Source organism: Coffea arabica, chromosome 5e (genome assembly GCF_036785885.1).
Source record: "Coffea arabica cultivar ET-39 chromosome 5e, Coffea Arabica ET-39 HiFi, whole genome shotgun sequence".
Taxonomy (NCBI): Eukaryota; Viridiplantae; Streptophyta; class Magnoliopsida; order Gentianales; family Rubiaceae; genus Coffea; species Coffea arabica.
The window spans coordinates 42,789,682-42,851,690 of record NC_092318.1 but is presented as its reverse complement, the minus strand read 5'-3'; the positions used below and the strand labels follow the sequence as shown (position 1 = coordinate 42,851,690).

At 33.1% G+C, this 62,009-nt stretch overlaps 5 protein-coding genes and 1 long non-coding RNA gene across 10 annotated transcripts; 3 read left to right on the top strand and 3 right to left on the bottom strand.

Annotated features, from left to right (window-relative positions):
- Positions 1-10,771: 10,771 nt before the first annotated feature.
- On the top strand, positions 10,772-16,502 carry LOC140003867 (probable beta-1,3-galactosyltransferase 2). 4 transcript variants are annotated; one of them, XM_072048697.1, is made up of 12 exons: positions 10,772-10,992; positions 11,110-11,283; positions 11,987-12,083; positions 12,179-12,252; positions 12,364-12,575; positions 12,696-12,759; positions 13,522-13,594; positions 13,694-13,814; positions 14,668-14,755; positions 14,846-14,971; positions 15,077-15,186; positions 16,052-16,502. In XM_072048697.1, the coding sequence occupies exons 2-12, from the start codon at positions 11,168-11,170 to the stop codon at positions 16,198-16,200; spliced, it is 1,230 nt and encodes a 409-aa protein (XP_071904798.1). In that variant the 5' UTR covers positions 10,772-10,992; positions 11,110-11,167; the 3' UTR covers positions 16,201-16,502. The 4 variants fall into 4 exon arrangements, with proteins under 4 accessions (XP_071904798.1, XP_027061572.1, XP_071904799.1 ...); XM_027205771.2 differs by having other exon boundaries at positions 10,772-11,283; positions 12,188-12,252; XM_072048698.1 differs by having other exon boundaries at positions 10,772-11,283; positions 12,185-12,252.
- Positions 16,503-20,907: 4,405 nt separating this feature from the next.
- LOC113688168 (protein STRICTOSIDINE SYNTHASE-LIKE 12) lies at positions 20,908-23,125 on the top strand. The gene is made up of 3 exons (XM_027205872.2): positions 20,908-21,324; positions 21,869-22,147; positions 22,494-23,125. Exons 1-3 carry the CDS (start codon positions 21,098-21,100, stop codon positions 22,981-22,983), a joined length of 996 nt encoding a protein of 331 aa, XP_027061673.1. The 5' UTR covers positions 20,908-21,097; the 3' UTR covers positions 22,984-23,125.
- A 1,367-nt stretch (positions 23,126-24,492) lies between these two features.
- On the top strand, positions 24,493-27,316 carry LOC113688169 (autophagy-related protein 8C-like). The gene is made up of 6 exons (XM_027205873.2): positions 24,493-24,642; positions 24,771-24,837; positions 25,960-26,015; positions 26,100-26,152; positions 26,895-27,013; positions 27,094-27,316. Exons 2-6 carry the CDS (start codon positions 24,801-24,803, stop codon positions 27,186-27,188), a joined length of 360 nt encoding a protein of 119 aa, XP_027061674.1. The 5' UTR covers positions 24,493-24,642; positions 24,771-24,800; the 3' UTR covers positions 27,189-27,316.
- A 1,025-nt stretch (positions 27,317-28,341) lies between these two features.
- LOC140006295 (uncharacterized) lies at positions 28,342-29,160 on the bottom strand. Its single transcript, XR_011813934.1, has 2 exons — positions 28,969-29,160; positions 28,342-28,804 (listed from the first exon to the last, which is right to left on the bottom strand). It is a non-coding gene; the product is annotated as an uncharacterized lncRNA (long non-coding RNA).
- A 16,494-nt stretch (positions 29,161-45,654) lies between these two features.
- LOC140006581 (uncharacterized) lies at positions 45,655-48,648 on the bottom strand. Of its 2 annotated transcripts, XM_072048695.1 has the most exons (5): positions 48,292-48,648; positions 47,767-48,122; positions 47,010-47,325; positions 46,455-46,919; positions 45,655-46,175 (listed from the first exon to the last, which is right to left on the bottom strand). In XM_072048695.1, exons 2-5 carry the CDS (start codon positions 48,094-48,096, stop codon positions 45,892-45,894), a joined length of 1,395 nt encoding a protein of 464 aa, XP_071904796.1. In that variant the 5' UTR covers positions 48,097-48,122; positions 48,292-48,648; the 3' UTR covers positions 45,655-45,891. The 2 variants fall into 2 exon arrangements, with proteins under 2 accessions (XP_071904796.1, XP_071904795.1); XM_072048694.1 differs by having other exon boundaries at positions 46,455-47,325.
- Positions 48,649-58,489: 9,841 nt separating this feature from the next.
- LOC140006580 (probable membrane metalloprotease ARASP2, chloroplastic) lies at positions 58,490-60,423 on the bottom strand. Its single transcript, XM_072048693.1, has one exon. The coding sequence runs from the start codon at positions 60,283-60,285 to the stop codon at positions 58,906-58,908; it is 1,380 nt and encodes a 459-aa protein (XP_071904794.1). The 5' UTR covers positions 60,286-60,423; the 3' UTR covers positions 58,490-58,905.
- Positions 60,424-62,009: the final 1,586 nt, after the last annotated feature.

Below are 62,009 nucleotides of genomic sequence, written 5' to 3'. Positions count from 1 at the left end.
TCAACCTATAAAATGTTTGTCATCACAAAAGAATTCTGAAGTTGGAGTTAGTTTTCTAGGAAAAAGCTAGAAACTTCTAACTTCTTTTTGGGAGAAAATAAAAACCAAATTTAAAAAAGTCCTTCAAGAAAAACACGTTCAATTTTTCCTGAGAAAGAAAATTGAACGAACAAGAGTTTAACTTTTTTTTGGCTTGGAAACAATGTAATCCTTCATTTGCTTTCACTTTACATTCAAAACTATTATTGGTACTGTTGTTCACTTTACAATTGCTTCCAACAATTTGATCATCATTGCGTGGGACTGGTATGTATGATCCCAACTCTGCAATTCCTTTCGGTATTAAATGAATTCACTAACTATATTCTTTTAATTTTTTTTCTTTAATGCAGAGAAATTATCCGCTTTATGTCATGTTTCTATTTACAGGATTGCTTTTATTTACCTTCGTAGTATTTATCTCCTCATGTAAAAACACTACATCACGACTTGTCGATCTGCAGATGGAAATGGGGTGACTGGATTGTTAAGAGATTACCCAGAGACACTGGCATTGACATTATTCAGTTTTCCAGCCATGTCTGTTCTTGCTGGCCTGCCTTGTCATCTTGTTTATCTAGTTTCTATAAATTCTACAGTTATATCATGAAGGTTGGTCTCAAAATTGCAATCTTTTTTAGAGGATCTGAATATATGTTATATCATTTCAATTGAACGTGAAATGTAACTTTTGTACATATAACACGTATCTAGATTCACTAGCGTATATATAACACTATCAGTATATGAAAGATTTACCTTTTAAGGATGTTCACCACTCCTGTTCTTGGAACAAATATCTAGTATGTGCTTTGAGGAAATTTCAACAAATTATGATGTAAACCTTGCATTTTGTCTATGCAGGCATCTTATGAGCATTTTCACCAAAAGTATGTGAGCTTGGGAAAACCCCACAACAAAGGGATCCTAAACCACATTTAGGAGGCTCTGCTTGCTTCACAACCACCCTCTAGAGTCAACTTCATAGGATTAAATGATGTCAGCATCAAATGATCTGATTGCATATTTAATACGTTTGGTAGATGATTTCCTTGTTTCCTCCAATACATTAGTCCCACTTATAAAACAATAATGTGCCATGGTTTGGCAGCTGATTTTCTCGTCTTAGATTGATTACAAACTGGACAAGGATGGATAGCTTATAAGATTTTCAGGCCCTCTTCAATTAGTGACTACATATTCATACTTGGCCTCATATTTAGTGCCAGCTAATCTATGTTTATGTAAGTTTTCTAAGTTTGGAGGATACTTTAATTTCGTCATCACTCATCGGCATCTGCAATTAAGGGACAAATGCATCAGTGTTTAAAAAACTGTGTTAAACTTAATGCAACTGTTTGTGATCTTCAATTTTATAGGACTTTTTGAAAATCTTCAAATTTTTAAGGATGAAAATCAGAATTTTCTAAAACTTTGGATGAAAGCAGTTGGAGACCTTTCAGGTCCCATTTTTTGTGCTACCATTGCCATTAAATTCCTAGACAAATTAGAAATTATGCTAAAATCTCTTCAATAGTGTTACACTTATAGCCTTTTCTCTTTACTTGGGATTTTCCCCTATTTAGTATAACTAACAATTCAGTACCAGCATGTAAGAGAAGTTCTTTTGTTATTACGGGAAACCCCCAAATGTTATGTTATTATCACTTTGCCCCCTTAATTTTTTATTTAATCATCAAATGTGCCTTCCATTGAAATATCTTTTATTTCACTCGAGGCAAGGAAGAACATATTCTAAGAAAGGAGAGAAAGCAACTGAAAAAGAAAAGAGAAAAAAGAAAATTATAAAACAGGAAAAAAAAAAGAAGGTGGTGCTATACTTTGTCTCACGACAGGTATAATAACATTGAAAAAAAAAAAGAACTTAATATGGTACGGTTATGTATGGTGGTTTAGAGTAATTAGCACATTAGGTTCAAAATTGTTGGACTATTTTATGAGGTTCATGGAGACTCTAAACCTTATACGGGAAAAGGAGAAAAGAGATGGTCAAATTAGGACCTCATGATGGTTATGGTAATGCCCTTGCTAATTGAGTTGAGTCTTGGTCTGTTTGTTTGGAAGGAAAATATTTTCCAGAAAATGTTTTCCTGATTTTCTATTGTTTGGTTGGTTTATTGCTTTGGAAAAATTTTTTCCTACTGAAAATATTTTACATCAGATGGTGTAAAATGACTTCCCATATAAATGAACTGAAGTTATTTTCCATATCCGCCTCGTATGTCGTAAGCCTATCCATTCATGCTCCCCTACCAGCCTTAAGATTCAGAACAAAACCCATCACTTGTGCAATAGCCCAATAAAGATTTATAGTCTCCATCTCCTTCCAAACACCGGAAAAAACATGGAGAAGGTAATTATTTTTCTCGATAAAATTTTCCATAGAAGACATTTTCTATTGAAAATATTTTACATTGAATCAAACAGACCCTTGATGAAGAAACTATTGCATTCTTTGGTGCCAAAAAGAAGAAAAATATCTCACAATGATTTTTCTTTTTCAAGCAAGTCCCTTAGTCCGGACTTGGGTTGCAATATTCCGTTTCTACATCTATCAATTTGATCATTAGTTTGACATGTGCAATTCTCCATAGCAGATCACATGATTCCTGAATGCGTAGAACATATAGCTTTAATCACATGATTCTTGTAATCAAGTTAATTTGACAAGCCAGAATTCACGATCAATTCATCATTCAACACGTATATTACATTATTAATACTACCCCAACTTACATAGAGAATAATTGTCATTTGCTTCTTGCTCTTTGATGCTGGCAAATGATTAATGAGCCTTAAAATACTATAAACTCTGAATTGGCAGTTGCTGTTGAAGATTAATTAGTTTGAATATGACATTGACCACTTCTTTATTTCTTCTTAATAATTAGAGAATGAGTTGTCAATCTCATCCTTTCTATCTTAGTATTGATTGGGAACAATTCTTGATCTCAAACCTATTCTCGACCAGTTAAACAAAATGGTCATGATATATTTGTATGAAAATCTTTACATTCCCGTAAGAGTAAGAACTAAAAATTTCATGATATATTGAAAATAAGTAAGGATCCATAAAGAAATAAATGTAGAGTTAAAATCTTCCATCCATTGCCCATCCATCTCTTTCATGTAGGTATGTGATCAAGGTCCCATCTCCCATGCACATGTGGGTGAATAAAGTGCAGCTTAAAGGACCACATTCATCTCATATTTGCCATCACTTGTACTGCATTCAGCTGTAGTCTTGGAGCCTTCCCAAGCAACGCTACCTCCCAAATAAAGACGTCATTATTCCAAGTATTAAAACAACTTCGTTACAAAAAGCGATTGAAAATGTATGAGATATATCTGCGATCAACACAAACATGAAAATCGTCAGCAAAATAGAAGATGCGTCATCTTTTACTTTGTTTCTGTCACATAGAGATGTGAAAATTGTTCAAAAAAAAAAAAAATAGATGCGTCATCTTTTACTTTGTTTCTGTCGCATAGAGTCGTATATAAATTAGTCTTCCTACCTATGCTTTTATCACATTAATACATTCTCTACATTTTTGTATTTTGTATAAATGACTTCTTTGCCTTTAACGCTTGAGTTGCTCTTAAAGTTGGCTCAGGCATTTACCCAGAATTCGAATTAACTAGTCAATTTCGAGTGTCTCTCCAGGGCAAAATTTTAAGATTGAAGAAAACATCGACACAAAGAAGAGAATGTGTGCATGTAAATTAATCCCTTTAATTTTTAAATCTGTTAGATTACAAAGTAGAGAAACTTATTTGGTAGTTGGAGCAAGGAATTGATTCAGAAATATAGAATGGAAATATGTATCCCCCACCCAACTAAAGGAAAAAGGAAACACCCTCTAGAACTTGTATATAAAGTAAGGAAAAAGTTAAATGTAAAAGAAAGCCTTTCAACTTCCAGTTTGGTCCAAATTGATTTGGACTGAGGAGCTCATGGGATCACATGCACAAAGGCAACCCCAACCCGCAAGCTACCTACTGTTCGGTGCACTGTATAAAAGCATTAAATGGTTTTTAGAGGAACTCATAGACGACTCAATGTGACTAGGCTCCGTACTAGATCAAGCAAGGTATCTAATACCAAATCCAACGAATTCATTAGTTCCAGTTTTAGTTTAATTTTGATTAGCACTTCAAAAAATCAAGCACTAATTTTTCTTTCCCTTTGAAAAAATTCTTGTTTGGATTGCCATTTTTCTCCAAAATTTTTTTGTATTTTCGTGAACACATTTCTAAAGCATTACAGTATATATTTCCACGAAATTTCCAAAAAGTAGCAATCCAAACAGGCAAATATCCAGGGAATTTGCTAGCCCATCTTTTTTATACAATTTTTTTTTATTAGTTTCATAGATACAGATTGAAGGAATTAGATTGTACTTGGAGAAACAATATATTTCACGAAAAAAAATGGACTTTGTCTTGGTGGTTTATACAGAAAAGTATAGTATTTTTCTTGAAATTGTGTTGAGGCATTTTGTTCTTTGAAATGTTAACCAGCTGAGATTTATTATTGATGCATGTTAACACAATACATGTATTCCCAAAGGTCATTTCTTGCAAGATATATGTGTTTCTTTTGTGTAGAATCACATGCAAACTAGACCTATATCAATAATCCAACCTGAATCCACATTAAATTGTCTGTTTACTTAAGTAAAAGAATTGAAATGCAGAATCTAACATGCTGTACGTTAGCGTCCTTGAGATTAGAGATCTGACTTCCAATAAAACAATATTAATTTTCTTAATTAATCCAAACTTAAACATCCCTTTTGGAATCTTATCGATCAAGAATTTTTCGAAAATCGGGTAAAACTCAACTTCATTAATAGCAATCACCACAAAATGGTGAATTTAAACAATTGATGAGAGTAAAAAATTAAAATGTGTTTTCCGACCTCTGATTACTGTTCCCATCCTCAACCGACCAATAGCATCAGCTTCGCTACCCAAGTTTATCCACTTAATTTTATAATGAAATTGTAAACCCTATGGAGTATTTGTTAATGAAAGTTCAAGGTTTTGTTTAATGCATATTAAGGAACTAATAGTACATTATTGGCTTATTGCTTAGATTAAGGAGATAAATCCAAGATGCATGTTCTCTAGGGTTTCACTTCCAATAAAGATTATAGCGGTAAACCCTTAAGCTTTGAATTAATAAAATAAAGATTTGAGAGTTGCTTGCATCAATGCCGGAAGCATCTAAACAAACAGAAAAGTGTGATATGCTAATTTGCATTTCAGATTTGTACTGCCTGGTGGCTACATTGGCGTCACAAGGATAGCTTAATTGCTAAAAAAAAAAAAAAAATTTATTTAATTACTTTATTTTAGTAGATTTTCTATTAATTAAACTAGTGTAATGGCTCGGTGTTACTATTAATTTTTTTTTGTACAAGAACGACATTGATATATTTCAAAGAAATTCTCTAGCTCTGCCATGCATGTTCTCCTATAGAAGATTTTGCTAATGAGTATTGATTATTGGTCAGAAATGGTTGGGAGATACAATAATGTTAATCTTTCTCAAAAGGTAACCAAGTGCTTGGCTTCATTTGGATCGAGGGATTTGACGAAAAATTTAAAATTCGTTCAAATTACTCTAATTATTTGGATTATTTAAGAGATTTTTAAATTTATAATTCACCAATTACCAAAATACATTTTAAATACCATAATAATTTATAATTTATAAATTCAAATACCTTCTAAATAATCTAAATAATTAGAAGGATTCGAGAGGATTTCAAACCCTTGTCAAATCTCTCATTCCAAACGAAGCTCTAGAATTTAAATTCTACGGAGTAACATTGATTGCCTTATGAATAATTTGGAGTATTTGACAGTCCAATATGCTTTACATCCCTATAGAAATTGTTTCTCAAAGGAAAGTTTTACTCAACTAATATCACATGCATTACCAAAATATTCTTCTCCTAATGGTCTCATAATATCTCAAGAAAATGATTGCACATAAAAGTCCTGCATCCAGCTGCAGCCTACTTTCACATTGCTTGTCTTCCACTAAAAAAACCAAGGAAATTTTGTCACAATAATTGCCAACAAAAAATAAAATAAACAATGAAAAAGGAGAAAGGGATGTGTCGAGTTTTGAGTTGATCAAATGACCATCATTTGTTCAACTCAAAAGAAAGATTAGACACACGTATATGGGAAGACCATGGACAAGAAAAGACTTAAAGTTATTATTGAAATTTTGGGACAGTCCATTTAGATTGTTATTTTTTGAAGTTTTTTTTTTTTTTGTAAAAAAATATAATAATTTAATATAGGTAAAATAAAAAAATGATTGAAAAATATAATTAAAAAAATATAAATATTTTTTGAAAAAAAGTTTCAATTCAAATATTTCTTTTTCCCTTTTCCAATTCTCAAATTTCCCCCTTCTCTGTTGGAAAAAAAACGTTGAGAAGGACTTGATCTAATAACTAAGATTGAGAACTTAAGAATAAAAGTCTTGATTCAAATTTCTATTCTCTTCACCGCTTTTTAAATTCCATTGTTTCTCGCTGCAAAAAAAATTAAAAAAAAAAAAGAAAGAGAAAAAGGAAAAGACCGTCAGTGATCACAACATTGTGGGACGTGTCAGATGTGAGCTAGTGAGGTGGGGCCCCAAGCTCGTACAGAAATCTCCAGCATCCACGTGAGAAAGAATGGACGGTGTCAGTTGACCGACGGATAAAGCAAAGGTGGCTTCACAATGAATCAAAGCCACAAGTTACAAATTCACACATTTCCAAAGGCTTTAGAATCATCACGTGCCCTTCAAAAGCTTTCAGTTCGACCCAGTTGGAATGTCACGTGCCGTCAATCATTTGTTGCTCAATTGGGTCCGGGCCCAAAATTCTTCTTTATTTAATCTTTAGACTCTTCTTCTTGTTCTTTTTATCCCCTCTCTTTTTGAAGATCTTATTTGATTTTCATCTTTTTGACTGGATTTTCCAGTTTTTCAGATGCTTATTGTCTAGAAAAGAATGAAACAGGATAGTAAAATTTCTATTCCATTTGCTTTTAATGATTGTAGAGGTTCAAATAGTCTGTTTGGATTGAAGATTATTTGAGAAGTTTCGTTTATGATTCGTTTGGATTAAAAGATTTGACGAATAATTTGAAAATATCTCAAATCGCTCTAGGTTATTTGGATTAATTGGTAAGTATTTAAAGTTATAGTATATGAATTATTTAATTTTATTTAAGCATTAAAATAATTAGTGGATTATAAATCCAATTACCTCCTACGTAATTAAAATAATCTTGAGAGATTTGAGAGAATTTCAAATTTTACGTTAAATCCTTCAATTAAAATACAGTCTATATTATATTATTTGGAAAATAACAAAAAAATAATATGTTTATGAAATAATTTAAAAAAAAAACCATTCTCAACATGAAAGACTAAATACATGACCATATAATCGTATCAATGGATGTCATTGTCTGAATTTGGTATGAGTACAAATATATTGTACCTCTAGCCTCTTCAACACTGCATCTTTGGTTGGCCTAATCTTTCATTATTGTATATGTCAAACAAATCACATAGTAATACTAGTATATTAAGGATATATCCAAGTTTATGATTTTAACCTTGATCTTCTTAAGATTCAAAATAATGAGTATTTCTTTTGGGGGCAATTTGAAACAGAAAGGTGATATAGGTAATTTTAATAGCTGACAAGAAAATAGTAGGTTATGGTTAAAGTTTTCCCCTTTGGATTGCAATTCTCAAATAATTACATTATAGCATTTTTTGAAATGTGGTGTATGTGAAGTTACTGAAATTATTTGACTACGATTAGAAAATGTGCTTGGAGAATATGCAAAATAATTTTTCGAAAAAGTGTCTCAATCTTGGGATCCTAGGTTTAAGTTTCTTCAATGAACTCAAAAAACACCCCAATAGTTTCTTTTTTTTTTTTTAAGAATGAAAAAAATCACAATAGATGAATGATGTACGTATGCTGTACGAGAAGAAGTTGTCCAAGGTCAAAAGAGAATAATGTTTATTATATTCTATATAATAAACAAGAAAACAGCGAATTTGTGCTGGTGATTACTTCCTAGGACACGCTATAGCCTCCCCTAGTACGATATAAGGCCAGTTCCAAAAGTGGAATGATAACTCAAATTAAATTTGTATATAACCCCACCTAATCTTCGAGATTAATTCGCCTAATCATGGGCTAATTATAGTTATACACAAATGTTTTCTTTTCCCTGAAATTAAGGAGAAGTCATAAGCAAACCAGCAAAGCAGTCAACAAAAGTTTGTGCCCAAAGGGATTAATTGCATCAAGTCAACTGAATTTGTTGAATAAACTATTTCTTGACCAAACCCTCGTAATATAAGCCAGGTCTTTCTTTATCAATCCAAGAAAGCAAAGGAAGTAAAATATATCACAGAACATGGTCAACTAGCTACACTGTTGACTCGCTAACTTGCGTAATCCTCTACGGTTAAACTAAACATTAAACTAATTAACAGCTATTATTTACATATAAAATCCGGCAATATGGTTCAAGAATTCAGGAAATTAGGAAATGCTCTTTTTCACCTTTCTAGATGCAATAAGGATTTACAATATGGTGCATATCTAGTCTCTAAAAAGTATAGAAATTACATAAGTTTTATTTTTTAAACCTCCTACCATCTCTACATCCTTTTTATCCTCAACTATCAAGTTCAAGATTGGGATTCGAACCCTGAATTCACAGCAGAAAGAACTCTGAAAACCATTTTCTAGTCACATAATATATATGTAAGTACCCGGACATGTAAATTACTATACACTACATATATACGTATGAAATTAGCAAGTCATTTTCACAATTACGTACATGTCATCCAACGAGGACCACGCAGTCAACCTTCTCATTCATTTCCAAAAAAAAAAAAAAAATCCTTCTCATTCCTATTTAATAGTTTACCACATATTTTTATTTGTAAGACATATATGTGGGTCTATTAATAAATTCTTGTGCTTCTTTAGCCAAGGACAAAGACTTATGTATCGAATTGGCAAGTCAGGGAAAAGGAAAAGGAAAAAAAAATGAACACAGAAATACAAAGGCAGCTTCATTGAATGTGATGCTCTCATGCTCGCTTTAGGACTTCGGTTAACAACCTCAATCTTCATAAGAACACACTTTTTTCCACGCTTAAACAAGAATTAACTTTTTATAAACTGACAGTTGCTACTAAAGGTTAAAAGAAAAACTCACAAAAGCAACATGTCGGGTAAACCATTGAGTATTTTTTTTCTTTTTATTCAGTTGTAAGTGTGTTCATGAATATACGTATGCATGTATGTATATATGTGTATATGTATATATGTTAGTAGGTTTTATCCGTCCAATTGAAAAAAGTTGAGATACAAAACAAATAAAAAAAAGAGAAAATTCAATGTTTATTGTTTTACAAAATTTGGATATGTTGAGGGAAGTTATGCTTTCAAAATTCTAGAAAATCCTAGAATAATAAAGAATTTTGGTGATATCCTTGCAATCTAATAAAATAGTGCATAATACAATATTATGTTAATATCAAAGACTTCTTGCAGGTTTGCTCCTCATTAAATGTCACTATTATTGATACACCTACGCATTTGGTACTGTGCGTACATAAAGTCAATTGACGAGTTGAGAATGCATCAATAAACAAGAACCAATCTACCGCGATCACTGGAGGGGTAGTAGGTAGGATGATATATGAATTTGAGAGGCTATATGATAAAAGTGGAAATATCTATTCCATTATTTATGAACAATTCCCCAAAAAAAAAAATTAAGAATCATGAGTATAATCACTGAGATTGGCGCAATAATTAAGAGAAGGCTCTTAAAATTTTTCTCAATTTTAATTTCAGAGTTCGAATATTGTGATTAGTCGTTACTAGTGAGGGAAGGGATAGGAGGATTAGAAAGAAAAAAAAAAAAAAAAAAAAAAGAGAATCGTGAGCAGTGAATGGAGTGAGAATCTAGTTCCTCGCACCAAAAGAAAAAAAGAGAAGATAAACAAAAGAATCAAATTCATCTGTTTCATCTATTAAAATATTCTCATTTTACTATATAGTCTTTTTTTTTCAATATTTAATAGTAGCTGGACCTATAAACTCACTAGAAACTCTAATTCATTTTTTTTTTTAGATTTTAGAAAAAAAGATAGAATTATAACAAACATTCTCAAGAACTTTGGATTTCTATTAAGGTTGATTTTCTAGAAATTGAAAATCACAAATCTAGAACATATTCATGTAATGAATTCTTATAACCATAACTAATTTTGTAAAATCATAATTAAAAAGTCGGCTTCGAGCAAAAAAAAAGAAAAGAAAATGATAATAGTTGAGATAATATAAAATAAGAGTTCGACTAGCCACCCATTATATGGGACAAATAAATTTCGAAGCTCTTTTCTCAATTTGACAACAATGTCTAATGATTTCTCTGATTTATTATTAAAGAATAGCATTTAGTTTTCTTTTTTCTTCATGAAGAAGACAGGATGGGATAATGAAAGCTGCCCATAAATTCACATTCAAGAAGATGTGAGGCACTTATGCAATAGTAAAAGCAGTTAAAGGACTATTTTAATAGGGAAGGTTCGGAAAATGACTGTTTGGTAAAATTGGAAAATTATAGAAACGAGCAGTTAGGAAGTCTTCTCTCACTTCTGTTCCAAGTGCCTTCCCTGCAAAGTGTGCTACGAAGGCACTGTTAAAAGGGAGACAGAAAGAGAGAGAGAGACAGGTAGAGAGAGGAGGAGAGATAATAACAAAGCAAAAGATAAAAGAAAGAAGGCAACAAATTAGAAGTGCAAACAAGGCATCCTTTTCCAGCATTTAATAGTTTGCAGGCTCTGTTTTTTCCAGAATTTTCTGAGTTAGTACTGGTTTCTGGAGCTGACTTTCTTGTTAGAAACTCTGATTGAATTCTGAGCATTAGGGGGAATTTTGATTCTGGGCTCTTTTGTTTTGGTTCGTTTGTCGCATTTGGCAGATGGGTTTTTGGTGAAATTCCATTTGGTTGAGTGAGACGTGAGAGAATTGTATAGGAAATGTCTTTCAAGAGCAGAGGAGGAGAGCAGCAACCATCGAGAAGCGTCATATCTCAAAAATGGACTATTTTTCTCTGTATTGGTAGTTTCTGTGTTGGAATGTTTTTCACTAATAGGTAAAATTTGAATCTTTTTTTGCAAATACAAATCTTCTGTCGGTTTCTTGAATTTTGCTGAGTTACGATTTTTTCTTGATGTCGGTTTTTAGTTGTTGTGGGCTATCCAGTTCTTTAGACTGCATTTTTGGTATTTGATAAAATTTGCAGCTTGTTCGGATACAATTCGTTGCTGTTTCGAGGAAATTCGCGCGTGTTTCAGTATTTTCTTGATGATTGAACCGTACCATTTCATGGTGATATGTATTTCTCAATAAGTTGGGAGGTATTATAAGTTTTGAGTCATTTTGGTGTTTGAATTCAATGATGGAGGCTGAATTGAGTGGATTGTCGATTGGTATTTAGCAATTTCACGAATTATAATCTCTCGTCTTGTGTTTTGCGTCTTGTTATGTTTTTGACTCATGCATGATGGCTTGAATTTGTTTATTTGTTGGCCAGGGTAGATTTTAGATCTGAACTGGGGAATTTTCTTTTAAATGCCTTTATCTCTAACAAAATCTTCATCTAATGTATTTTATACTTCCCTATCTAAGTTTTCATGTTTCATGCCGACTTCTCTTTCTTCTTCTCGACTTCTTTTTATCTGTGTCTATATTGCATACTTTGTTTGTTTTTCAGTTTTGGCGTAGCTTTTGCGTGTTTGCACATTTCCAATATTGATATAGGATAAGTTTACAATATTGAACATCATTGTGGACAGAATGTGGGCGGTGCCTGAATCAAAGGGTATCACAAGAAGTGCAGGAGTAGAAGGAGAGAGCCTAAACTTAGTTTCAGAGGGTTGTAATCCTAAATTTGTGAGTACAATCTGTTCTTGACGGTACTATGTCCCTTACAGCTGAATTTACTCTGATATTTTTTCTTGATTATATTGTGATGATTCTGCTTCCAGTTGCAGCAGAAGTATGTAAAAAGGGATTCTAAGGACATTTTGGGAGAACCCTCTAAAAGTCAGCAAGCCATACAGTGGGTTCTCTTCCGTTTTTCTTTTCGGCTTAAAATGTCTTATTTTCTTGGTGCACCTCAGTTGACATTGATTTCTTCAAATTGATCTTTCTTCTTATTTCTATGTTGTAGGACATTGGACAAGACAATTTCAAATTTGGAGATGAAGTTAGCTGCTGCTAAGGCAGCTCAAGAGTCGATTCTCAGCGGATCTCCAATATCTGAAGACATGGAGAAGACTGGATCGTCTGGCAGAAGAAAATATTTTATGGTTGTGGGAATAAATACTGCATTTAGCAGCCGAAAAAGAAGGGACTCTGTTCGTGCAACATGGATGCCCCAAGGTTTGTGCGTGCTTTCTGCTTCCCTTTTCACCTCCCAGAGATCTAGGACAATTTTCTGTTAGTCCAACTTATTTCTCTGAACTGGTACTGGATAAAGTAATGCTTCAAATTGTAAAATAGGTGAAAAAAGAAGGAAAATGGAAGAAGAGAAAGGAGTCATCATTCGCTTTGTTATTGGTCACAGGTGATTTCTACATTCTTTGGACGTTTCAGTTATCATACTTGTTACTTCATCGTGTTTATGAACGCGTTTGTTTGAGTTCATCATATTGCACCTGTTCTGTGCCAACACTTCTTTACATTGAAACAACTTCTTTAAATATTATTAGCTGAATATAAAGACCATCTCCAAAAATGGAAATGCACAGAAATAGTTACATTCTCCAATTGATCCAGAGGATGTAGTGGAAGGATTCTGTCCTTCAAAAATTTTCGTGTTTGAGGTTCAGAGCAAGTATAATCTGACTAACTTCCAAAATGCCAAAATTAATATGATTCTGATTTTTTTCTTTTAGCTTTGCATCGAATTCTCTCCTTCAATTTCCTTAAATTGGAAAAAGCCAAGATCTGCTGAGAGCTTTCTCACATTGGATTTGTCACACTGACGTAGAAAAGGCCCCGTTTTTGGTAATTCTTTGGTTGGAATGGGGGAAAGATCATACTCTTATGTATTCCAAGCAAAAATCTGAATCTCTGCACTGCTAATTTTAACTGTATGTGTGAAAGCTTTGTATCCTTTTTAGTTCCAGAATATCATGTAAGCAGGCATGCTTGAGTTGAGTAGATAGAGCAACGGTTGATATTTTCTTTCTGATTTTGGATCATACGCTGAAATTACTCTCTAGGATTTCTTGTGCTTCATCTTCTTGATGCAGGTCTATAACACGTATTCCTTTTCTATCTCTGTCCTTTTATCTTATTTGATTTCTCTACTTTGACAATGCAGTGCCACGTTAGGAGGAATACTGGACAGAGCTATTGAAGCTGAGAACAAGAAGCATGGAGATTTCATGAGGCTGGTAATGGTTCTTATGCTCATCTTGCTGAAAATGCTGCAACAGACCGCTTCTGTCCCTTGTACAGACTAGATCATATTTTCATTTCTGCCACCTGAGCAGGATCATGTTGAGGGATACCTTGAATTATCTGCAAAGACAAAGTCTTACTTTGCTACTGCTGTTACTATGTGGGATGCAGAGTACTATGTCAAAGTTGACGATGATGTGCATGTAAATATAGGTACGTGAGGGCTTATAAGACTCTTACTTTTCCTATATGAACTGCAGCATTTTCAGATTTAATTTGTTTCTTGCATGTTTTGAATTTATTCTATTCTTTATTTGGTAGGGTTTAAGATGATCCCTGTAGGAGAATAGTTTTCTGTAGAAATGTTTTAGAGCAATTCTACTTCTCTTTATTTTATTTGATTAATATTTTAGAGTTGATACCCTCCCTTGAAAGGTCTGTTGCACACCAATACTACTTCACTGCCTTTTGCACCACAAATTCCAGTGAGCAACTTTTACCTACCACTTTCGTCGCTGCTATTGCCGTCACTACATCCACAGCTATGTCATTGGTCATAGCTGCTACAAAATGACACTGCAGTGAAAATAGTAGTGGTGAAGACAGTAATCCGGTGGTTTTAAACATGTGCCATTGTTGATTCTTGGTGATACAGATGTGAATTAATGGTTGTAGAGATAAGTAACAACTTACCTTTGGCGGCTGGGGATTGGAACTAATGCAGGAGGCCAAAAACAATCAATGGGTTGAAAAAGTATGTTTGAGTGCCAGTTCAGATGTTCCTTCATATGGGCTTTATGGTGTTTTAAAAATGAGTTATGCCCCCTGAAATTTGATGGTCATTCTTAGACTAGACAATGATTATGAGAAAGATAATCTCTAAAGCAATTGGGTTATAATCTTTTAAGCAATGGGTCATTTTTCTTGTAAAAAGGATATTAGGTGTGAGCACATCCCAGTGAAACAACGCCAGTTGTATTATAGCTTCATACAAATTCTAGCATCTCCTTATCCATTATGTTTGTTGACATGATCTAATCTTTTTTTTTTCTTGAAATTGTTGCAGCAACACTTGGTGATACTTTAGCAAGGCATAGGAAGAAACCAAGGATATATATTGGTTGCATGAAATCTGGACCAGTGCTTGCTCAGAAGTATGTATAAAATCGCATCCATGTTGATGTGCGTTGAATATTGAGAAGTAGCTTTAGCATCTAACATTCTACTTGGACTAAATTGAACAGGGGAGTAAGATATCATGAACCAGAATATTGGAAATTTGGGGAGGCAGGAAACAAGTACTTCCGTCATGCTACAGGACAATTATATGCCATTTCAAAAGATTTGGCTACTTATATTTCTGTCAACCAGTTAAGTGTTCTTGTGAAAAGTAGCCTTGCGATTAGAATCGAGGCATTTTGCGATTTTCACTTTCCTGAGGAAAGTTTTGATCATTATCTGCATGATGTATACAGGCATGTACTGCACAAGTATGCTAATGAAGATGTGTCTTTGGGATCTTGGTTTATTGGGCTTGATGTGCTGCATATTGATGATCGCAGATTATGCTGTGGAACTCCGCCTGGTAAGCAGCTTCTTCTGCATAGTTTTCCAGTGTTCATATATTCCTTGTTTAAAAATTATGCAGAACTTACCATATAGATGCTAATTCTGATCAACCAAGCAGTGTGACATTTTACATGAGTTCAAGCACCACGGAATTTGATATGTCAGACTCTCTTAGATCTTGACAATATGTTGAACACTAAGTCTGGTTTTCCAGAAGGATTCCTTTTGAGCTTTCATTTATATATATGAGTACGGGTGTATATGAAGCAGGCAAATTGACATTACCATCATCATATGACTAAAATTGCCACCTCTAGAACAACTTCTGGAACACTTAGTTCATAGCACAGCCATAATAAATATAATTATCAGCGTTGAACTTCAATATGAATCAAATTGGAAAATCTTCTGGTTGAAGTTTCATAGTAAGATGGAATCTCAAGGGTAACATTATGAGCTTAGCTTTTCTGAGATGTTGACAGGCACTTCTTTGTTCAGTTATGCTAGAAATCACATGTCCACGCACAGATTTTTGTTATGTGGGTTCCAGAAACTGCATTATTCCTGCTTGCCACTTATGAATTGGGGACAGATTTATGTAATAGTGATACTTTGAGCTGGATCTGGGCAACAAACTTTTTTTTTCCGTCTTTCACATGGGGGTCCAAGTGATAATTGATACCTTAAAACAATCTTGGATGTGGGATTTAGTCACATAGGAAAAATTTTGTTACACTTTTACTGCCGAGGACTTTATGCATGGCCACTTTGTTCATCCCAAGCATTCTGTTTTACATAATCATCAATTAATGATGGTCCTACTTTCATGATATCCCTCTTCTGACCAGAGCTTTCCTTTCGTTGATAACTTGTTCCTCTAGATTGTGAATGGAAGGCACAAGCTGGCAATATCTGTGTAGCTTCATTTGACTGGACCTGCAGTGGCATCTGCCGGTCTGTAGATCGGATCAAGGAGGTTCATCGGCGCTGTGGGGAAGGTGAAAATGCTATTTGGACTGCTGCTTTTTAAGAATTACCAGCCATTTCTTCCAATCTCAGGAAGTAAAAGGAACGTGAACTAGGTGCTAGTTTTCTGTGTCATGCAAGAGAATACAGGGTATAGAATGTTATATACACAGTGGGAAGAGAGAGAGAGAGAGACAGAGAGCCTAGCCCTTCTCCATTTTAGTAGAGAAGGTGGCTGCCAAAGCAGTCGATAGCGGGAAAATGGCTTTCAGTGTACCTTTTTTTTACTGCTCAAAAAATGCTAAATTGTAAGACATAGTATGTATAGATAAAAAGTTAATAAATGCAAGATTTTTTGTGCTCTTACTTTCCCTTTTTCTTAGATTTATTACTGTTTCTTTATCTTTTGCAAGTAACTTGATGATGATGGCAATTTTTTTTCTTCTTTACTAGTTACTGCAATTTTTTGTATGCTTTGCCCTGTTGCCCCATATGACTTTCTGATATCATGTATCAGCAGAAGTTCTTGTTTATGGGAAATGGATGGATTTACAGCAAAATCTATCAATTGGATTTGTAAGAAAATCTAGCCCATTTGCCCCCACCATAGCTGGTGAATTCTTGACTGAGCTTTCCTTAAATAAAGTTAAATTGAAAATTTTCATTCCAATCTTTTGGTGTTTGAAACCTAATACAATTTGTCATCACTCCAAGTCAAGAAATAAACAGAAAAATGATTATACAAAACAAATTTGAAAGTAAATTCTGCCTGCCTTGCAGTCCTGATGCTCAGAAAATCCAAAGCAAATTCAATATCCATGCCTGCACCACATTCTTAAAGTCTATGGTCCCTTCTTTCCTTAGCATATTCCATTTATGCAGCCTATGGATGATGTGCTTCATTCCCTGCAGTTACAGTATCAATTTGTTGTAGAAATTAAGCTACTCTGAAAATGACAATCTGTGATATCTCTGCAGTTATGAGCAAGGATTTGCACTAGAACGTGGTATCCTAACTTGTAGACCTTCTTGAAGACCTTATACACTTTTTCACAAGCACAGGAAAATGTTACTGAAAAATCTAGATAACACGCATAATTGAATTGGTAATCTAGTACAATCTCTATGCTTATCTCACCTGGATTTTGTTAAGGAAAGGATAAAACTATAATTAAGAAGACGAAATCTAGGTGAATTTGACATTAAAGATAAAAAGGCTGAAAGGTGACAAACTGTGATATCTTTTGTGAACAATTTGCAGCTTGCCATGGCACAAAAGATGAAAGGGCTTGATTTCTTTCACTTGTCAAAGTTCTGTACAAATTTGGATATGAAGTCCTTATCGAAAAAGTGAGTCATCTTATTTGATTGTTCGGTTTTTCTAATTACTCAAAAAGATCAATCAAGAAAGGTACAGCAGCTGAATGATAAAAAGTCATAGTATTAGACATGGATTTTGTCTTTTCTTTCTCTTGGCCTAACATCATAATGCTATCTAGCTGGATTTTGGAACCAATAATAAGGTAATATGTACTTTGATCTGCTAAAGCATTTACTCTATATGCACAATTCTTCTGTTTTTTTTTTTCCCTTTTTATTCCTCCAGGCATTATGTAGGAAACCAAATATGAACCTTGATCAGATAATTTCCTTTGTGCTTTTTGAAGAAAAAGAAGGGACAAAAAAAAAATGAACAGTGCTGCAACTTTAGAAGTAATCAACAAATGCACCTGTAGTTTAGTTGTGATTCTGTGCAGTAACAGGGTCAAACTAACCATCTGCATAGTTGATTTTCCATCTCCCCTTGCTATATCATGCTTGAAAACTTCGTCATATCCCAAAATTGACGTGCCATCAAACATTTTTCACAAGAAAATGAGCATTACATGTAATAAGAAGATATAGGAAAAATTAAAGAAAGTGATGTATGGAACAGAAATAATCTATATATGCTAATTAAGAGGAAGGCAAATTGTCCATGATGAATATAAAGCTTGAAAATATTGGATAAACAATACAACGTGATATTGGCACGGCTCAATAGAAAAGCTGGCTCCATGCAATTCGAACCCTACTTTGCCATTGAACCGCACCAATATCCCGTAAAATCACAATGTTTACAAGCCTTTGTTCCATTTGAAATCCGAGAACCCCTTAACATGATGAAGGATGAACAAGTATTGAGGCAGGAGAAAGGAAAAAGAAGAAGATTTGAAAGAGACATCTCCAGGGACACAAGGGCAACTTTGAAGACAACTGGTTGCTTGGGATGCTTTGTTTCATTGGGAAACTATTGTATAAAAAGAGAGCACGAGTCACATTTCAATGAGATGAAGTTGCATTGAATTCTTCAACTACTAAGCAATTAAGGAAGTTGAAACATTAAAGTTCAGAAGGTGCAGCATATGTGGAAAAGCTCACGCAAAAACAATTGGAGCTTTTACTCTCTGCATTAAATGGTTATGGAGGATGGCAGAGGATGTTGGCTTTCTGTTCAGTCCGAGGCTCCTACCATAGTAGCACAAAATCCCTTTGCCCTTTACACTCTCTTTTTAAGTCTTAACTATTCTTTCGAAGCACAAAAATCATATAATAGGGCATGAATACTGATATACTAATACATACGAGGAAAATATCAAAATAGGTAATGTTGATGGACATTAACTATTTATTATGTCCTTCTTTATGTTTTTATGAGATGATTGCCTTTGTTTTCTGAATCATTAGTATTTCAATATCCGAACTTCTTTAATTTTCATTGCTTTGTTTTTATTTGGAGAAACCGAGTCATAGCTAGAGAAGGTAGTTAGGTAGGTGGCTGAAGGCAAAGAATAAGTCTTATGACTGCGTCAGAACATTTTATATTTAGCTAGTTACAAGTGAAGTATAAGAAGTGTTTTACTAACTAATCTGTACTTCGTTTTCACACCGGTTATAAGAATAAAATCCCTCAAAAAATGTTTATAATTTGTACAGACCTATATATGATAGCAAAATGGTTTACTAATTCATAAGGAGATCCAAACTCTTATGCCTCGCTTGAAAAGAAAATTTTCATTAAAAAACTTTTGTATTTTCCATAAACATAATTTTAAATCATCTTCTTACTTCATATACATCAAATCGCTACGATACTTTTTTTTTTCTAAAGAAGTTTTGGAGCCTTTAAAGTCTCCGGAGGATTAAACCAACCCTTTGAGACAAGAAGAATAAGTTGTTCCTTCATAAATCAGGATGCAATAAATTTCACCTGTCCAAAAGAATCCTGCCTTACATTGTCTCGTCCAAATGTCCGCGGATCTAAAGACACTCAATTTACACTTTTTACATGATAAATAGGTAGAGGTCCGTACTTCAGTCTTATAGGTAGGGGTTCATTGCCTAATCCTAAGCTTTTATCAGTAATTCAAATGCAAAAATTCTGCCGAAGAGTTCACACTTTGATCACGAGTTATGACCAAAAAGATGAAATTTTACACTACTAAGTCCATAATGTTTCTTCCACGTTTCGATGTATTTTATCTTGTTAATTTTCTATATGTCTCTGGACATTTTGTTTTTGTTTTGGACTTTCTTTGGTTTCTTACAAAGTCTAGCCAAGAAAACTTTTGGAAATAACAACTGTTTTTTTTTCTTTTTTGTTTTGTTTCTGTAAATTAATAAAACGAGTATTTCCTTCATGCTTCCTATGAATTCTATAATTTCCGCTTTCACCTTTCAATCTCTCTTCTCGTTCTTGATATTTCTTTTCTCAAAATTTTCCGTTATAGTTCTTAGGCTACTGGATCATTAAATACCAACAAGTGATATGGTCAAGTGATAATCACAAAAAAGTTAAAGAAATCCATGAATTCTTGTTGAATTAATTAATCAACATGCACAGAGATAAATCACGAAGATATTAATTAACTCAGATCAGCCATAAGTTTGGTCCAAAACATATGTCAATCTTTCCACTGTGGCTGCTGTTGAAATAATTCCAAAGGCAGATTACTAGCAAGAGCAACCAATAGATGGAGGATGTTCTGGAAACCAGTCTAACAATCCCTTGCTTTGGACAGATTAATGCTTTTAGCTTTACTTTATTTAAAGGATATTACAAAATTGTTGCATTACTTGATTAATCGAGGTTGAATCATTTGACACATTAACTTGTTAAATTGAATCGTATTCTATTGGTCAAAATAATTGGGCAGAATTTTGTTGTATTGCAACAGAATAAGTTATTCTTGTCCAACATATTTACTCTTTTTTCTTTCTTTTTTGTCGAAACGATAATTGTTTTCATGGTGATAAAAGTATACATTATCCGGACAAGGATCCACAAAGCTATACAACGGTGCACATTAGCATAGAGGAATAGAATTAATCCATTTATAATCTTGACAAATGCTCAAGTCATAATTGCTAAGAGATGTAGTAATATTATTGTTATCATTTTGATGCACAATGATACTCAGAAATTTCACATCTTGATGTAGAATGATATGTTTATGTACTATGTACGTCACAAAATTTTACACAATGATTTCTTAAAGTTCATATTTTAATCAAAATGGTTGAAATTATAAGGCAAATTAGGTACCCTGAATCATAGTGGAATGGTTATCACCACAAGAAAGGTCATGAAATGAAGGAATTTTTTGCAAGTGCTTCTGGAGATAAGATTACTTGCCATCTTTTTTGTTCTTTTTTTTTTTGGGGGTGCTATGGAGCAGTTTAGCTTACATTACAAGATCGATTGCTAGTTTCAATAGATTGCTAGGACATTGACTATTCTTTCCTGGTCAGGATTTTGAGCTGCCATGCTTGACTGAAATTTTTAAAGTCATAAGTTTGTGTGGTAACAAAGAAGTTTTCGTGTTTATCAGTTTGTCACCATCGTCTTCTACAAGTAGTTCCAGGCTGACCTTACCAAATTTGCTCAACAATCAGCTAGCAATTCTTTTACCTAAAGAGCCATGCTTTCCTGTTTTCTTCTTCTGTTTTTCTTCTGCTTCCCTTGCTCTCTTCAAGCTCATGCATCCCATTCCTTTAAGAAGCTCATCCTTCCTTCAATTGGTTCTGAAGCTTGTGCTTTCGACCCACATGGTGGAGGCCCCTATACCAGTCTAAGTGATGGTAGAATCGTAAAATACCAAGGTTCAAGAATTGGATTTACAGATTTTGCCACCACAGTTGCAAATAGGTATGTACATGTTCTTGACAATATATATGAACTAATTTCAATGCTATAATATAGTATTTTAGTTGTATTTGTAGATGGTTTGTTCATTTGGCACTCGTTTAAAAATGATTGTTGTATTAGTTTTTTTTTTTCCAGATGAAGTTAAATTGAAAATTGTATTAAGTGCAAGAGGTGATAAATGGCAAATTAGGAACAAATTTCCACTTTGGTACCTGCTGTAATTTTTATTAAAAATGTTTTAAAATCAAGCATGATAATTGCAGTAGAAAGTATATTTTGAATATTTTTTTTCACGACAACGATAACGTTTTTTTATAACCTAATCTATTCTAATTTAGGGGGATAGTAGCCTAAAGAAACTGTATAAGGGGTTTAGTAGATATAAGAATCTACTAGACCAAAGAAGTATTTCGACACCTTTTTTAGATTTTTTTCACTGCAAATAAAATTCGAACATTTAATCTACAATTCAAAAAGTGACTTAGTGATACAGTGGTTAGAAAGTATATCTTGAATATGCTTGATTGTTTCAATTTTGGTATAGGTCCAAGAAATTGTGCGATGGCATAGTTCCAGGTGACAATGTTGAATTGGCAGCTAAATGTGGTAGGCCTATAGGTCTGGAATTCGACCAGAAGACAGGGGACTTGTACGTTATTGATGCATTTCATGGTCCCATGGTTGTTGGACCAAAGGGTGGGAATGCAACTCCACTTACAAGCATGGATGGAGTCCCTGTTGATGTTCCTGATGCAATTGATGTTGATCCAGTCACCGGAACAGTTTTTTACACAGATATTGGCCCCGGAATCCTTAAAATCAAGTACATGTCTATTCGAAATTACTTTGCATTTTCACTTTATAGTCCATTGGGGACTAATGGTATGGAAAAGTGGAGGAAAAAATATATATCATATCGTTCATTTATTACTTACTCCTAGTTTAATTTTTACTATAACGTCTTATTTTCTGTACAATGATAGCGTAATAAATTTTTCACTTAAACGGATTTAGATTCATGATGCATGTGTAAAACCATTATCACGTGTCACAAAACTAGACTTGCCGGTATGAAAAATTTTTATTCCCACAGGGCAGAAAGGTTTAACCCCTAAGCTAATGCTATATATGAATATTTGGAGATGTGAATTATCTAATAATATGTGCAGGAATATGACAGCATTCCTTCTCAGTGGAGACACAAATGGAAGACTACTAAAATATGATCCAAAAACGAGGCAAAGAACAGTTCTGCTAACAGGGCTTTCAGGGCCAAATGGGGTGGCAGTTAGTAAAGATGGCTCATTCGTACTTATCTCAGAGTATGTTGCTGGAAGAATTCGAAAATTTTGGGTTAAGGGTCCCAAGGCTAATACCTCAGAAGTATTGGTGAATCTACCAGGAAGTCCAGATAATATTAAGAGGACTAGTTCTGGTGATTTTTGGGTACCAGTAAACATAGAAAACTTGTTGCCTAGGAAGACCACTTTTCCTCTGGCACAGAAGTTTAATTCTTATGGTCAAATTTTGGAGACAGTAAACTTTTATGCAGAGTACAACAATATATACATTACTGAAGTCCATCAACATCTCGGTTCTTTATATGTAGCATCTGTATATGCAAATTTTGTAGGTGTTTTCAGGGGAGTGAGGTGTTGACTGTTGAAGATTGAAGTAGCATGTATCTGTGATATGTTAGCACTGCTTGCACTTTTGAAGAGTCTGATGGTTACCTATTCAAGGAACTATTGGCTATATGGCATTTTGCGGTATGAATCTCATACTACACCATATTTGCTTATTCTTGGCTTTCTCTATTACTTTTGGAGATAATTGCCTTTGGTTTCTTAATCTTGGTGTTCAATGCAGCGGAACTTCTTTCTAATTTTATTGCTAAAATGGACCAAAGGGAGAAGGTCGGTAGACCACGTCGTTTGGATTGCAATTTTTCATCAAAAAATTTGAAGTGACTTTTTCGTTTTTATACATGTAGGATGAACTACATTAAACTCTAATTACACTCTTGATTTGGGTATGAAATATGATAAATAAGTAAAAGTCTTTTTTGGAAAGCAATTTTTTTGAAAATTTGTTACGTTTTCTATGAATATATATTTTTCAATTACCTTTTTACCTCACATATACCAATCGTTACAGTAATATGTTTATAAAAAATTTAGAAGAGTACAATCCAAACATGACCTTTGTCTTTTCCCAAATCACATTACTATAGGATCAGATTGAAAAAAATATAGAAGAAGTCATATATTAAGTGTTATGTTACCACTGATGGAAGAAAATATTTGAACTCTTAATTTTTCACTCCATAAAATCACTTAAAACTTTTGTAGTGGCCAACAGCATCATAAGTTGTTGTTGGTCGTCCCACATCACTTGGCGGTGAATTGGGTGATCTCTTTTTTCTGTCGTTATATTATGTTAGAAAAGAAAAAGGATGAACCAAAAAGCCCTAGAAGCTAGAAGTAACAAATTTTCATCAGGTACAAGGAAAATTGCGTTGGCGTCCCTTGTCCTTTGTCCATGTCACTAGTAGAACCAACATGACTTTTTTGGTTCAAATTAGCTCAACTTTAGTTTGATAGTGTAACAAAGCTTGATATTCGTAACATAACATCGGTTACTTTTCATTAGCTGAAAATTTATAAGAAAATCATACGTACCTTCTTAATAAATTAAATAATTAAAATTATTAGTTTCTTCGGCTAACCCCAAAGCATAATACTCTTTAAAAGTACAATGAAAAAACAACAAAAATAAAAGAAACAGCAATATAGTTTATTTCAATAAACATGGTCAATCAATCAAAATGATCACGACTGCAAATGAAGTTATTATCCAATGTTAAAACAATCAATTTTAGGGCAACAAGAGTTAAAAGTCCTAGGATCTAGTCTTAAAATTGCAAGTTTGGTCTAATTTTATATTGGTGTTCGCGTTGCTCTGTTAAGTTACTTATAATAATATTAGTATAATAGATCCCACCAATAGGATTACTTTTAAGTTTTAACTTTCAAAATGCAAAGTTTCAACTTAAAAAGGACTAAGTTGCAAATTTTCCTTCGGTCCAAAATCTAGGGTATAAAAATAATGATAAACTTAAAGGGTACGACGTCGTATCAGGAAGACTCCTCTTCCCGTACAGGAGTCGTATTTTCCAAGACATTCCTTGTCCTAATTATAATAAAATACAATTCTTCTGCTCTGTTAGGATAAACCTCCTAACTATTGAATTATTTGTTCCAAGATTTTCCTTTTCTTGGAGGCCACTTCTTCTCTCCTTCCTTGCTCTTTCATCCGGTTTGCTTCCTCTTTTTCTTCCTTCTATAATCGATTATATATATACATATATTTACTCCTTTACAGTTCTGCTGCAATTGAGAGATTTGTTGTCTTATTTCCTACAAATTATTGATCATCTTTTGTAGTTTCTGATAAAAGTTTCAAGATCTTTGGGCATGGCTAAGAGCTCTTTCAAGTTGGAACATCCTCTGGGTACATTATTCGATTCAGATTCCGTTCTCCCTTTTTTGTTAAAACTTGTTTCTTTTTGTTGTTAATTGTTGTTTATACTTCTCTTGATTAGAGGAATTGAGTTGTTGGATGTTTATGACTTTTAGATTGATGGATTCGAGAAATTTTGCAATGTTTGATCTGGGTTTCACTTTTTTTTCCCTTCCCTTGGTGGTACGGTTAAAGGGTTCGAGAAATTTTGCGATTTTTGATCTAGGGTTTTCTTGGTACTTAATTTGGTGGTATGGATTCAATTATGGGTGATAACAAATTTTCGGATGAAGAAAACATATGGGGAAGAAAAGAAGGAAAATTTACAGTATTTTTGCTAGCTTGATAATTGACTATTTAACGCATATAATTTTCTTGGATTTTTTTTTTCCTTTTTTTTTTGTGGTTTTCGGTGTAGAAAGTGATTTTGTGATAGATTGTTTCTTCAGTGTTCTTTTTTTTTTCTTTTTAATGTAACTATGTCTGGTTGATAGGAAAGAACAGGGGATATTAGGAACTTTATTCAGGCTTTGACATGAAATTTCTGTTAATGTCCTGAAATTAAGGTAATGGACTGCATTGAAGGATTAAATTTTTGTTTGTTATGAATTGTGAATAAATGTGAAGGTTTTGGGTTTGGGTTTTATATGTATTTGTAAGATTACAATGATATGATTTGAGGTGTGGTAGCTGATTTTGGTTCACATGCCTGTCACGAACATTGTTTCCTAGACATGTCTGAGAGAGGATAGAACATGATTCTGTAAACTGACAATCTAGGTAGCTGTAGATGTGCTGAACTTCTTTTGGGGGCTGATTTGTGGATGTCCTATGTTTATATGGCTAAATGTGTTGTTTTCTTTGGTCCATTAGGTTTAGGTTAACTGATGTATCCTTCTGTTAAGAAATTTCTGTTTTTGTAGACTTTCATTGGTGAGCGTATTGATCATGTTGTTTCCTTAGGAGCTTAAAGTCTGAACGAATTGTTGATACATTTCTTGTTTGAAACCTGGGAATTGTGCTGTTGTTGTTTAAATTGATGGTTTTGTGGAGTAGAACTCCTACCCTGTTTTCTTGTCTGCTGTTCTAAGATTGGTTTACTTTTCATGTCAGAAAGGAGGCAAGCAGAAGCTTCACGCATCAGGGAGAAGTATCCTGATAGAATTCCAGTAAGACTTCTGTCAGTAATGGCCCTATGGTGAAATTTTTTTAGATGTAAGTTTAGTTGTTGACTTATCTCTGCTGAATTGTAGGTGATTGTGGAAAGGGCTGAGAAGACAGATATTCCTGATATCGACAAAAAGAAGTCAGTTCATTTTACCTGAAACTTTGATTCTTTGTTAGCATTCATAACTAAAAAGTTGTGCATATACTATATTGTTTTACTTTTTTTGGGGTCTGCTACTTTAATTGGCGTCAAATTGTGAAGATTTATCTCCACATCTGCAACAAATGAAGAGTTCATATTCCTGTTTTTCTCTGTCTTTTTTGTGCATTGTGGTTGCCCAGTTAAACTTGTGGTGGTATTTAAGGGTGGACACAGGGAGGGGCCACGGTGGGTGTTTCCTCTCCGATGTCTTAATAACTCTTGGAAGTTTTTATTGATTTTAATAAGTTTGTACAGAATCCTTTCCCTTTCAACTCCGGATGGTTTGTCTGTTGATCAAGACCCTTGTCTATCTGTTACCTCTTGTAGCTATATAAAACATACTTTGGCTTAGAGTTTGGGCATGCTTGTGAGATTGACAGTGAGTGGAGGTCCATTGGATACCTCTGGGCATTAGTGTGCCATTGATGGCATAGATGCACAGAATTAGGAACTTTGTTTTAGATGTTTGACGCATTTATCTGTCTGCAGCATGACTTATTGAAGAGTTGAGTTGCTTGATTGCAGTAAAATTTTTAAGTTGAATGCAGCATGCACCTGGGTTTTTTACTTGGTTTTGGTTCTCTGTTATTGATTTTGGTGTTTAAGCTGAATCAGAATTAAGATTTTCCACCATTAAATTTTCCTCTTGAAAGGTGAATCATCCTCTGTGTATGTTCAGATACCTTGTTCCCGCTGATCTCACTGTCGGTCAGTTTGTCTACGTGGTCCGGAAGAGGATCAAGCTCAGTCCTGAGAAGGCAATCTTCATATTTGTGAAGAACGTTTTACCACCCACAGGTATGGAGCTTTTCCCACCACTGTGCTCTAGTATATTTCCCTTAATTACTGTGCATTAATTCCATTCTACATTGTTACAGCTGCTATGATGTCTGCAATTTATGAGGAAAACAAAGACGAAGATGGTTTCCTTTACATGACCTACAGTGGGGAGAACACGTTTGGTTGCTTTTAAGATGCTTATCCAAGAACCTGTACAATGGTGGATCGTTTGTAAATATTCGCTGATGTTAATGTCTCCCAACCAAAGATAAAATGTTGGGATGGAAACTTTTATTATTAAATCTTAGTATTTTACTGACATTATGGTGGCTTAGTAATTGCAGTCTGTGTTCATATGAATGTGGATGCATGTTTGTTTGTTTTCTGTTTTTTCTCGTTTCTATGTTGGTCTGTAATGATATACAAAAGGCATTCGTCTTTCAGCGATTTTATGCAAATTAAAATTGAAAATTTGCTGATCAAACTCAAAACGATTTTATAATAAATTTGATTTATTTTAACGTCATTCAGCTTCTTGAGTGAAGGATGATTTTAATCCAAACTTTGTATGATGGGAACAACATTCATCACGGACCACATAGAAACGAGATTGTATGGTCGAAATACTGAATGTTTCCTACAGGGAAACCCAGATTGTAGATGACTCCAATTGATGTTCTTACATTTCCAGGTTGAGATTGGGCTTCTGCACATATAATGAAATGCTGTGTAAAGCTTCTATGCTAAATAGCAATCTTTAATGAACAGTCTAAAAAAGGCACAATTACTAGAGAAGGTACATGTATCTTGACCATCTAAGTCAGAAATTTAATTTTCATCCAAAAAAAATTAAATTAAAAAGTTTTGAGCAATTACTTATATATTAAGCGCTTTTTATCAATCTTTCAATGAACGTGGGACGTAGCCTTGTACTCGTGAACCTATTTTCCTTCTTCATGAGTAACATTTATATTAAATTCAAATTTACAAATTCGTCTTTGAGCCTATTTAAATTGCTCAATAATGTAAGTTCCAACTTAGCACTCAAAGTTACCTCTTATCTAACTCACCGGCCAACTGTGTTTCAATATCAAAACTGGATCCCGAATCTTTACCAAATCTGGCTCCTCATTCGAACGCTAACCGAACCCACTCTAAATTTTTTTTCGATTTTGCGGAAGATTTTTAATTCTGATTTCACTTTGTTCTTGTTTAAAACAAACAATAAAAAGCTACAAGCATCTAATAAGTAATCACTACATGGTTTGGTAATCTAACACAAACACAAAATTGCCAAAAAAAAAGTAGACACAAATTTTTAAAATTTACTGTGCAAATCATGAAAATTGAGCATAAAACCGTGTCTAAAATTATACTTCAACAAGAACATATATAAGCTGCAGAATATACATATAAAACAAGAAAAAAAAAATAAACTCATAAACCACTTTCCATTGTTTCTAGTCGATTGAGCAAACCAATCCACAGTTCTCTGAAACTGCCTATTCAAATGCCCCAAGAACTTAAAAAAGGTGAAAATTACAAGAATCACTTTGATGATTTTCTTTTCTGGGATTGATCCTTTATCCACTTGATTCCCAAAGATGTTCCAGTCTTGACCTTTTTGGCCCCAAAAACAGCTACTGCCTTAGCCTTAACAAAACCTGCAGAAGCCACCTTCTTGAAATCATCCATCTTTTTTCCACTTTTCTTTATCAATCTCTTCTTCTTGTCCTCTTCACCAGTTTTTCCCGTACCCCATTGATCAGCCCAACTTGTTCCGCTGCCCTCCATTGAAAAAAAAATTCCCTGAAAAGTTCAACGAACTTATGATGTTTTACATATGAAGTTATCAATTTATAAGAAAGAATTGGGTTTTCTATTATGGAAATTTAGCTAATCAAAGATTTGATAAATTATTGGAGAGCAAGAAAAAGGGTTGCAGAATTTAGACTCTGTATAATTGCAGAGACCTTTTCGTTTTCTCCTTTTGGTTGAATATGGAAGTTGTGTAGAGATAAAGAACGTGACGGATTAAAATATGGATTTAGTAACTAACCAATTACATATTGAATTAGAATTCTATTTGTCTTCGGATAACTTTCAGAATTTTAAGGGACAGATTGGGTTATGCTATACTTGGGATTTTATATTTTTTAATTTCTGTTAGTCGATTATGGGCGCTGATTAGGATGATTTAATGAGAAAGAGTATATATATAGAGTAAAGTTGCATATCTTTTAGTGCATGGTTTAATTAAAAGATTTCTGCTTAATAGGCTCTAATTAATTCACACGCACGTCTATTTACCATTTAAATGCACGCACACGCATATCTATTTATCCTCTTACCTGTGGACATGTCACCGAATTACGTCTGTTTAAGATTGTTATGGCTTATAAAACAAATACTTCATTTGGAAGTGCTTTCAGTAAAAATTGTTTGTTAAATGTGTTTTTATTATTATTGTATGGATTAATCTCATATGTATTGATAGTATATACGCTATCAGCCTTAAATGAATAATAACTAGGGTTAATTTCAGAAACCTCTTTCGAGATTCATTCTAATATCACCTAACATCCTTAAAGTTTCAAAAATCTCACTTACCTCCCCCGTCAATATGATATGGCTAGATGTCTCGATCAAGGGCATTGAAATGACAAAGTTACCTCCAACGTTTCCTTAAGTAGCAAAAGGTTGGAAAAAGACGAAAAGTTCTATGAGCTAAAATATCTAAAAACAAATAACAAGAATGCCATCTAAAATATTTTTCTCCCTCTTTGTTGCAAAAATCTTTATTTTTAATGTTCATCTTTCCCTCTTTGCGGCAAAATTTTTGTGTTTATTTGCTACAAAATCTTTACTCTTAGTTTCCTTCTTGTTGCGACCAATCTCTTGAAACTTTTGCCTTTTTATAATGTTGAAATAGGTTTAGAAGTTATCCTTACATACAACAGTATTATCTAGTTACTAAATAACTAAATTTATTACTTATTGTAGCTACACTTTCTCATATTATACGTCTAATATTCCACATTATTTGTCTTTTTATATTTCAAAATTCATAAATCAAATTGCACCAGGATAAAAGTGGAAGGATAATATAATCTCTCTCCTCCAATGCATTTTTTAATATTATTTTTTATACATAAGGGATGACAATGTTACACAAATTATCATTCAAGAGGAGCTATGTGAGATTCTTGAAACTTCAAGGGTGCTAGGTTATATTATGATAAATCTTAGGGGAGGTTTCTGAAATTTACACAATAACTATGTACATTTGAATTTAAAATTTAAATTTTATACATGTATCATAATCCAAACATAATAATGTATGCACTATTAGCATACGTAAGATTTACTCTTATTGTATAAGTACATACTAGCATATGTGTTTTTTTTTGTTTGATGATGTGTAATTTAGAAATTTTGATATGTATTTATCTCTTTGTTCATTTCTTCACTTATGATAAAAAATTTCCAAAATTAATTATTTGTTTTTTGAAATACAAAATTATTTTAAAAGTACGAATTCTGAGCTTGTGCTAAAACCGTTCTCCATTATTAAAAGCTTTACGCTTTAGTTTACGAAATTGTATTTATGAAATGCCTTGAGAGTGCTTTTATCATTCAAAAGTAAATTTTTCATAAAAGCACCATCATAATGATCATAGTGTTACGTATAGGATTTAACTGGGGAAAGCTATTTCCTTTGTTGTGACCTTTAACTCGGTTTATCAACGGAGAAGAAAAATATAGCTATATTTGAGAGTTCTTTCAACTGGACCAGTCTTGCAAGAACTAAGAGCAAACCCAACCTCAAGAAAATCAAGTCAAAGCAGTTTGTTTCATCTGGGCTATGCAAACTTGTTTTCGAAGAGAAACAGAAAATTTTGAAATTTGAAATTTATATTTTGGGCTACATCAGTTTGAGCTGCTTTTTTTTTTTTTTTTTTTGGGTTTCTGCCTTCATTGACAATTCTGTTTCCAGTTCAGTTGGTTCCTTGAGAATTAGGGTTTTGTTCACCCTCAAAGCATGTAGAGATGCTTAAAATTATCATGTATTATGGAAAATTTCAAGAAGCCTAGTGATATTTGTTATTAGTCATAGCAATGTTCGACTAGGAAGATAATTAAAAAGCTAATTTGCTTTCTTAAATTACAATTAATAGGTTATCTTAAATTAATTAGCTTTCTTAGAACATAACTAATTCATTGTTGCTAATTTTTCATATGCTTTGACAGAAAATTTGTGAAACAGTAATCAATTTCAGAGAGTGATCCCAATTTGTGTCTCAGTCATCGTGCAAAGGTTTTACCACAGAACTAGTCTGGAAAGCAATTGAACTTTTTTTACGAGATTTGACTGTTATTTTGAATTTCGCAAGCCAATCCTATCCTTTTTATAACAACACAGCCAATCTATTGTGCGTAATATAGTTAATCTCTCATTTAAAAACACACACAAAAAAGGGGAAAAAAAAAACCTACAAGGACTATAACACCATTAGCTTTCGAGAAATGTTATGGACCTTATGGTTAAGGTTACTGCATGGTAATGCCTTTCGCTTGTGTCAACAGCAGGAATAGGTGCCCAGCGGCCCATACATACGAGACTGTGGATAAGCCAAGCTGCTCGCAAGCTCTAACACTTGATTCAAACTCAATTTAACCAAGTTCAACTTCGAGTTCAAACTATTCAATGTACATAACGAGTCGAGTCTGAGCATCAATATTTAGTAGTCGAGTGCTTAATGGGTCTAATCGAGTAGTTGTATTATTTATAATATATATATATATTTAAATTATGAAATGATTATTATGGATTCGTGTCTTAGTAAAAATCGAGTTCGAACTCAAATAACTCAAACTCGAAAAGACTCACAGTATTCTCAAACTCAATCGAGTCGAGTTTGAGTTTAATTATAACAGTCTCGAGTCAAGCTCGAGCTTGTTGTTATGTACTCATTCGAGTTCAAAGTCGAGTTCGAGTAGGATTGATATTGATTAAGTTTGAAATCGACTATAGTACCACTTGAGTTCAATTTAACTCGATAGCATTCCTGCATACATGTATCTTATGGCCTTCTAGGTCTCCAGCTAACATTACCATGTAAACAGGCTTGACAGTTTTTGTCAGCCCGTTCATTCAACTTTTTGCAAATTTAGTACTGATTTTGAACATGAAAATGCTCCAAAAAAAATTGTAAATCTCATTAATTTTATTTTAAATACAATTCAAGTAAAAAAATTTTTTTTTTAGGACTTCATTCGTCGTACCACATTAGTCCAAGACCAATTACTAAACTTGCAACTAATTGGACCGGACTCATAGTTGCGTTATTGCTTTGTAAAAAAAAAACAAAAGAAACCTTCCTATGTCGAAATCAAATGCGGTCCATTGAATCCTACTCCTAGATAAATAGAGGTATCAACTGTTTCGATGCTGTTAATGCCATAGCCCATATTTTAGTTCCTCCACAAAATGCCAAAATTATCCTTCTCAAGTCCAAATGCATTTTGGACTTAAGAGGGGCAGTTTCATCATTTCAACATAAATTTGCTGTGAAATAAAATGTAGGCTGTGGCTTTATCATTTGTCCAATTGTTTGCTTTTGCCTCTGAAAAGCATTCCATTTATTTTCGTGCTCTCGCCATACTCTCTCTCTTTTTTTTTTTTTTTTTTTTCTTTTGGGGGTTAATTGGAGGCCGAATCCATATTACGTAAACACGTTTTGCTACGCTCTTTGCTGGCTTGCAGCCTCTTGCCTACACAATTCTGAGATGCCGCTCCAATTGTAGGCCCCAACAGCGTCAATGGTTGGGCCATTACGCGACCTTCTTTTCAGAGTTCTGCCATCCAACGCCATCCGTAGGCCCAAATAACGTCAGTGATGGGCCCTTTCCACAGAATGCACGATATTGGACAAAAGTAGGCTGTCCAATGCTGTAATTAACCGTTTTATCAAAATAAATAAATAAATAAATAAAAGATGGGTAGAAAATAAGAAAAATAAAAGAATTATACCATGAAAAATAGATAGTGGAATTAACCTTATGCTCAACCATATACATTTAAATTGTTTCCTCTCTTCAATTTGTTAGTTTTCAAAATTCAATAGTTGTATTGTATGTGACTCAGATCAACATAATTAGGAACAATAACCAAATTAGCTAGCCTGCAAGGTAAAATATTGTAGTATAGAAAGTTTAGGAATAGTTGTGGCTTTCCTTTTATTTTTCTTTTTAAAAATTTTCTTATTTATGGTTTTTTTTTTAAAAGTTGTTCACTGGTGGTAAATACAAGAGTAAACTATCTCAAATATATTGGCTCTTCAACAATAAAAGCGACACATTTTAACCTTTTAGTTCATATCCACTGTTGGATCTGTCAAATTTTATTATTGAGGGGGCGATTTATCTCTTGAAATAGATAAAGAGCAAAAAATTGACTATTGGAGTTGTTAAGGGGCTCCTTCTTTGTGAAAAAGATATATCATCAAAACCACTTTATTTTATCAAGTGGGTGTAATCTGATTTAAAAAAAAAAAAAACTGTATGGCATGATGTGTGGGACAAAAAAGTGACTTTCAAGTAACAATGGATATAGTTTCTAGAAAAAAAAAAGTAACAATGGATATCAGGCCCAACCTGGGGTAGCTCGTGTGGTGTGTTGCTCTTCTTTATGATATGGCCACCAAGGATCGAGTCTCTGGGTTAACGAGTTCGAGAGGAATGGACCCCAGCTCTCAGGCCGCAGGAGATTGGTCGGATCAAAGGCTTGGATATCTTGTGTCGAAAAAAAAAGAAAAAAAAATGACAATGGATATCACGATCATACATCATATATATGTAAAAATTAAAAAATTGTATATAATTTATGATTGTAGGGATCGATGTCATTGTGGTCAATAATGGCATCTTAAACGTATAACAAATATTGGTTAATGGCTAGGAATAAATTATCACTGAAAGAGAAGGAAGGGGACAAGAGCACCTAAATTACTTGGAGATAATAGTGTGAGATTGGTTCAACTATTGGAAGAGTTGGAAACATAATAGTTCCAAGAATGGAAGAGAAAGTTAAACAAACGAAGTTAATGGGAGGAGGGTTTCTTGCCAGAAATATGGTGGTTTGGATATAGGAAAAAAATTCATGGTCAGTTTTGTAGTCGTACAATGCTAATTTATTGAATTTAACATGTCCAGACTCCAGATTAGAGAGTATAAATTAAGTTCAGTTTACACAATCATATCCGGATATTTTGTGTTAGTTGTACCTAAAAAAGGGTCATTTAAATTTTACACTAAGTTTTATAAGTATATGGATGGCTAAATAGCCTAAATCTAGTTACTACAAAGTGTATAAAATGTAACATTAGATTTTCTCAGTGTTTATGCCACGCATGCTATGTGTTTTTTTTTTGGTTTGTTTTGGTAAATTACATTCGTGGTTATTACAAGCTACTCTTGCCTTTTGAATAGATACCCAATTACCAAGTAATAAACATGGTTAAAAAATAGATTACAATTTTGTGTAAAGACAAAAAGGGGGGGGGGGCACTTGGTTAAAAATCTCCATGATAGAGTTTGTTTGGACAGGAATTTGTTTGAAATATTATTATAACATTTTTTATAACATAATGTGTATCAAATAAAAAAGTAGGTAGGAAGATAACAACGTGTTCTGAAAAATATATTTATGATACAAACAAATAATTTTGCGCAAATAATGCAAAGTTTTCTCAGCCCAACGTACATATCTTTATGCTGTTGCTTTTGTGGTTGTTTCTCTTTAAACCTATGGTTTTGAAGACTTTGTGAAACACACCTACTTTGCATGTCTGCCGGCCAAAGAAATAGCATCACACTAAGTAGTGTACAAAATGTAAAACTAAAATTTTTCATGTGTATAAATTACAAGATCGAAGTTCAAAATTTTCAGGTTTATTATGGCAAAATCTAAATTTTCACAACTGCACAAAGTGCAAAATAAAAGCTTCTTCATGCGTATGCAACATACGATGCTTAATGGAGCTTTGATCAAGTATGCTTTATATGTTCTATTTTTGTTTCGAAAATTCATTGTCTTATTTCTCGATTCTTATAAGCTGCCCTTGCCCTTTTAATAGAAAATACAATAGGTTCTTCCTAAAAAGACAACAAATTATGTTTAAAAAAAGGAAAAATATCGCCCTCTATCTGGTTAAGCACCTCGATGACACCAATTAAATACCAATGGAGAAATATACAACTCTTTTGGCCTTATTTTTCTTGATCCCTTTGCTTTTATGATGAAAAATACCTTTATTTTTCTTCGATTGATAGAACTTAATGAAACATACTTTACTTGTCTGCTATACGAGTTTACAGAATGCAAAAAGTAAAATTTGTAAGTCTACAAAGCACAAAGTCCATGTCATGGACTAAGTTTTGCAAGTGTGCAAAATGAAGAATTCAAGTTTTTAGGACTTTTGTGCATATGTGTATGCTGTTTAGTGGAGCATTTATGATCGCAGGGGTAGTTTTCATTTTCTTTTTTGGAAAATTACATTAATTTGTACCATGGTTCATTGAAGACAAACCTCCATTATCAATATAAACGTACGTGTGTGTGTGTATATATATATATATATATATATATATATATATATATCTAAAATTATCCTTGACATGAATAAGCTAATCTTGGACTTAATGAAAAACATATATAAACTTAAGATATACACTAGAAGGCTGTGTCAATAAGAGAGTCATTTTCTTGTGAACTGAAAACCCTTTCTGACACAAAATTAATCACCATTAAGCAATGATACAGCTAAAAAAAGATACTCTTAATTTCAATGTTTTCCCCTTTTGAGAACAACAAGAATGGAGCTAAACCAAACATAGAAATGGATGAAAAATAATAAAAGTTAACTTCAAAATTCAGATACGTAACTAAATTATAGATTCAAGAACAAGAAGCAAGAATAAAGTATTCCCACCAAAAAAAAAAAGAGGTAGAGAGAGAGAACTAGAAGGAAAACTATAAAACTAAGACAAATTTTAAGCAACAAAATTCTTTTTTTTCCTTTTCTCCTTTTTGTTTTTGTTTTTTCTTTTAGGCATAGCTAGTCAGAATGTCTTCAAAATCAACATGCTTTTCAAAAAATCAGCAGGATGGGCATTGCGTGGGCAAAGATTGCTGTATACCATACAAAAGATCAAGGACTGATGCTCCACTAACGTATGTCACTTCATAATTTGACTAAAAAGGATGATCAAGCGTGAACTACGGAAATAGAATGGGATCAGAATGTGAAAAATGCTTCTTTATACATCACACCAGTTCATCTGTTCTATCTTTCATGGCTTAAAAGAAGCGAAATATGGAAAGTATCTGCAAGAAAAGTTGTCGAGGACTAAGGAAATCATAATTTGCAGGAAGCAACCCCTTCCCCCATCCCCCCTTTTTCTTTTTCTTTTTTTTTTTTTGGCATAGAATAATAGTGACGTTTCCTTGGTTACCTAGTACTAAAAATATCAAAAAAGGTCAGCACCAAAATGTGCTCCATTGGAGAAAAGGTTTATTCAAGGTAGGAAGTAATAGTTGTCTCATCTGATGGCATAATCCATAAGGCATCACCACAATGATCTGCGAGATTCCGGATAAAGTAGGATATGGTCCATGTCGTATGAATTATTAGGGTTTATCAACAAGTTTCATTGCAATAAAAGGAACAAATTTGAAGGAAAAAAGAATTCTCGAAAAGCATACAAAAACATATAAAGCACAAAGTATGAAATGATCTGGTCAAGCTTCCAAATTTTGCATGTCTTGTGAAAAGGAATACATGGTTTTTTTTTTCTTTTTTTAAAGTGAAATGGTTTTGTGTCTATGAAAGTTCATACGTCTAGTGAAAGAATTAGTTAGGTGGTACGAGAGAGTATAAATAAGAGGTTTCGGTACACTAAAAAATAGTTCATATGTACAACCATTCATTTTGCAATTATATGAGGATATTTTAAGGTCCAAAAAAATCCTGAAAAGTCACACAAAAATATAAAACAAAAAAAGGTATAAAATTTCCAGCCAGGCTTGCGAATTTTGCACGTCTTGTGAGATGGCGTGTGTGTTCCATTTTTCCCCCAGATTTTAAATATTCTATATAATGGCATGCTAAAAAAACCAATTATTTTATATGTAGATCACAACATTTTTGAAGAATGTTAGGAAAGTCATTCATGACTAGCAATGTGCTACATAAGTCATGTTAGAGATGAAGTCTACGTATAATTTCATATAACCGTTTTCTCAGGATTACGTTGCATTATTTCAAAGATGAATCGACAAAGTAATCACGACCAAGAATGTGTCAAGTGAAGTCACGTAAATACGGAAGTCTACATACGACTTGACATGACCGTTATCTTATAATTATATCACTCTATTCAAAAAAGAAATTAAGGAAATTATTCATCAATAGAAATGTGTGCCTAGTGAAGCCGGGTAAGGTGTCTATGTGTGGATACACACACACATATATATATATATCTTTGTGAAGTGTTTCTTACGACTGTTTCCTCATAATTATATCGCAAGAATTGAAAGAGAAATTGAGGTAGATATTCATGCTAAGAACATGCCAAGTGAAGTAGCATATATAGTGGAATATGAATTTTTACATTGGGCACTAAAATTTTTATCCTTTTTTAAGTATCCGATAATTCTAAAATTGTACTAAGGGATTGTAATCCAACAAAAAATTTTAGCGGCATCATCTTGGAAGTGGGGCAGTTGATGGAGTAGTGGCGGAGTGAGGAATATAATAACGAGAGAAGTGACTCGTGAATTAGTGTTGAATATAATTACTTTATGTCCTAATAAGAGTAGACATTGAATTTTGCTAAGAGTTACAAGAAGATCAAGATGGTATTAGTTTAAAATGTCAGGAAGACAGCTGAAGGGCTTGATGCAAAAATCATGTATAACTTTATAGGGGGTTTTTTTTCCGAGAAATTTAAATATTTTATTTATTTTTAAAAAATTTTGACAAAGTTTCCCCTTATAAATAGACGAAACTCCCTGCCAACAAACCCAAATTCAAGAAAAATATCACAAGGCAGGTAGTTCACAGAATGATCCAGAATTAGCCAACCTCCTAGGTTAATCTACTTTATAGGGGTTAAGAGAAGTTTTTAAAATTTAGGAGGGGCAGGGCCCGTTGCCTCTGCCAGTCTAATGGAGAATTGAACATGCCCAGGATTAGGTCAAGGGTTTTATGGTTGGTATTGGTTTAAAGGCTGAATATTGAGATGATAAATTGGCAAACCAGCTCTTTGACGCCTCTTTAACCTTGTATTCCGGAAATTCTTGATCTCGTTGTTTGTTCTGCTAGGAAGCTATAGAATGAAAAGAGACTAATGTTATATGCAAAAAACAAGATAATATGAGAAAAAAGTATTGATCTAGATCAAATCCCTAATTGTAGATTACACAAAAAAAAGTGTTATGGAAAAGAGAAAGTCACAAGTGCAAATACTTTGAACAAGATATAGGTGTATAAAACAAGATAAAGTATATGCCTTATATAGAAAAAGTTGTTATATATTGGAATTGACAGATCATCTAAATCATGGAATGTAGAGTGAAAAAAGTCAAATTTGAAGACATGAAGAGTATAAAAAGAGAGTTAAGAGGTACTAAATTATGAAATCTGCCAAAATTACATAAGCAACTAGACATCCAAGTATAGAACTTCAATCACATATACTCGCATAGAGATCAAAATGATGAAAATTTTAAATGTCAAAAGACATAGTAATCAGACTTAATCTGTCAAAAAGGGACAGAATATATGTGAAAATTTATTTTTCAATCAACATGAAGGTATGATGAAAACAACCTGGGAGGCAATACGAGCCTATATGTCGCTAAAGTTAGCATGAAGCTCAGGGCTTCTTCCTCTTGGTAAATGCACATTTCTTAAGATTTCAGTAACCGTGAATTCCTCTTAATTACATGCATTTCCATTTCCTTCACCATGCATTCTCACATACCCCATCAAGATAGCATCCTCGTCTACAGTCCATGGCCCTTTCTCTCTACATCAGCTAGTCTCTCTAGCCATGAAGTATTCATGGAATGGTCATGTTCCTTGTTCCTAGCCTCGAAAGATGATCTTTGCCACTTATTTTTCAAGTTCCCAGTAGTCGTACAATGTTAGGTCCTTAATTTCTTCTCAGAAAAATACGATTAGTTGCAGCAGGGTGGAGCTACATTGTAAGGAGGATGGGCAATTGTCCTTTTCCCATGACTTTCAAAAATTCAAATAGTAGGGTAGAAAGTTTCACAAAGATCGGAGTTTTTGTCACAATTTCCATCCCTCCCACCCTCAATTTTAATAAATACCATTCTCCCTACATATTGTTTGATATACTTCAGAAAAATTTCCATCTTTCCTCACAGTGCCTCCCTAAACAAGTAGTCTCTTTTAACATCTCTCCAATGATATGTTTGTTGCAGAACTAGTAAAGTACAAATTTGACTACTAATTCAGTCAAAATAAACTTTAAAAACTCAAAATAAGTGCATAACTATGGATCAAATTTCTCCTATGACAACATTTTGGGGTGCGATTTTGCCCTAACTTACCATAGTACTAACCCTCTTGGCATCCATTCTTTTGCTACCATCCACAAGATTTTAGAAATGCAATGACTAATTCCACAAGACAGATTTCTACGCCCTTGTTAACACTAACTTCACAGCTAAAACCCAAGGAAGGCATTTTGTTAAAGCCAAATTTGATGGTACAGTAATGTTCTTTCAAATTGGTTCATCAGGCATCAGGGTACTTGTACGGGATTGTAATGGTACTTTTGTTGATGATCTTGCTAAATATATTTTAGGAATTTTAAATCCTAATGTAATTGAAGCAAAAGTTGATATTTAACTCCTGCTTAAGCTACAAGTTCAGATGTTGTACTTGAAGGTGATGCTCTAAAGATCATTCCTTCCATCCAATGTCTGGAAACTGATCAATCAAGTATTGGTATTCTATTTGATATTACTATGGCTGGTCTTCAGATTTTTAGCCGGGGAATCTCCTTGGATTCCTAGAAAGTATAATGGGGTAGCTTTTGAACCAACACAATATGCTAACGCAGATTTAGATGAAGTTATCTGGGATTCTCTACCCCCTTTGTAGTATCTGCTCTTAATGGAATATCAACAATAAATTTCTATGAAAAAGATTAACTAATAAGACTTTTCTTTATCAATACTTAATTGACGTAGTTAATACACCTAATTGACTCCCAACTCACTATTTGAATTCACGTACACACATTTATTATCCTATTGCCTTTGGACGCTCTAAGGCCCATCTAACCTTTGCCTATTAGGTATGGGCACCAGTTAAACAGATCGTAATCAAAATCCTAACTATTTTAGACCAAATATTACTCAATATTTTTTAAGTATGATTATAAGTAACCAACAAATTAAGATTAATATAAACAAATGACTAATTTTTTGTATTTCATGATGATATACTATTGTGAGTATAATTTTTAATTTTTTCACTTAAAACACAAAAAAAAAAGGAATTACAAAGACCCTAATAACATCAGCTTTCGAGAATACAGATGTTTTGCTAGTGTTTATAATTCATTCTATTGCTTTGCTTGTGTCAATAGAGAGGAATTGGTGTCCACTCACCCATACATGCATCAAATGGCCCTCTTCGTTTTCAACCTATTATGCCTATGTGTGCCCAAATCAGATTCGCGGTCCATTGAATAATGAATTGGTAGCAATTAATTACATATGCTACTATTTTGATGCGTCATTTGTTTGCAAAAAGAAAACTTCAACTTGCAGTCCCAGAGAAAAGTAGTCCTCATTTTAGTACTTTTTTCATCATTCTACGTTTTTTTATAGACTTTTGTCACAGCACAATTCTGAAACACCAATTACAAGCCCAAACAACGTCAGCGGCTGGGCCCTTAATATCTACATAACTTTTGCTTTGAAAAATGTTGGAATAACCATTTTCTCAAGAAAGAATAATAATATAAATACCAAGAAAAAAATGACAGTTGAATTCATCTTATTTCAAACAATAGACATTTAAATTGCTTTCTCGATTCAGAGTTTGGTGTGTTTTCAAAATTCAATCATCGTATTCAACTCGCATCGATAAAAGTAGGAAGAATAGCCAAATTAGCTAGTATATCAGATAAAATGGCTGGCTAGTTTTTGTAGTAAATTAACATTTAGAAAGGTTACAATTGGCTTTTTTTTTTTGAATTTTTTATTTACAGCTCTTTGTTTTTTTAAATCTTTCACTGTGGTAGATATTAACATTTGATAGCACACGAGTAGGATTTTGATTCTAGTGTAATTTTACTTCAATAGAGACGTAAAATAATGATTTGCATGTTTTTACTGTAAAATATGTGGTATTGCAAATTCATGTGCATAACTGAAACTTTTCAAACTCAATAGGAAAAGCTAACTATCCCAAGAGAAAAAAGAATAAAAAGAAGAAAGAGAAAAAAAGAAGAAGAAAAGGTTAAAAAAGGAAAAGAAAAGAAAAGGTGACGCAAGTTTGCTTATGCCCCAGTTTCAATAATAGAAGCATCCCTTTGGTGACTCAAATAGCTATCATGCTCAGTTTTGAGTCCTAATCATTATATAGGGAAAAATCATATAGAAATTCAGAAAGAAAGTATCAAACTAACCAACATATGCAATGAAGGTTGGATCTGTACGATTTTGTACTTCTCCATTGTATATATTCTCAGTAACTATCATTTTACTTCTCTTGGTTTAGTTATAAATAATTTAATTTTGATGTATATGTTAAATGCTCAGAAACAACAATTTTTAATTTTTAATTTTTTAAAGCAATATGGAGAAAAAAAAAAAAGAAAATTGAGTGAACTATGATACTGACAAATTAACTTTAGCCTGTATTATCTTGACAGTGAAAAATAAAGTAACTGTCAAGAAACAAAAGATATCAAGATCACAAATTGTAGAAAATAAGGAAATCTTAGATGTATGATAAATGTTAGTAAATGATGAGGATTAAATTGTGTTAGAAGAGAAAGATAAGGGACAAGAGCTCCTAAATCACATGAGATACTGATGGTCTGAGATTGATTTGAGTGTAAGAAGAGTTGGAATCATAATAGTTCCAAGAATGGAAGAGAAGGGTAATACACAAGAATTTAGCAAGTGGCAGGAGGGTTTCTTGCTAGAAATAAGATGGTGTGGGTATACGATCAACAAAATTCATGGTGTTTTTTTTTTTCCAGTCATGCAATATTTAGTTCCATGAATCTAATATGTCCAGATTAGTTTAGTATAAATTTCAGTTTACAGAAACATATCCAGATTTGTGATAGTCGTACAATATAGGTCATATTTAAATTTATACTAAGTTTTGCAAGTGTAGGAGTGGCTGTATCTAGATTCTACAAAGAGTACAAAATGAAAAATTGAAAAATTCTCAATGTTTATGAGAATATATATTACTTAATTAATGGAGCTTTGTTGATGGAAAGATTAATTAAGCTCTATGTGCTCTCTTATTTACTGGTCAATTACGTAAATTTGTTCCATGATTATTATGAGCTAATCTTGCCTTTTCAATAGATATCACACAATTAATAAACATGGCTTTCCTTGTACAAGATCTTCTCCCATCATTAGTGAAATAAAATAATTTTGCATCGAGAAGGGAAAAAATAAAAGGATGCTTTACTTGGTTTTGTACCTTGATGGCATGACACGCATTCAAAACTTAATGAAAGATAAAATTATTTTGTTCCAACTGTTCTTGAACTTGTACAAATATACAAAATATAGAACTTAAACATTCAAGTGTAAAAAAAAAACAAAATATAAATCCAATACTAAGTTTTACATGTGTGTATATGGCAAAATCTAAATTTTACAACTGCACAAGTTCAAAATTTAAGTTTCTATATACGTAAGCAGTATATGCCAGATAATGAAAAGCTTTAATAGCAGAAAGGATAAGATATATATATGTTTTCATTTTTGTTTTGGAAAATTAATTTGTTCTGCGTTATTATTAGCTGCCCTTGCCTTTTCAATAGAAAATACACACAAGTATGTAGTAAACTAGGACTCTATCCATAGAATAAATTCTTCCTAAAAAGACAACAAATTATGTAAAAAAAAAAAAAAATAGGACCCGTTTTATTTGGTTAAGTACCTTGACTACACAAATTGAATACCTTTTATGAAGAAATATACAACAATAATTTCTAAGTGTACAAGTATGTGGATGGCAAGTTTTACAAGTGTATAAAATGCAGGGGTAGTTTTCATATTTTTGGAAAATTGCATTATTAATTCGTTCCATGATTCATTGTAATAAAAATCTCAATTTCTAGTATATAACTAAAATCATCCTTTGTCCTATAACGTCCATAAGCCAACCTCCAATTTGATAAATAATACTACTAATTATAAGCATTAAAATGAAAGCCCTTTGCCGAACCAATTTAAGTTCCGCAAAATTGATATTAGTAAAAATATACATGAAATTTCAATGTTCCCCAACTGAAAACAACAAGGGAGCAAAACCAAATTTAGTAATGGATACAAAGTCATAGCATTAAACTTGAAAATTAGAAGACATAAAGAAATTTTAGTTTCAAGCACTAGAAGCAAGAATAGAACACGGGGAAAAAAAAACGAAAGAAAGAAAGAAATCTAGAAGGAAACCCATAAAATTGAGACAATTTTTGAGCAACAAAATTCTTTTTTTCTTCTCTCTCTTTGAAAACTTCTGTGCATGTGCATATGTATGTGTGTGTGTGTGTTTTTTTAATTTCAAATATATATATATATTTGGGCCTAGATAGAACTAGGGAAAAAAAATCAAGAAGGAAACCCATAAAATTGAGAAAATTTTTTGAGCAACAAAATTTTTTTTATTCTCTCTATCAAAAGTTCAAAACCTCTGTGTGTGTGTGTGTGTTTTTTTTTTTTTTTAATTTCCAAACTTTTTTCTTTTTTTGGTTGGCCTAGTCAGAATGTCTGCAAAGCAACATGCTTTTTCCAAAATCAGCAGGATGGGCATTACGTCGCAAAGCTTTGACGTATGGCATACAATGTCTCTCAAAAAAGCAAATACATACGTATGTCACCTGATAATCAGACTGAAAAGGCTGATCAAACGTAAAGAACCAAAATAGAATAGGATTAGAACGTGAAAAATGCTTCTTCATACATCACACCAGTTCATTTCCTCTATCTTTCATGGCTTAAAGTAAGTGAAAATATGGAAAATATCTGTGAGAAAGGTTGTCGATAATTGAGGAAATCATAATCTGCGTGAACCTTTTTTTATAGAGACGTTTCTTTAATAGCTTGCTACTAGAAGATCAAAAAAGTCAACATGAAAAAGTACTCCATTGGAGAAAAGATCTATTCAAAGTAGTATTGTGATGAAGTTGTCTCATCTGATGTAATAAGCCATAAGGCACCACAATTTGTACAGAAGGCTGAGTGAAAACATCCAATTTTAGCCAGACAGCGCCGTTGTGTTTTGGCGAGATTCGGGAATAAAGTAGGATATGGTCCAAGTTGTATGAATTATTGGGATTTATCATCAAGTTTCTTTGCAATCAAAGGATCTAATTTGAAGGAGAAAAAACCCCAAAAAGCACACAAGAACATGAAAAAAAAACACAGTATGAAATGATCTGGTCTGGCTTGCGAATTTTGCACACCTTATGAGATGGCATACATATTTTTTTCTTCCAAAACTGAAATGGTTCTGTGTACTAGCATGTTCATACGTACAATCATTTATTCCACAATTATATCGCAATATTTTTTAGAGAATGTTAGAAAAGTCATTCACAACTAGCAGCGTACCATGTGAAGTTGCGTAAGAGCGAAATCTAAGTATGATTTTATATGATAGTTATTTCACGATTACGTCACATTATTTGAGAGAGAAATTGATAAAATTATTCACAACTAGCTAGGAGCATATTAGGTGAAATTGCATAAATTGTGAAGTCTGCATACAATTTGATATGACCATTATATTATAATTACATTGCTATATATTTGGAAGACAAATTAAAGAAATTATTCATGGCTAGAACTGCATACAAGTGAAGTTTGTAAGTGGTTAGATATGAATTTATATAATTTGCACTAGTGTGTATGTGTATGTGTATGGCACAAGTATTGCATACAACCATTTATCATAATTATGTCACAATGATTGAAAGAGAAATTAGGAAAGATATTCACCACTTAAAACATACCTAGTGCAATCACATAAGGAGTAAAATATGAGTTTTTGTGTTGGGAGTTAAAATGTATATCCTTTTGAAGCATTTGAGAATTTTAAAATAATGGTATAATATTAAGAGATTGTAATCCCAAAAAAAAGCATGTTCCTAACTTTCTATATTTAGTTCTCACATTTATTTGCTATTTTTGGAGATAGCTAGGCTTCCATAACATATAGCAATAAAGACGAATGAGAACCTTTAACTATTTCATACACAAAATGTGATTAGTGAATTAGCATTCTTGCAGATAAGTTCTTAGTTCTAAATCTTTTGGTGGAACAAAGAACTTATCTGCAAGAATGCTAGTTGGAATATCCAACTAATTAATGATTCTAGTTTTAGCAAATAATCAAACCAGCATTTTTACAAACTTTACAAACTTATATTACATATGTTCAAAATTTGGAAATGGTACATTAAACAGCTAAAACTGCTTTTAAAAGCATAATCTGGTCTATGGGCTATAGCAAACTATTAAAGGAGAGAAATTCTATTTGTTTACATCCTCCATTTTCAGCTATCAAAATCAGATGTCTCTTATTGCGCATAATCTAATAAATTCCAGGCAAGTTCTTCCAGTAGCTCGCACCATCGGTCCAGTTATTATCTGTTATCTCGGGAGTTGTTGCAACTGGAGAATATGAAGGTTCTGGCTGATGATTTTCCTTTCCTGCATCACCTTCGATCCAATTCGAGCATTGTCCATCGATATCATTACCGTTTCCATCATACCAATCAGGCATTGTTACTGGTAATGGGATATCATCTAGAAGATTGAACAAATCATCCTCCACTGGATTGCTTTTCTGTGATGAAGCGTTTGTTGTTTCAACCCCTATACAAAGCAATTATTGAAAGTACTAATTAGAAAATAATAAAAGGATTTAAAGCTAATTTATTTATCTAGCTGTTGCATTTTACACTAATTACTGTATAAGAAGATATGGAAAGTAATTTAAGACATTGCCATGATGAGCTTTCTCAAGTTTCTCCATCTTAGTAATAAACTGAAACTTCTAAATTGGAACCTCAAACTTAGATAAGAGCTTAATCACACAGTAATAAAGCATATTAGTTGAACATATCAAGTTAATATGGTAACTTAATAACTCACCGATGGATGAATGAGTAGGAGTAGAATCTTTATAAGGTTCATCCAGGATAGCATTAAGATCCGATTCTTCGCCTACGTTGCCACCGACATCTTCCATTAATTTGTAGTCCCACAGAAACTCTCCTTGACTTTTTTCTGCATTCAGACAAGTCTCTTTTGGCTTTTCTGCACGCGTCAATGCTTGGGACTCATCTATAACGTCTTCCAATAATCCACTGTTACCATGGGATAAGCCTTGATGATCATGACCTTCATCACGATCATCTGCATCACTTGATGTTGCAATCATATAATCACTTCCTGAAGATGTTGTTTCAGGAACAAGTGATTGGATTGCAGGAAGCCCCATATTGGAGCCTGAACCCGTATCATTTTGTGCAAATGATGCATGAGAAACAGGTACAGTATTTGCAATGCCAAAATTGAGACAATTGAACTGGAGTGAAGGCATTGGCAAGGATGCTCCTAATGGAGATGGACCTTGATTATTAAAGGCTAAAGAAGCTGAAGTTAATGAAAGCAAAGAATTAACAGATGACAGAGATAAAGCTATACCATTTTTGTTGTGAGCAGGTTTGAAATTTGGACTGGGATCAGACAGGAATGAAGGCAGAGGCTGGTTCTGGGAAGTGGACGCAGGTGGTGTAGTAGGATTGAACATGTCAAAGATGGATATAGGGGTACTATGCTTGGGTTTTCCATCTACTGCTGTGATAAAGGATACTAATGAAGGACTAGGTTGAAGGTTTTGTGGTTGGTATTGATTAAGAGGCTGAATATCGACAGGGTAAAGTGGCAAACCAGCTCTTTGACGCCTCTTTAGCCTTGTATTCCAGTAATTCTTGATCTCGTTGTCTGTTCTACCAGGAAGCTATAGAATGAAAGAGAATGTGAGATACAGCAAAGAAAGAGAATATTGCAAAAAGTGTAATAGAAAAAGAAAGTCACAAGTGCAAATACTTTGGACAAGATATAGGTGTATAAAACAAGATAAAGTATGTGTGTTTAAAAAGTAGTTATACATTGGAATTGACAAACAATATTCCAAATCATTAGTGAAAAAAGTCAAATTTGAAAACGGTGAAAGTGTAAATAGATAGTTGAGAGAAACTAGATTATGAAATATGAAAAAATTGCAAAAGCAGCTAGACACAAAAGAATGGAACTTCAGACACATATAGTCATATAGATATCAAAACGTTAACAAATTTACCTATCAAAATGTAAAACAATCAAAATCAAGCTCTCAAAAAGCGACAAATATAGGTCCAAACTTAGTTTAAATCAACTTGAAGGAATGGTGAAAACCAACCTGGGAGGCCATGCGAGCCCATTTGTTGCCAAACTTAGCATGGAGATTAACAATGAGAGCCTCTTCATCTTGGGTAAATGCCCCTTTTTTAAGATTAGGCCGTAAATGGTTCGACCATCTAAGCCTGCAGCTCTTCCCGCACCTCATCAACCCTGAATTCCTCTGGACTGCATTCCAATTTCCTTCACCATTCTTTCTCACATACTCCATCAAGAGGGCATCCTCGTTTGCAGTCCACGGCCCTTTCTTCATGATATGCCGCAAAGATCCTCCGCTTCTTGATGTGGACGCTGCACTGCTCTTTCTTGAAGGGCTTCTATCGGGGGCCATGATCAGCCTTTCTGCTCAACTTTTCCCTGAAATATAGAACAAAACAAAAAGAAATCAATTAGCTTCTATTCATTTCTTCCAAAAACTGTATACATATATATATGTATGTATACAAGGAAAAGGTACTATTTGTGTTTTTGGTAGTGAAAAGAATTCTTTGCATGTTGTTCGAAGAGGTGAACGGTGATCACTCACTTATTTCAGGGAGGTGATGGATAAGGGATATTGATCGATCTCCTCTTCTTCCTTGGAATTTATAGTGCAAGGAGGACAACGAGTGCAAGTAATGGTATTATTGCACTCCAATCTCTTTAGCTGACAAGTAATAGATAGCTACAAAAAATATTGCCAGATGTTGAAACATGCAAATCAAGGTGTCAACCAGGCGGCATTAAGGAGGAGGAGATCCAGAACAAGGCAAACTAGGTAGGGGTTGGGAGAGAGATTTATTTCGGGTTGGGGGTATGGACTATTAGAGTATAGAGAGATTGAATGAGATCCTGAGAGATGAAACTTGCAAGAGGCTGTGAGAGTGAGAGACCCCACAGGGGCTTATGAGAATTTATAGGCATTAGCTTGAATTACGGCCCGGGGTGCATTCTCCATGTTACAATTTTTAATCACTCTTTTTGAGTCACTCCCTTCACTTCTTTAGAGGGTATAATTCCTTCTTCACATTTAAGCGTTCTTAAATATATGAGGGAAAATAGGCATTGAGTTGAGATAATTTATATCGTCCTGAGAGTTAATTAAATCACTTCGACATTGAGAATAAATGATGAGTTGAAGCAATTAAGTAATTAGGAGATCATTTAGTCTGTGCCAATTGTATTAAAGGCTCACTTTTACTAAATTAACTCACATTAATATCTATGGAATTGTCATATTTTTCTCAAAAGGAAAAAGAGAAGGTCCAATTTCATGAAGAGAAAAAATAAATAAACAGGACCCTTCACAAGCATCCTCTATGATTCCATAGATCGGTTTTAGGGAGTTCAATTTGAGAAAGGAATTATTAGCCTGTAGTTAGTATCAATCATCATTTTAAATAATAATTAATTTTTTATCACATAATGATATCTATGCTAATACAATATGAACATATTAAACAGTACTTAATTTTGTATCACACACAGTCAGTTGACGATATTTATTCACCGACTTTCTTAATGAGGGACCTCATATAAATAATAATCAAGGTCCAAAGATAATATTTATTCCTCATGGATGCCCTTTCCCCCAATACCTTTTAAAATTTCTTTTAAGGATAAGGGCTTTTACCAAAACTTATAGTATATTGGCCAAGATATTTATCCAACATTACTTATTGTTTTCTTTTGAACTTTCCTACAACAAATGAATATGTAGTTTTTTTTTTTTTGGGGTACAATTGAGAGCAGCCAACTTCTAGTCAATTCTTTTCTTCATATTTACTAAACCAAACTAACTTCTAGTGTCTATAAGATTAGTACACCACAACAACATAAGAAAATTATAGAAATGCAAATAAATGATAAAGCAGAGGAAATTAAACTATTGGAACAATTTATACTATTTCGATTCATACATTATTGAAAATAAGTACCAAAAATTAGGGTTTCTTCCCATGTCTACAATTCCGTTTTTAACAATTAATCCTCCCTAAACTCCATCCTCGTGTTAACAATAAATTCTTTCCTATACTCTCTCCTTGTGCTTTTATGCATTGACTTTCTTGGAAACTCCATTGTTCTAAGGCAAGTTCTATTTCTTTCTTTGCTTTAAAATCTTTTTGTTGTATTTTATATGTTTATATAGGTATATTCTTTCAATCTTAAGACACCAAGCAATCAAATGTATTTTGTATTTTCCAATTTTTTTTTAGTTTTGACTTTGAGTATTACAAACATTTGATTACTAGTTATGGTTTTATAAATTTTTTTATTAGTTTCTTATGCTTTTTCTAATAACAATTTTTTACCATTATATGTTTGATTGTTTGCCCCCACCTTAAACTAAATTCCTATTCGGTCTACGTTTTTCATTTTCCCTCTCACAGTGAAAAAAGCTAAGATACCCATCCAATTGCAGCCCCATTGCTCATGACTGGTTCGCTATGCAATCAAAAAATAATTCCTTCACCTTTACACATGGTTATTTCAAAGATCGATAGTTGGTAGAGCCAAAGTCAGATAATTAACATGTTTTTGTTGTTATACATTATAATGAATCATGCAAAAGACACATTACAAGTCTATCAGCTTAGGAGTAAACATTTTAATTTATGATTAGTGTGTTCAGTACCATACTGGTTCTAAGATCTTGGAACCACAAAACAGTCTATGTTTACATGATTAGCAATATTATGAATGAAGTACAAAAAACTCAAAAACAAATTTGACTCTGCTATCCTACAACAATGATTGCTAAAGGAAAGACACTGATTCATTATTTCCTGCGGAATGCTATGTGCATGAAGATGGTGAGACTACACAATAGGGAGAAACAACCACTTTGTAAGGAAACTCAATCAAAAGATGAATAGTCGAAATTCAATCCTCTTTTACCAACATTATACATTTGAGACATCAGATGTTTTGGAGAAGATTGTGTGATAAGATTGGAACGATTGTAAGTAGCAGGTCCGAAGTTCAAATGAAAAAAATAAAGAAAGAAAGATACCAAATGCTTTCACCATATTTAGTCATTGCCGGAAATCAGAGCCAGACTTATCCTGAGTCCCATATCTCATAGACCCACACTTAATCAAAATGGATAGACTTAAAAATTGTATCATATGTTCTTCTAGCGACCAAGTTAATTAATAGTTGGGAGAAGCAAGATATTCGTAGGGAAGAAGTAGCTTTCATCCGATAAGATAGTCAACCAAAATGAAACCCATTTCCTCCTTTAAATATAGATATAGATGCATTGGCCTTGTTAGATATAAGAAGTCCATAAAGTACGGCAATTTGATTAGGACAGCATAAGTCTGTAACACAATAAGAGTGCTAATTTCTTGAATAGATTTCGTAAGGTGTTGTCTTTCCCTATATGATGGTTTTTACTTAGTCTAAATTAGCTTTAAAAGACAAAAAAAGTTAGGAATTTGTTCTCACTTTACTTTTGCTAAAATAGTGACTCAACTTTTCTTAGTACATATAGTGTAAAAAAGAATACCCTGTATTTAGCACAATTAGTTTCCTTATTAAAAATGTTGTTCCGAATGCCGTAATTTTTTGTAACCCTCCCATCCATTCCCACACCTTTCTTGCCTCCAACTACCAAGTACGGAATTTGAACCCTAAATCTGACAATGAAAAAAAACCCTAAAAGCTGTAAAATCAATATATGAACTGTAAGTCCTACTCAAGGTAACTCTATCTTGTTAGCAAGCTCAACATCATCACGGTATTATCTAAATCTGTTTTCAAGTATTAGGCACGTGTGATTAAGCCTGCTTATTAAAAAAATATATTTTTTTAATTATAGATAATTGTTTGTCTTTTGTTTTGCAATAGATTCTCCTCGAACATTTAAAGCTTTGCTTCTCATAAAATTATTAGTATTATTTGCTGAACATATTGATTAGGTTCTGGTATTTTTTTCATCTAGACATATAAATTGATTATGGTTATCAATCAACGGTAGAGATTTCTTGAAAGATAATGACAAACACGACTAGAAAAATAGCGTAAAATAATACACATGCACTTTGAGTATTTTATTTAGTTGTGAATTTAAGTTAAATCATTTAGTCCATATATAGAACCATATCAGAAATTCACTTTCCTCAAATGAGTTTAAACATTAAGTTTGATCATAGTCTCATGAAACACTTATCCTTCATTTTACAAGGTAAACAATCCATCTTATACAATGGTTTTTTTAATTATCGATATACTTTGCTTTGAGACTAGTTCTAGTGGAACATTTCAAGTTTTGCTTCTCATAAAGTTATTATTTTATTATTTACTGAATAGAATTATCAATTTATTAGTATTTTTGTATATCAACATATTAAGTGCTTATATTACCAATCAACAATAGAGGCTTCTGGAAAGAAATGAAACAATATAATAATTCTCATTAAAGGTTAGAAGATATCCATATTGTTTTGGCAAATTATATAACAGTTCTCATTAAATCTAGATTGTTACATTGTATTTGTTTCATAATATTTCTAAATTAGGTTTTTCTTTAATTTTTTCAAATATGTGAATTCTCGTGTTTTATTCAATCTTCAAGAAGTCAACTTTTGCGTATGTACCCCCATTGCATATTTTCGCCCTATCATGATTATCTATTTTCTCTTTAAACTTGTAGATAATCTCATTACTCATGCCTTAAGATTTTAAAGGTTCACTAAGATTACACTAAAAAAATGACTCAAATATTTTTTTAGAGAATGTATAGTCAATATAAAAAAATTGTTATTGCAACAAAAATGGTACCATTTGATGTCTTTTGTAATGAGTTTAGGAAATTGAATGGCAACAAAAAATAAAAAAAGAAAAAAGAAAAGTACTTTAGTTACAATCTCCAATGTGTTAAGAAAACATTTGTATAGAATTTCTCTGCCAAAAGTTATGTTGTTGCTAATAATCCATTGATTGCTTGGTTTAGCTTCTAATGGAAATTCATGATTGTAGTAGACTTACTAAACTATGCGTATCAAAAGTTGTTCCTGTCTCTCTGTATGGATACATTGAAGAATTTTTCTCCTTAATGAAATTTGTAAGTATATTCAGATATTTATAGCTAGATAACCTGATTATATCACACAAAGGAGTTCTTCAAAAAGTATTTTCTTCAATCTTATGTCAATGAATGTAAATTAATGGTCTTTGAGCGCATCACTTGATACAACATAAGGAATTATATCACATGGTTGTAAATGAATTTAAGTAATTATAAACTATCACATAAAATTCAGAAAACTTCTAAGTATTGAGGAAACATGAAACTTTAATTTCTCCCATATTGTTTGGTCTTTTGCATCATCTTAGTCTTGATATTTTTTATAACTATCAATTTTCTCAAGAAATGCTTGAACACCTAGTGGTGTAATTGTTTAATCTTGGGCCACCTATCAACATGAATATCACTTTCTAATTGCTATATTTCAAGAGTGCGTTCATTTTGTAATGTTTCATCCTCTTATCCTTTATGCTAGCAAACTATATAGAAGAATTATGTGATATATAAATTAGAACTAAATTCAATTTGCACTCCCAAACTTGTAACACCTTCTTACTTTGCATCCTAAGTTTTAATTTTGGATATTTTGCATGTTAAATTCTTAATTTTGGACATCTTTTACCATAAATTCTCAAGTTTGTCCCATTTAAATCAATCAATGATAGTGTTAGCAAAATTAATGAAATAAAATACAGTGCAAATTAATGACAACATGTCGTTTTGTTCTAGATGTGATCCCTTCAGTCTTTTTTACCACGTTTAGCACATTTTCACTGATTTATATGGTCCCAATTACTAATATTATTAGTAAAATTAATGCATAGTACTGATAATGCATTTTTTTGTTGCAATTGCGATGCCTTGGTTCCTTTTGACCACTTTTAGGGTCCTCTATATCGTTAATTTTTCTTAGAGTACGAAGTGTTTCAAATTGAGACTTTAGAGTGTAAAGTATTCAAAATTAAAATTTAGGATACAAAGTGAGATAGTAGTATATATATTCAGCCGAGGTACAAAGAGGAGTTAGTCCTATAAATTATCCTACAAACTTCTTGTTGATATAAGCTTTCTTCTTGTGCAAAACCTACTAGGATTGCCTTTATGTGATTTAACTGTTCATAAAGAGGCCATAAGTTTATACTACTTACAATAAAAAGAGAATGAATGGTAACTTCTATATAAAACCTTCTGCTAAAGGTAATAATGAAAATACACACTACATAAAATAATCCAGACAAATAGCATTTTGATAAACAGAGTAAATTTGCATCCCTTTTTCTAAAATAGGAATTCAAGTGCCCTATTTTCACTAACTTTTTCCAAACCCAAGACTTATTTTGATATTGTACTTCAGCACCGTATGACCCATTACATTGCCAAAAGATAGGCTCAAGATTGTGGTATTAATAACAAAGTGCAAACAACTTGCGTTAGATCATGAACTTCAGCACCATATCACCCACTTTGTTGCCAAATGTTAGGCTCAAAGCTGCAGCATTAATTAAGAGAAGACCACCTTTTTTTTTTCCTTTACGGTGCACTTGAATACTGTAAGACCAATGTTGTTGCCAAGTGTTAGGATCTTGCATTTGCAAATTGACTTTCACTTCAACTGAAATTTTTTTTTTTTTCTGTTATTCTACTTGGATAAGGGATACTGCTTTGAATACATTTATTAGATGTGGTTGACTATTGATATATAAGGCCAAAACTTTCTTTGATGGCCATTTCGAAAATCATGTGCCATATTTTGTTGTCAAACGTTACACTCAAAAGTTTTGCAGTAATCAAGAGAAGACTCATGCTTTGTTAGATTTCTCTTTAATTGTTCTTCTGATTAAACAATGAAGATTAAGTCAAATGCAGTTAAATAATTTCTTATGTTATATTAGTTGAGAAAATTCATTTCATGCAGCCTCTTCATAAATTTAATTGTGCATATAACAAGGTCTGCTGCGTTTCATATAGTTAACATGCTCATAATGGATTTTACATGTAACAATTTGGCGTGTAGCTATTTTATGTAGTTCACATTGACCTGTACTAGAAATTTGAGCATGTTTGATGCATTGCATTTTATCAAACACCATTGATACATGAGATTGGGAACTTTAGTTAATAGTATAACAACTGTGTATATCGAACTAAAAGGGAAGCACTTTTATCAAACCAAATTTAGTAGCACAAAAATTATGAAAAAAATTTAACTTATTGAAGCAACAAAACTAAGTCATTGAAGACAATTGCCCTTAGAAGTGGTATCACAATTCAAGACACAATGCAACCCTAGGTTGAATGCACACCCAAGTGTTACGATTTCGATTTGTTTGTCAGCACAACTAGTTAATCGTCCACAAGGTAAATAGCCCTCCACTAACTAAGCGCTAGTAAGTCTCAATCTCTACCAACAATACATACATATATATATGTATATATATATCAATCAAACACAAAGAAATGCTTTAAAAGCATAAGTTATGATTGAATATTGGTGATACAGAAAATCAGATAGAGAGTTTCTTAAATGAAAACATTAGCATGACTTTTTAAACCTACGAACGTTGCGAAAGTCTTTAAGTGATACTATTACAACTATAGAATGTATGATAAGTAAGAAGAACTTGTACCTTGTCTATAAGAAGGAAGGGGGTTTAGTTCTTTGCCTCCTTTCTTGTCACGTGGCTTTCTAATAGTTTGGCAAGTGACATGACTCTAATATTTTTTATTCTTTGCGTATCTTTTTTTTTTATATCTTTGTACATGCCAGACCAAACAAGTCTGGCACTTATGTTGTCCTTTCTGAGCCCAATGTGTTTTCTATACCTAATATATAAGAAGATATAGAAGTTTACTGTAACACTCCAGGAACCTGTGATTTGTTTTTCCCATTTTTTATTTCTCCACTTCTATCTTGATGGGCCAAAACAAAAGATCTACTCTATGGGTTAAGATAGAAGATTTTCACTAGAGGTCATTTTGCTTAACCATGTAGGCTTCTGCTGCTTTTATGTGTTGTCTAATTTATGACTATAGAATCAAGCTTTACAAATTAATGAAAATCTTTTAATCCTTGGATATTGATTAATTATGTTTAATTAGTAGCTCACTCAACTCATACATTTAAACAGCTCCTTTCTATGATTGATTAAAGTTTCTTTTCCTGTCGTACTATAAATCATTTCTTAGAATTACATAGAAAATTAGCTTTCTTTTTTCCCAATTGTACTTAATCATGAACTGTTTTATTGTTCGTCTCATTTTTCCAGTTTTATATTAACTCTAGAAATGTTGGTGTTAATTTGCAGGGTATGGTTGTGTTGTAATTATGGCTATATTTAGTGTAGTTTTCTTTCTATGCAAACTCAGGCAATTACTTGTTTGGTGAAACATAATAGCTTCCAAAAAAAGTTTGTATTAATAGAGGATTATGCTAGTTATATAGTTGAACATGGAAGAATATTATGGCAATATCCAATCTTTGTACAAGGTGGTTTAAGGGATTTACAATTGTGTATTGTTAGGCGATTTTAACAATAAAAGATTTTGTGATGAAAAGTTGCAGTACATTGATGCAAATGATAAGATACGTATACATTCAATGATGATCTAGAGGCTTTGGAAGTTGAAAAATGCTATTAAAAAAAATCATCACTTTCATTTGGAACACCTATGCATGAATGAAATGACACTACTCAACAAGAAGAACAATAAACTTTGCTTGAAAACTCAACCAAAATGCAAACAGTTGAAACACCATCTTCCTTCAAAAAATTATGTACAGTTTAGATACAAAGTACATAATAATTATGTTCAACATATTATGCCTTGATCACACACTCTTGAAAAGGAGATCAGTGTACAAGTCAGTCAGTTGTTGGGAGAAGCAAGATACCAATAAACACCTTTAGTCAGCCAGGGCAGCCAACCAAGAAGAATCACCTCTCCTCCTATTGGCAGCAATATGGTAAGAGAGGTTGGCTGGTACAAGAAACACAATTGTCCAATTTGAATGTTTTACGTCTCATGACCATGCTAAGAGTGACATTTTTCATACATATAAATTTAGTTGATGGTATCTCTCCCTATATGAGAAGAGATGAATGAGTTTTTGCATTAGGCAGTCTTCTTTGATAGTCTTTGCTTAGTCAAATTTAGCTTGAATGACACAAAAGGTTAGACTTTTGTTGTCACTTTTACTTTTGCTAAGAGAAAGATTCGGCGTTCTTTAGTACTTGTGCACAGTTAGGTTTTTATTCAGAATTTTCCTTTTCTGTATACAGATTTATAGGCTATAAGTCCATTCCAGGCCATTCCACCTAAATATGCAAATTCGATGTCATCACATTGTTACTCAAATCCCTTTTCAGGCATTAGCCACCATATAGAGTAATATATGATTAACTCAACATTTAGTTCAATAAAACATTTGTTTTTTTGAATCATTGACAAGTATTTGTTAATGCTTTCTGACAGATTCTAAATTTCTAATCAACCATTCAAAGCTTTGCTTCTCATCAACTTTTTCCCACATTCAGCCTTCGCTCCTCATCAAGTTATTCTCAAAAGCTTGTTTCTGATTTTGTTAATACTAACACTTAATGAGCTTATTTATTAAGTCATTAGTATTGTTACCATATGATCATATAAAGTTGTTATTATTACCAATCAAAAGCAGATGTTTCTCCAAAGACTAGGACAAACAGTACTAGATAAATTACATAAACCAATACATTTGCACTATTTATCAGTTAGATATGGCACCGTATTACAGACTTGTTTTCCTCAAATGATCTCTTATGAAATCTACACGTAGACTATAGTGTTCTTCTTCCAAATCCAAAACAAAAAGATGGTGTTTCTTAAGGTGCAAAAGAAACTAAGTGCTATACTCCCCATCATTCAGAACAACAAATACATGCATAGGATTGATCCGCTCACTTGTAGGCATTGTGATACATGCAACAACCATATAGGTTTTCTTGCATCATTCTACATGATGAGAACCATGTAACTATTGCATATCACACTTGCAATATTGAACACCCCCCCCCCCCCCTCCCCAAACATGTGAGACTAATTCCCGGGTGCAGCAGTTAAGACAAGAGTTAAACAACTAAAGGAGAGCCTTACTTGAATAACATACTCATGCACTTCAAGGAACCCCAGATGGCCATACAGCTCCTCAATGCAATGAGAGAGCAAAAACAGAGAAAAAAAGAACAAACCAAATTCCACAGTATCAAGCAACTGTGAATATCAAGAGTAATTTTAAGCAACTTATAAACCTAATATTGAGGAGAAACAACATTCAACGAACTTTTCTGCCAAGTGAATGACTTAGTCTTCTGTTTAGATGCAACACAAACACAATGATAAGGTAACAAAATGGGTGATCCCTTTTAGACAAAGATTTATTGTTTCTGTTCTGGGTTCAAAATTAGCTGCATGCAGCTTTCCTTGGCAAGTGCTGCCGCATCTTAATATCAACATAGTAGTCTCTGGAGTTAACCATTTTCAGTGAATAATTGGTAATGAGCTACGCATGAACAAGGATCAGAGGCAATAAGCTATAAAGATGATAATGCATTGAATGTTTCACATAACAAAATACCACCTTCAGTAATTCCAGTAAGTATGTCAAAGGCAAGAAAAATGCGAAAGAAAAATAGAATCTAATTTAAAACATCATTGACCAAAAAACAGATGGTCAGCATATTGACAATTTTCAGTTCTGGCAATTCTCATATTCTATAGCAAAAGTGTCAAGCTAATGGAAGGAGCCTTAATGACAAGTTCTGATATACAAATGTGATCAATGAAAGCAGAAGTATATGGAGTGGAAATTGTACAGATGTGCACAAAATATCTGGTAGAGTAGTTTTTGATGAATTTTCAATAGCCCCAGCTTAAGATTTGCTAATGCAATGACAAATAAGTATGATCCTTGCTCAGAAGACTTATCAAGATCAAGAAGGAGCCAACTGCTCCCTCCTGCAGAATGTCTCAGGAGGAGATAAGTGAAATAAATTTTGCTTTCTTTCTGCTCACTTATAATAAAGAGTGACTTGTCACAGACCAACTTCTGTTGGCATTCAGCAAGAAATCAACCAGATGACAAGAGGTAATTAATCACAACATATCGCGTATGAATTCGAGGTTTAATGTGTCCCGTACAAGAAGAAATATCCCAAGAATTATGACAAGCGTGATGCCAGATGACATAATTCGCTGCTCTATTTCTAAAGGCAGTTTCCTCCCTCCTCTGGCTGCTTCTATTAGGATCAAGGCCAAGGTACCCCCATCTAAGGCGGGCAATGGAAGAAGGTTTATTACTGCAAGATTAAGATTCAGAACAGCTGCAAATTGGTAAAGACCATCTATATTTGACTTTGCAACCTCAGCACCAACAGCTATAATTGCAACAGGTCCTGAAACCTTGCTAGCTGATTGTGAGAAGTTGAGAAAAGTCTGCTTTAAGCTGTCCAGGACATTTGATGTAAGACCCCAAAACTCGCGTCCTGAAAAACTTAAAGCTTCAAAGGTGCCCCTTGGTATAACCTTCGAAATCCTAACATTGGGTGACAGTTGGACCCCAATTCGCCCTGTTCCATCCGAATTCATATCAGGTGTAATATTGATATCCACATTCTGTCCTCCTCTCTCAACCTTAAGCAACACCTTCTTCTTAGGATTTTTCTTAATCTCATCAACAACGTCAGCAACCAAATTAGGCCCTGTCTTTTGAAGCCCAATTGCATTTACCCCTAAAATAACATCACCTGGCAGCATCCCATCTCGGGACGCTGCTGACAAAGGCCTAACGTCAGGCACAAGAACCCCAGGGAAGGCCTCTTGAACAGGCAATCCAACAGATACTACTTGTGCAAAGATTATAACATAAGCAAACACTATATTAGCTATAACACCAGCTGAAACAACAAGCACTCGATCCAAAATAGGCCTATTTTTCAGCAAATTTACATCATCAACTGGAATTTCACTATCAGGATCATTATCAGGAAATCCAACAAAGCCACCAAGTGGAAATGCTCTAACAGAATACTCTACATTATCCTTATTGAATTTAGCCAAAATTGGCCCAAACCCAACTGCAAATTTACTTACATGGATGCCCTGAAGATAAGCTGCCAAAAAATGACCACTTTCATGAACTATGATTATAGCTGTTAACACTCCAGCTGCTACAAGAATTGACTGGGCACTCTCGAACCCTGCAAAATCAAGTCCTGGAACTGCACAAGTACTCAAAATTTTACTCCTACCATGTGGGCGTTTCTCCTTTGGACATAAAAATTGATTCTGGCAGTGAAAACTTGAATGTGGAGAAGAGGGTGAGCAATAAACTGAAGAAAGAAAAGATTTTGAGAAGTGGGTTTTGGTCCTCAAAGAAAACTCTGAAAAGGGTGTTCTTGAATTCATGAAATTAATGATAGAAAATGAAGAAGTAGAAGATGAGCATGGAGGAGTGGATAAGAGGTTTATAATCATGGTGATTTTCTTCAAATTTTCTCTTTGAAGAAAAAAGTCTGGGCTTAATCAGTTAAAGGACAAACTTGAAAGACGGAAGGAGAGGATGACTTTGATTTTGGATAAATTTCAGTTTTTGTAATTTTTTGTGGAGGGGAATTGAATGCCATGTTATTTATTTATTTTTTCCCCTATTATTGACTTCTGTTCCACAAAATTTCCTCCGTCTTTGGGTGGGATACTGGGATTAGCATCCCATTGGGCTGCCAAATTTCTTGTGTAAAGTGTCGTTTGTTTTTGAGTTTTGGCAGTCGTAGCCCAAAGATTTCTGTAGATTAAGATTTAGGAAATCTTTGGAGGGCCTGCACTTAGTTCTGAATAGCACTGCGAGAACCTAACTACAATGGGCCTATGTCACAGTTTTGTGTCTTTCGTGTTTAAATCTTTTGTAAAGGTGCGTTTAATGAAATTAAAATCTATAAATTGAAATTTGAAGTCTCAATCCGTTAAATTACTAAATTATTAAATATTAAATATAATAGATTTGAATCCATTAAGTTACTAAATTGTTAAATACTAAATATGATAGATTTGGGTGTATGTCACATTAAGGGTGCATTTGCTAAAACAGAAATTTAAATCCATTAAATTACTAAATTATTAAGTAGTACTAAAAACCAAAAATCTACCCATGTTTGTTAACTACGTTCAAAATCCTTATCTAATTAAATAATTTGATATTCTGTATCTAACAGCTTTATATTTCTTTTTTCTCTTTATTTAATGACTTTCACAACTTCTCTATACTCCACACATCTTTTTACTCTATCACAATTTTATCTTTTTTCATCTTTCCACTCTTTCACAAATTTGTTTTTTTTCACTTTTTTTTATTTGCTACTATCGTACTCACTGATCTCAAATTCATTTTTTTCATAATATATTTCATCTTTTATATTAATTTAATTTAAAATAATTATTATCATTTTCATATCTAACAAATTTAAACTCATTAAATCATAGGTTCTATTTCTTTTTTGGATGAAAAGATAGAATGGCAAAATTGTGCAATTTAACTTATTGAGCATTCAACTACAGATGTTTATCAAATAGTATAAATAGGTTCAAATAGGTTTAGTATTAAGATTCAGACATTCATATATTTTTTTTCAATACTTAAATTTCAGCAAATTAACTATTTAAGTATTCAGATTTCAGAATTTAGATTCAATCTTATCAAACGGAACCTAAATGATAAACGAATAACTTATCATTTATTTTTTGAAGCAAGTTTTGCTTAGAAAATTCAATACCATTTAATTAATTCAGATATTCTAGTTTTGGTAATCACATGCATCTGAATATATTAAGATTTGAACCCATTAAATTTAAGTACTAAATTGGAATATCAAACAAAACCTAAGTGATAAGTGAATAGTCTATTATTTATTTTTTAGAACAAGTTTTGCCTAAAAATTCAGTGTAACTTAATTCATTTAGATATTCTATTTTTTATTATCAAACGCATTGAAACATGTTAGGATCTGAATCCATTAAATTTATATGCTGAATTAGGTTATCAAACAGGGCCTAACTTTTGTTTAAAAAATTCAGTACCACTTAATTTATTCAGATGTTCTATTTTTTATTATTAAACACTTATAAATAAAAAAAAAATCTTGAATCCAGGACCTTCTATTTATAATCTCTCTCCTCTTACCATTCAACCCAACCCTTCCAGCCAC

Coding starts and splice junctions, on each gene's coding strand:
- LOC140006581 (XM_072048694.1), bottom strand. CDS start 48,096: ATGGCCCCCGATAGAAGCCCTTCAAGAAAGAGCAGTGCAGCGTCCACA. Junction 47,326..47,766: donor GGGCTCGCATGGCCTCCCAG/GTTGGTTTTCAC, acceptor TTCATTCTATAG/CTTCCTGGTAGAACAGACAA. Junction 46,176..46,454: donor TCCTACTCATTCATCCATCG/GTGAGTTATTAA, acceptor TGCTTTGTATAG/GGGTTGAAACAACAAACGCT.
- LOC113688169 (XM_027205873.2), top strand. CDS start 24,801: ATGGCTAAGAGCTCTTTCAAGTTGGAACATCCTCTGG. Junction 26,016..26,099: donor AGTATCCTGATAGAATTCCA/GTAAGACTTCTG, acceptor GCTGAATTGTAG/GTGATTGTGGAAAGGGCTGA. Junction 26,153..26,894: donor CCTGATATCGACAAAAAGAA/GTCAGTTCATTT, acceptor GTGTATGTTCAG/ATACCTTGTTCCCGCTGATC.
- LOC113688168 (XM_027205872.2), top strand. CDS start 21,098: ATGCTTTCCTGTTTTCTTCTTCTGTTTTTCTTCTGCTTCCCTTGCTCT. Junction 21,325..21,868: donor GCCACCACAGTTGCAAATAG/GTATGTACATGT, acceptor ATTTTGGTATAG/GTCCAAGAAATTGTGCGATG. Junction 22,148..22,493: donor CCCGGAATCCTTAAAATCAA/GTACATGTCTAT, acceptor TAATATGTGCAG/GAATATGACAGCATTCCTTC.
- LOC140003867 (XM_072048697.1), top strand. CDS start 11,168: ATGTCTTTCAAGAGCAGAGGAGGAGAGCAGCAACCATCGAGAAGCGTC. Junction 11,284..11,986: donor GGAATGTTTTTCACTAATAG/GTAAAATTTGAA, acceptor CATTGTGGACAG/AATGTGGGCGGTGCCTGAAT. Junction 12,576..12,695: donor TGCAACATGGATGCCCCAAG/GTTTGTGCGTGC, acceptor ATTGTAAAATAG/GTGAAAAAAGAAGGAAAATG.
- LOC140006580 (XM_072048693.1), bottom strand. CDS start 60,285: ATGATTATAAACCTCTTATCCACTCCTCCATGCTCATCTTCTACTTCT.